This window comes from Pinus tabuliformis, chromosome Q (assembly GCF_031772625.1).
Source record: "Pinus tabuliformis cultivar Carrire ecotype Pingquan chromosome Q, CPIR1, whole genome shotgun sequence".
In the NCBI taxonomy this organism is placed as follows: Eukaryota; Viridiplantae; Streptophyta; class Pinopsida; order Pinales; family Pinaceae; genus Pinus; species Pinus tabuliformis.
The window spans coordinates 31,370,396-31,442,484 of record NC_142296.1 but is presented as its reverse complement, the minus strand read 5'-3'; the positions used below and the strand labels follow the sequence as shown (position 1 = coordinate 31,442,484).

Below are 72,089 nucleotides of genomic sequence, written 5' to 3'. Positions count from 1 at the left end.
CACTTCAACTGCAACCAATCTCCATTCAGATTTTTCAGTCAACTTGGGAGGTTACACAAAGCTCACGGCCCATGGCCTCTCCCCTTTTTTAGCTACAGTTGCAACAAAAGGTTGAATATAGTGTATCCTTTCTACATATGCAACAGATACTTGTGGCTCATTCGTGGAATGCTTGGTTGATTTTCCATTGGTTATGGTTTCAAACCCCACTGATGTTAGCCTGTCAAACTAATCCAAATTTTTACATTTGGTGGTGCCACATGGCATCCTCTGATTAGGCTGTGTGTCATCACTGGATTGACCCACATGTCTGCCTATACATGCCCATTAATTAGCCATGTAATTCCATGTGTTGAGTCTGGTACTGTCGTGTGTCACAATCCAATCACTGTCATGTCATCCTTCATCTACCAAGTGTCATATGTATGGCACACCACATGTCACCCTGAGAGGTTGCCATATGTCAATATGTCCTTTTTCTCCTTATTATCATAAAACTTCAATGTGAAATAACTTTCTCATATGGAGTCGAATCAACGCGATTCAAGTTGCATTGGAATCATCTTGCTGAGCTCTTTAACTTGGCACTATTTTAATTGAATTTTGAGTACTTTGAATTTTAGGCCATCTTGGATCCTCCTAGATTAATCCTCCCCATTGGGAAGATTTTGGACCACCAAAAGGCAAATTACTCAGAAAATAGGTGAGGATATTTCTCCCTCACTTTCATTACCCTGATCCACCACTCCTTGCTTGGATTCATTCCCTTAAGACTCACTTGAATATATTCAACATCTTGTCAATGTGAAGTCCTCATCTTCCTGTCTAGAATGACATCTTCCAATAACTTATCCAGATATTCAGGACCCAAATTGTCAATGGAAGGAACTTGAACACTCTCATCTCGATCTATGATCATCGATAACTCATACAGTTTCAAATTATCCACATTCACAATTGAATAAATCTACATATACGGTGATAGATCTAACTGGAAAAATAAATAAATAAATAAATAAAAATAAAAATAAAAATAATAAAAATAATAATAATAATAAATAAAATAATAAAAATAAAGAATTAAAAAAAAAATAATAATAAAAATAAATAAATATAATATAATATAAATAAAAATAAAAATTAATTAATTAATTACTGCCAATCTTCTCCAAAATAGTAAATGGGGCATACCATAATGATTTGAGATTTTACCTTCCCCTATTAACTAGAAAAGATAAGTTAACCAAATTTGTTCACCAACTTGGAAACGATGATACATCCTCTGTTTATCATGCCTAGCCTTATATTGGACTTGGCTCTTCTCCAACTATTCCTGCACTGCTTGATGCACCATATGGATCTTCTATATGAATTTTTGGGCCTTATCTTCATCTATCCATTCATCATAATCAACATATTTCCCAAATATTGAATCCAATGGAGACTTTGGAAGGTACCCAAAACAAACTTTAAATGGAGATCTTTGTGTATATGGATGCATTGGTCTTGCTTCGATCTCAAACTATTGTTGCAAGTCTGGAAATGCTAACATTGGTGTGGTGCTAATATTTTCTTTCAATGTATCAAAGGATTTTTGTTTCTTGCCTCCCCACAAAAAGACTTGTTTCATGCTAACATGTTAACCTTCTCATCCCAAGTTTTGCTAAACACCATAATATCATCTAGATAAACAATCACAAATTCATCAATGAATGGTCGAAAAATGTTAAATAAGTGACCCTAACAACAAGAGTCATCAATGGGAAGATCAGCAGGAAATAGGATTGGGTTGATATTTTCTCCCCTATGTGATTTCGGGTTGAGAATGAGCTCCCTAATGTGATTCCATGGTTGGGATGTGCTCCCCTGCGTTCGGATATCCTATTTCTCGATATGGAGTCGTAGTAGTAGCTCCCTCGTGAGATTTTAGGTCGAGAAGTGCTCCCTGATGTGGTTCTAGGTTCAGATATGCTCTTTGATGATATCCTCTCTGATGATGATGCAAATTGACTCTCTGATGTGATTCTAGGTAATAGCCCGATGGACAGAGGGCGGTAGATTGAGCTCCCCTCTGATCTCAAAATTATTCTTCTTTTAGATTCAAGAATGTTTAGCATATGATTAGGGACAATCAAGAGACAAGCAGGAATAAGCAATATATGAATTGAGATGATGAGTGAAGATACGCAATGATGAGATAATTGATATTGGATATGATTTGATGACATGATACACATGACATGATGTTGGTGGAATTCTCCCTGGTTGAGAGGGAGTGTTAAAGATATGAAACTACGGTCAAATTACACTTCGGACAACTCACTTGATGGACATAATAATTGCATTGAATTCCTCTTTTCTAGAGAATCAAAATCGACCTAAAGATCACTCAAATCGGATAAGGGAAAGTGTACTTATGAAGAAAAGCCCACATGTGCATATTTGATAAGCTCAACCCTAAAGCAAAGTGGATCACCTTGGAAGGATATAAATACAAGTGACCTCTACCTCATTTATATACTACTATGAGATACTCTTCTATCTTGGTTTTTGGCTCGCACAAGTCTAAGGCTCGTCCACGGAGGAACAGGTTCACTCTGAGGTGAAATTGCAGGGTTCGAAGATCACATCTCTAATTTAGGGTTGTGGGCCTCAGTCGCATGCACAACACATGAAGAAGTTTATGTGGTTGCTCGCATATAATCTCATCCACGTGACTGGAGCCTTCTATTCACATGGACAAATCTCCATCCATGCGACTGGGAGTTAGGGCTTCTGCAGTCCATATATGATCCCAATCTCTCGCATGTCAAGTTTAAGGGAGCGAATGGGCAGCTATAGTCGCTCACATAACTCCTCCTCCATGCGACCAGGGCCTAAAAGATGAAATCTTAGCCTTTCGAATTTTTCACTCATTAACCACAATGTTTGGTGGTTCACCGCAGACAGTGACAATTCATTACAACCTTCATAATCAGGGTTTTTGAGTATATACATTGTTGGGTTCATTTCGTGGATGTTGTAGTTTTTTTGTTGGTTAGTTTCATAGATGAAGATATGGATCATTATCCTCTCTTTTGTTGAATCATTTGATGAAAATATACTAAGAAGAATGATTTGAAAGGGTTTTCCCCCTAGTGGGTTTTTCCCTGGTCTCCGACCAATCATGGTGTCTCTATGTGTGAATGCTTTCTTCTATTATTCCTTTATGTTTCGCTGCATTGATTATGGTGATATTATTCTTCCTACATAGTTGCATAAGCTGATGAATAATGATGTAATTATGAATGATGTTATGATGTTATGGGGTGAACATAATGTGTTAATGAAGAAATGAAATTATCAAAGCAAAGAACAATATAGCCCTTGGAAAAATTAACATGGTATCAGAGGTGGGCTAAAGAAAAGTCATGAAGATCACCCCTATGATGACACCATTGACGGAAGAAAGAAGAGGATGGTGGAGACCTAAAATAATTCTATAGTTTGAAGAAAACCTTAGGAAATATTTGTATTAGGGTTTTATGGATATTATGAGGTTAGAGTTTGAGATAAACCTTGGTTTATGTAAAATATTTGAGATATGAAACCTAGCATGGTCAACTTGAAGATGCTCAAGCACTTGTGACATATTTGATGAAGCCCTAGATAGGATAGTCTCTAGTAGGCCTATGTGTTGATAAAGTTTATTGAAATAGTGAAGACAACAATTGTCATATAGACAATAGATAGTGACGGCTCTTGAAGGTTGGTTCAAGAGGGAGAGGATCACATCTCATTGAATATAAGTAATTTTTTATTTATGATTCTTCTTTATGTCTTTACTTTTGTTTAGACTTATGGATCTATTATTGTTTTGATCATTTCAGATGCTTCTTTCATATATATTTGAGTATTTGGATGATTATAACTTCTTGATGAGATATGATAAGTGGATCCTTCTTGAGGATCATGTCTAGTGCAGGAAGAGAAGATCTAGCATTGGAAAAGAGGCATCTGATGAAAAGGTGACAATGTGCTACAAGTTGCCTATGTAAAATAAGAAGGTACACAGGTATTGTTGGGCCTTGAAATTGTCATTCATTTCCATTACATTTTCACTTATATTTCCATATTGTCACCTTCACTCCACCTCTATTTCATTAAATTTACCTCCATTTCATTACATTTACCTTGCCATTATCATTATTGGGTCACATTTATGTTTTTCCAAACTCTATTAATTCTTAACATTTTTAATTGAATTTATGGTTAAAAATTAGAAAATAATGTGCATATGCTTATACCTAACAAGTGGGATGAGATTGTTGACATGTGTAGATCAAAAGGAAGCTTCTAAAAGACCCTTATGTGGCCTCCCAAAACGAAATCCGAATTTGAGTGGAGAAGATCATGGGATCATAAGAATATGTGTCTTATCATTTCATATTTGTATTGAAACTCTAAGAAGACATGTGTCTTATCATTTCCTATTTTGATTGTAACTCTATAAATATAGGGAGAGATTCATGGACTCTCATTAATGAGATAGCTTATCATCTTTTTGTATAAATAGGGGAAGTTTTCTCCTATCATGGGGATGTGAAAAGTTGGGGAAATGCTCTTGTTTTGAATATAGAATTTGGATTTGACACCATACTCATGAGTGATGTTCACTTTGATCTTATTATGTTTGTATTTGGAGCCTCTCAACTTTCCATCCCTCATGCTTTTGGATTGGCCATCTATAATGTGTGAGATTTAATGTTTTTCATAGATTAAGATTTATTGCTTTCATAGATTAAGATTTATTTCTTTCATATATTTTCCTGTGTGAGAGGTTAAGAGTGATTCTTTTTATTTACTTTCATAGATTAAGATTTATTTCTTTCATATCTTTTCATGTGTGAGAGGTTAAGAGTGATTGTTTTTATTTGCTTTCATATCTAGAGGTTAACAACTATTTTTTTTACTTTCATTTCATATCATGTGGTTTTGATTATTCATTTCATAGGATCCTGATTTGATAATGCACACATGATCCCTTAGAGTAGATTTCATTTCATGCAATTTCATTTTTGAAAGAGTGGTGTGCTTTTCAATTCCCGCAAGTGTGGTAGATTAAGATTTCAATTCCTACAAGTGCGATAGATTAAGATTTCAATTCCAAACATTGTACTATAATTTCCTTTGAATTGATTGTTGAATTAGAATAGGTGAATTTGGTTTGTCATTATTTGGTTTAGTAGTTAGATTGATATAAATTGGAAGTTAATTTCTAGCATATATAATGCACGCATGCTTCACAAGTTTTACGAAACCCCCGGGTTGACAATTAAATGATAGGTAATAAATTTGTCCGTTTTCGCGTCATTGCTGGGGAAGTGTGCATAAGAACTAGCTTTCAGTTTGGAGTGTATTTTATTTGTTTTTGTTTTTACTAACCATTTATAGACAAAGGGTCTAGAATGCAATCCAAAGACTACATTGAGGAATGGTATCAAAAAGTGGTTACGCCACAATATTCATCAATTCTTCAAGAGATCCTTGCAGCGAATCGAAAGGTCAAGTCGATTTCGCATATCCTTACAAACAATCAGGTACATTTTTCAAGTTTGGATATGAGCATTTCAAAAATTCTAATCTATAAATGGCTTCATTAGAAGCATGAATATACTTTAAAAAAAAATAGTTTTTAGATAGATAGGAAAAATAAAATAAAATTTTATAGTTTTTAGGATAAATTTGATGTTTTGTAGTGCAGTAAGAACCACCCATCTACTAACCCTTGGTAGGAAAGATTTGCAATAAAACAAATGATTGAGAACAAGAAGCGCAAGCGAAGATCACGAACGATAATTTAAGGTATGAGATCAAGCCTTTTCATTTTATTTTTGCAAAATTTACATAGGAATCGATTGATAAAATCTTGACTATGCTAAAAAAAAAACTCAAGTATGCTCTCCTCCTACACTTCGTGTGACCTGGAGGATTAGAAAAGAAATTGTTTTGTTAGTATATCATAAAAATTATTTAGCTACAGAATGCAATTCTGCGCTAATTTATGTTTTCATGATTTGATTTAATTTAATTTGATTTTTCAATAAACTTTAAAAAATAAAAAATAAATTCCAAATGCATTTTCTTTATTAATAAATTGTTTTGTTTAAATGAAAAATATATGTATATATTTTTAATTTAAAAAAATGTAACATATATAATTTCAAAAAAAAAAAAAAAACAACCAACGCAATGGCCCATGGCCTTTGAAAAACTTTGATCTCTACAGAGATATCAGTCTTCAGAATGGCTACCTCTATCCTCAGTATAGACAGTGAAGCCGAGAATACTGAGATTTACCAAGAGGGATGAGAAGCTAAGCTTCGTGCTGAGCGTCAAAGCCAAGGCTCTGAATATTCAGCCGGGAGCATCAGTTAGAACTCATGGGTTGTTGTTTTGGAGTGATGGACAACACGTTGTACAAAGCCCAATTTTAGTCACCGTAGAAAACATTCCTATTTAAGTGAAGCGCGTCTAAAACATGTTTTCTATGTAATGGTCCATCGAAGTTTCCTACCTCTATGTACTTGCAGGAATAAAACAATGTAATACTGATCTGGTCAGCCGAAGGGGTGTAATGAATTTGCTCCACAGCATATGATGGGTGCAGTATCTTAACCTCCACGACTCAGAGTGTCTCGACCTGCACATCCCGCACAGCATATTGGATCACCATTGTCAGAAAACGCAGCAGCATAAACACACGATTTTAAAACGCTAATTCTGAGCAAACCGAGGCAAATTAGAAAAATTGAGACACAGGTTTTCTCTAGAATGGGGGAAATTAGGTGACTTGTGAGCGATTTTCTGGATTTTATAACCGTTTAGGAGAAATCCAAACTTGATTTTTGCAGAAAATGTGATTGCCAGAAAGAGTAATTGTCTTGACACCCGATTTTAAAACGAATTTTTTGGGAAAACTGAGGCAAATTATAAAAAACTAAAACATGGGTTTTCTCCAGAACTGGGGCAATTAAGTAATTTACGAGCGATTTACTGGATTTTGCAACTGTTTAAGAGAATTTCTGGGTTCTTTGAAGCCATTATTTGCAAACTGTGTGAGGAAAAACCGAATTTTATTAAATGCTCAGAAAATTGTGTTTTAATACGCCACTCTTCAAGTGGAAGAATTCAAATCAAATTCTATTTGATCCTCATGGCACGAAGAGTCCAATTTAATGTTAACCCACCTACAGCTGAGGAAACAAAGATTTCATTGTTAGTGAAACCAGCAACAAAGGCCAGGGACACCAGCTGCTAGAATGAGAAAGGTCCCTACTTCTGAAGTAATGAAACGAACAACAATAATTTTCAAAAATTGAATGAAAGAAATAATTTTATTTGTGAAAAGAATAAATTAATTAATTAAAATAAATAAATTGTGATGATTAATACATATGCAATCAATTTATTGAAGCAATTTATAAAGTGAAAAATACTTGCAAAATTTGATTGAAAAAAAATTAAAAAATTAAAAATTATACAAGTACTTTTTTCATATTTTCCCACTTCAAATATTTTTGACAGCATGTTATTTTTGCGGCACAAATAACGATTCAATAATGGCTTGCAAAACAATTGGAAAACTATTTAGATGATTTATGAACATTTGGCATTAATATTGTTGTTGTGTATTTTTCTATGAAGTTTTAACTTGCAAAGCAGCAAATCTGTGTGATTCCAATCGTTTTACTGAGCACAGTGCATGAAGTCATGCGACAACAGAAAGTTAATTTATTTTTCATGGTTATTTCTTAAAAATGGATTGTTATCAATATCATGAATTGGACTGAATATAACACTTTTGATTTTCCTTAGTTTGTTTCATTGGACATTTTGTGTAAGAATCAGAAAGGAACTGATCATTTCTTTTTTAACACACTTATGTTCTTTATGTCAAGTTTTTTTTGCAGGTTTGAGATGATCAAATGATCATTGAAGAAAACTAATTATGCGCACAATTGATCTTCAAAGGATCGATTCCATGAGAAACATAAGAACAAGTCTGTCTCCATATCCATCAAAACCGATACCTTTTCTCCCTTTTGAATTATAAATCCAACCAAGGAATTCAAAGCAAGCCATAGTCATTTTTCCCAGCAAGAGTCAGTTGTTCATTTTCCTTTATTCACATACACTTTCTGCCTACTCCACAAATAAAAGCAAGAAGCTTACTTTCATGCTTATTGCCCATTGTCATCTTCCATTTTCATTTTCCTTTCCTATCCTTTTTCATTTCGCAAATAAACCCTCGTTCAATGCAAATTATTGAGTCCATAGTCCTTTGAGTCTAAAATCCTTGCAAAAACACCTCGAGGCTTGCATGCCTTAATGGCAAGTCCTCGTGCCGACGAACAATGGGAATACATCAATGTCCTTTGTTCATCGGATCTTCTAGGTACTCGACAACAACAAAATTATTCGTACTTAGCAAGATGTGTTTGGGAATCTTGACTCTCATTGTCATCAATGGTGAGAGTTCTCGTGTTGACTAGTGGCATCCATTAATGGCCACTAAGTCAACAATTTCCTACTATGTTCGACATCAGAACATCTATTCACATAGCAAGAATTGTGCCAATGAGTTTTAAAGACATGAAGACTATCATTTTCAGCATTTTGGAGCAAATGTAGAAGATATGCAGCTACAGAACCAGATGGCAGCTGCGGAATCAGACAGAAGCTGCAGAATCAGATGATAGTTGCAAAATAAAATAACAGTTGCAAAATCAGATGGCAGCAGCAGAATCAGCACTATTCCGCAGCAAATTCAGCAAGTTTTAATAAAAGCAAATAAAAATTCATCTTGACTCTTTTCTCCATGACTTGTCCAACCACTTGAAGAAGATTATGATCAGAATTTTGCAACCACCACACATGCAGATCATCCATTTCTAAAGGGTAAGTTAAGGTATGTCATTTTCTAACTTTTTACCATAAAATTCCCTGAAAATCTAGAATGATAATTTTTGGAAAAAACATTTCTCTTCCTCATCTCATAAAATTGCTAATATCATCAGTTGGGGCGGGGGGGATACATTCATATTCATATTTTGTTGTATTCATATCACATTCAAAAGCCCACATACTTTCAAAATATATTAACCATTACATTATTGTAATGAGCATACAAAGGCTTTTCAAAATTACTGAAAATATAATTGGATACAAACACAATCATGGTTATCACACAAGAACCAAACATGATGCAATCCAATAAAGATATACTTTGCAACAATAATCAAATTATCATTATGCAAAGTTCAAAGATCAAAAATGAATGCAACAACAAAATATGGTTGTAACACAAGAACCAACCATGTTGCAATTCAACTAAAAGACTTTGTAGAAGTATGAAGTTATCAAATGATATCATGCAAAGTTAAGCCAAAGCTCAAGGATCAAAAAGAATTAATATAATAGATTGCATGAGGACATGCAATAGCTTCAGTTGGGGGGTATGTTGGGCCTTGAAATTGTCATTCACTTCCATTACATTTTCACTTATATTTCCATTTTGTCACCTTCACCTCTATTTCATTACATTTACCTCCATTTCATTACATTTACCTTACCATTATCATTATTGGGTCACATTTATGTTTTTTCAAACTTTATTAATTCTTAGCATTTTTAAGTGAATTTATAGTTAAAAATTAGAAAATAATGTGCATATGCTTATACCTAACAAGTGGGATGAGATTGTTGACATGTGTAGGTCAAAAGGAAGCTTCTAAAAGACCCTTATGTGGCCTCCCAAAACCAAATTCGAATTTGAGTGGAGAAGATCATGGGATCATGAAGATATGTGTCTTATCATTTTATATTTGTATTGAAACTCTAAGAAGATATGTGTCTTATCATTTCCTATTTTGATTATAACTCTATAGATATAACGAGAGATTCATGGACTCTCATTAATGAGATAGCTTCTCATTTTTTGTATAAATAGGGGAAGTTTTCTCCTATCATGGGGATGTGAAAAGTTGGGGAAATGCTCTTGTTTTGAATATAGAATTTGGATTTGTCACCATACTCATGAGTGTTGTTCACTTTGATCTGGTTATGCTTATATTTGGAGCCTCTCAACTTTTCATCCCTCATGCTTTTGGATTGGCCATCTATAATGTGTGAGATTTATTATTTTTCATAGATTAAGATTTATTGCTTTCATAGATTAAGATTTATTTCTTTCATATCTTTTCCAATGTGAGAGGTTAAGTGTGATTTTTTTTATTTGTTTTCATATATTAAGATTTATTTCTTTCATATATTTTCCTGTGTGAGAGGTTAAGAGTGATTGTTTTTATTTGCTTTCATATATAGAGGTTAACAATTATTGTTTTTGCTTTCATTTCATATCATGTGGTTTTGATTATTCATTTCATAGGATCCTGATTTGATAATGCACACATGATCCCTTAGAGTAGATTTCATTTCATGCAATTTCATTTTTGAAAGAGTGGTGTGCTTTTCAATTCCCGCAAGTGTGGTAGATTAAGATTTCAATTCCTGCAAGTGTGATAGATTAAGATTTCAATTCCAAACATTGTACTATAATTTCCTTTGAATTGATTGTTGAATTAGAATAGGTGAATTTGGTTTGTCGTTATTTGGTTTAGTAGTTAGATTGATCTAAATTGGAAGTTAATTTCTAGCATATATAATGCACGCATGCTTCGCAAGTTTTATGAAACCCCCGAGTTGACAATTAAATGATAGGTAATTAATTTGCCTCAACAGGTATCTAATCACTACAAGGTATGTATGGTGGTATATTTCAGCTACAAATTAGATGGCAAGGTAATATGAGAATGTGTCTTTCACAAATGGCTCATACATGTGAAATTGATTTAGATTCATGGTTCCTATGATGAAATGGTGCACTTTTTGTTGAACAAGTATCTTACATAATGAATTTCTTGATTCTATGAAGCTACTTGGAAATATTGATTTCTTATATATTTGTATACTTTATGTTTCACTAACATCCATCGTTTTTTACATCTTGATCCCATGAAGAAGGCTAGAACCTTGATTCTAATATCTGGTAACTTGATACTATTGATATTGAGCATGGTAGTCATGATGATAGAAGTATAACAATGAGATTGATATTCAGGATCTTTTGTTGACCATGGTTATGCTTTGATGTGCTTAGTAATTATAGCATATAGTAAAATTGAATGCCCTGACTTGATGGATTGAGTTACAAAGAAGTAATTTTGTGATCATGTTTCTTGAAGTATGCTCCTATTAGTTATTTGAAACTAACCCTTGATGAAAGATTGATATCATGATTTCATGGTGAATTAGTTAATGTTAACATATATGACCATGATGAATATGTGGATATAGTCTGACTTTATGATCTAATAGATCTGTTGACGCATGACAGTATTATATAGAGGTTTATAACTTGATTGAAGATGACTAAAGTGTATTCCCATTTAGAGGGAGAATCTCTCCATAATATCCTTACTCCTATTACCATTGGCATTATATGTATATTATTTACTGTTGAAGTATGATTTATGGACATGAATAGACAAACTTCTGACATTATTGGTCTGTAGAAAATTCTAATCTGAGGAGAGATATGTTTCTCTTACCCTAAGCCTTAGTCGCATGGAAGCAAGCTTACAGGTGCAACAATAGCCTCTCAGCTGCACGGAAGTAAGGTCAAGGGTGTGACTGTAGTCTTCCAACCGCACGTAGGAAGTCCTATGGGTGCGACTATTCATGTTGGACACAAAAAAGAAGTTTTATGCATGAAAGCAGATGTTCACCTGAAGGATGTCAGTCCTATAAATGTGGAGAAGACAACAGAAAGATATGTGATCATGAAAGTTTGAATGTTTACTATAATATGAATATATACTAAACTTGTGTTTGTTGGTGATCGGGACATGCATATAGATATGTCATTATGTTTGAAGTTTGTGCTACAAGAATTTGACATGATTTGGTTGATTGATGTAGATGAGAAGTGTTTGGAGCTTTGATATGATGCTTGATAATGACTTAGAACTTTGACTTGATGTTGAAAAATGTTTTGAGCTATAGAGCTATCTATGATAACAAATTTGGGATTTGACCTGATGACTAATTATTTTATTTAACAAATGATTATTTGCCTTGATGACAATGATATGTCGGCATAGTAACTTTCAGTGACTAATATTGGTATTCAATAATGGTTTTGTATTGGCCTCCTCGCTCTTATCACATTGGTTGAAGTATTGACAGTTATGATTCTGTGTGAAGTAATATGGCAATGAATGGATGGAACCTGCATAACTTATTCTTGGTGTATGCATTTTCATCTAGTGACTTATATTATGATCATGAGGATGACTTGATGAAGTTTGGATTGATAGTGCATGGTATATGACAAATTTTTGGCATGATAATAGATGAAGTCATGACTTGATGATAACTCTACCTGTCACTTGGTCTAAATAATTTGTACTGTGATATTGTGATGCTTTTGATATTGGTTCTGATCTAGCATCTAAACTATGATAAGCTAACTTATTTATTTGATTGTACAATATTGAGCATATTGGTTTGGAAAAGTGTTATGTTTTCAGAGAGAATTGTATGAATCAAGCTCCTCGAGCTTGCTTTTTCCGCGTTGACAGTTATCTGATGAAGTCAGGATGATGTGTTGATCCAAACCTCTACTCCAGAAGTGTTCCAAGGTATGGTTTTAATTTTGGTTTTGGTTTTATATGTTAACGGTCTACTATTGATGAGTAATGAGCCTCTTATGATCTAAGTAAGAGGGAGATGGCTTCTTACGCTCGAAATAATGAATCATGGCATGATGAATCAATTTATTAAGTTGCGAAAATATAATCTATATTGCGAAGCTATTGAAGAAGTATTGGAAAGTGGAAATGCAAATACTTGGACACTCTGATTGAATTTCAAGATGTTGTAAAGAGATATCGTTGAACTTGACATGGAAACTGACAGTTGATTGAAGCATTAATGTTCCATTTTGAACACCCATTCGTATATATACATGATGTGCGTAGAAACTGAGTGAATTCATGATTGATCCTCTTCATATACATTGAGTTGTCTCCAAGCATACTTCAAAATACCTACAATTAATGATCAATTTTTGATCTGATATTTTCATTCTACAATATGTGATTACTTGGATGTTTGGGATTATTATTGATAAGTGCATCTAGATGATTCCTTAGTATGAGATATTCCATTATATGAGAGGTATGTAGCTTTAAGCACAACCGAGGTTGAGTATGATGTTGCTATCATGACAAGCTATGAGGAAGGATGAAGAATCTCTTTGGAGAGATGTTTAAGAAAGTTCTGAATATGACATGGATATGTTATGATGACAAAGAGTGGGATCCGATTGGAAATGAATCCCATATATAGTTGGGACTGAAATACCTTCATATATTGAGACAATGTTGTTGTACGAGACAAGCATAGACTTGTGATTGACACCTCCTTGAGAGGGAGGATGAATATGGTATCTTTTTTGTGATATATATATATATATGATTGTTTATGTTATAATATGATATTTTATGTAATGACCTGCATGAACAGGAGATTGTTGTTGTTGCTTCATGATGATCAAGCTACTTGAAATAAACATAATGATATGATAGAGAGCATCGTTGATCAAGGACACTCAGCCAGCTCTTCCCCCTTATATGAGCTGCCAGGGTGAGGAATTGAGATAGAAGAGCACCTAGGGTTGAGGGAACTCTGTACAATAGGGTATCACCCCTATCTGTTACCCACGCGGTTGAATATGTTTCTCCCTTATCTTCATAGGGTCGGAGATGTTGTTCCCCTATCTTGGTCTTTGCAGAGTATACCCCAGTTGGCATCATATCCACAAGCTAGGATTGTTGGGAATATCTCTCCCCATCTGGCCAATGAGTTGAGAGTGTACTTGGGGTGTACAACCCAAGTCGATTATGATGCAGGTGTTCTACCACATGACTGCTTAGATTCATTAATGGGAATATCAGTAGGAAATAGGATTAGGTTGATATTTTCTCCCCTATGCATTTTCGAGTTGAGAATGAGCTTCCTTATGTGATTCCATGGTTGATATGTGCTCCTCTATGTGTTTTGATATCCTATTGCTTGATATGGGTTCGTAGTAGTAGATCCCCCATGAGATTCCATGGTTGAGATGTGCTCCCCGATGTGGCTCCAGGTTGAGATATGCTCCCAGATGATATGCTTTCCGATGATGATGTGAATTGACTCTCTGATGTGATTCTGGGTAATATCCTGGTGGACAAAAGATGGTAGATTAAGCTCCCCTCTAATGTCAAAATTCTTCTTCTTTTAGATTTGAGAATGTTCAGCATATGAGCAGGGACAATTAAGAGATAAGCAAGAATAATAAATGATGAATTGAGATGATTAGTGAGGATACGCAATGACAAGATACTTGAGATTGGATATGATTTGATGACAGGATAGACATGACATGATGCAGGTGGAATTCTCCCTAGTTGAAAGGGAGTGTTAAAAATATGAAACCGTAGTAAAATTCCACTTTTTACATCCCACTTGATGGAGATAATAATTGCATTAAATTCCTCTTTTTGAGAGGACCAAAATCGACTTAACGATCACTCAAATTGGATAAGGTAAGTGTACTTATGAAGAAAATCCCACATGTGCATATTTGATAAGGTCGACCCTAAAGAAAAGTGGACCACCTTGGAAGGATATAAATACAAGTGACCTCTACCTCATTTAGACACTACTATGAGACAATATTTTATCTTGTTTTTTGGCTTGCACAGGTCTGAGGCTCGTCTGCATAGGAAAAGGTTCGCTTTGAGGTGAAATTACAAGGCCCATAGCTCACATCTATGATTTAGGTTTTTGGGCCTCAATCACATGTATGGAACAGGAAGAAGTCGATCGCAATCGTTCGCAAAAATCTCATCCGTTCAACTGGAGACTTCCAGTCACATGAACAACTATCCATCCATGCGACTAGGAGTTAAGGTTTCCTCAGTCTAGATCTGACCCTAATCTCTCGCATGCTAGGCTTAAGGGAGTGATTGGGCAGCTATAGTTTCTCGCATAACTCCTCCTCCATACAATCGAGACCCAAAACATGAAATCTCAGTCTTCCAAAGTTTTTACTCATTGACTGTAGTGTTTGGAAGTTGACCGCAGATAGTGACAGTCCATTACAAACTTCAAAACAAGGGTTTTGAGTATATACATTGTTGGTTCATTTCATGGATGTTATAGTGGTTTTGCAGGATAGTTGCATAGATGAAGATATGGATCATTGTACTCTCTTTTTATGAATCGTTTGATGGCAATCTACTAAGAAGAATAATTTGAAATAGTTTTTCCCATAGTGGGTTTCTCGCTGGTGTTTGACCAATCCTGGTGTCTCTATGTGTGAATGTTTTTCTTCTATTGTTCCTTTATGTTTCATTGCATTGATGATGATATTGTTCTTTCTACATAGTTTCATATGTTACTGAATAATGATGTAATTCTAAATAATGTTATGATGTTATGGGGTGAACTTAATTTGTTAATGAATAAATGCAATTATCAAAGAAAAGAACAATATATCCCTAAGAAAAATTAACAAAAAATGTCATTCATTACACACATAAAAGTTGTCAGGGTGTTGCAAACCCCAAAATCCATCACTAGCCATTCAAAAAAACCTTGATTAGTTTTGAAAGAAGTTTTTTAAACATCATTTTCTACAATTTGAATCTGATGATAACCACTTTGTAAGTCTATCTTAGTAAAGTAAATTGCATCTTTCAACTAATCTAACAAATCATCGATACAAGGAAGAGGGTATCATTTCTTTGTTGTGATATTATTTAGTGCACGAAAGACAACGCACATTCTCCATGTACCATCCTTCTTGGGTACCATCACAATAGATGATCCACATGGATAGGTACTAAGCCTTATGGTTTCTTGATTCAGGTGGCTCCAAAAATAGAAGTGGCCTTGAAATAGCTCAAAAATCAAAGTCATTGGATTGAAATGAAACTACGACCAATTTGTAGTGTTCGTCATCCTTATTACAACAGTGTGAACGACACTCAAATCTGAGTCTGTATGCTCAAGATATAGCCAGTCAAAGTTCTAGTCAAACTTGCCCAAGTGGCAGTCACTAACAAGGCAAGATTTCACGAGGGAACAGCTCATGGAATCTGGTGGTCGGACAGGGTGAATTTGTCACCTCTTTAATTTGCCTAATAACCCTTAAAAACTGATAATGAAATTTTAAATATATATATATAATCAATTTTTTGGGTTAGCAAGCCACCAACCCAGCCAACTCAATGGAATATATACATATATATATATATATAGATAAAATCAAGTTTTTGGGTTGGTGAGCCACCAACCCTGCCAACCCAATGGAATATATATATATATATATATAGAGAGAGAGAGAGAGTATCGTGGTGGGCGGCCACCCGTTAGCGGACCCACCCCCACCTGACAGTTGTCAACACATTATGGGGTCGGTGGGGTTCGAACCCGCCCATCCCATGTGGGTTGGCCTGCCAATGGGGTGGCGCCGTATTATATTAAAACTGTAACAAAAAAAATGAACCGCCTATTAATACATTGGCCAAGCCACAATTGGGGTGTGGCGGGTTTGAACCTAGTCCGCCACCAAAACACACTAAACGCGCCATCGTTTACCAATGAGCCAATGACTCGATTGTGTAAAATCTTCCCGTGAAAATCTATTAACCTCACCCATTGTCATTCAACCCACCGATGGAGAGCATAGAAAGATCAGACTAGTGGAACCCTGATCGGACCAAGGGGCAGAACCACAAAGAGGGGAATCTTGGGATGCTAAAAAGATTCATTTTGGGTCCAGAAGTGCTGGTGTTAGAATTTGGTAAATTTATAGTCGTTTTTACACAATTTCGTGCCACGAATCCAATGGTGATGTCCTTTTCTTTATATAAGCTCTGCATTTTTTGTCCATGACATATATTGGAGGTATAAGGGTCATTTATGTAAATTTGATTGTAATTCATTTCTTTGTTGCCATTTAATGAAAGAAGGCCTCCCCACTTTGAGCAGGGCCTGGAGACATATCCCACATTGGGTGAAATTTGTAATCAAATCATTTCTGTGCCTTTGATATCATGGTTGCTTTATGATTTCTGCTTCTTTTTTCATGTGTTTAAGTTACTTGGTTACATGCTCTTTCATATGCAATTTTGTATGCATCCTTGAAGTAAAATATCTAGATCAAGTTTGGTATCATAGTAGGTATTTTTTATGCGAGTTGCATGAGTGAATGCTAACCAAGAACAAGCTCTAAAGTGGTGAATGAAAACTTAAATCCTTTGATCCCGAAGTGGGGCATGCACCACAAAGATGAAAAATGTCAAATGTGGAAGCTTGAATGGAGGAAGAGCGAAATTATCACAAGATAATCTTCGCCATGGCAAAGAAAGTTGACAAGTTGTTTACATAATATGAGAAGACAATCAAGCTTGAGAAAAAAGAATCTGATGATCATGCCTTGGTAAATCATGAAGGTGGAGGAGAAAAGCCCCCGCCCTCTCCGTCCTCCAATGATAGTTCTTGTTCTTCCTCTTCTTGTCATTCTAACAGGCATCATAGGAATGCATCTAAAAATCCCTTTTTAAAGTTGGATGTCAAGTTTGATTTACCTGTATTTAGTGGAGAATCTAATGTAGAAAAGTTAGATAACTGGATAAGATAGGTTGACGTATATTTCCGCATACAACAAATCAAAGAGGATGAAGCCAAGATCCAGCTAACGTCCCTTCGATTGAGTGGCACTGCTCTCGTTTGGTGGGAAGGAAAACTACAGAAAGGTGGTAAGAATAGTCATAAACTTCTTTCATCTTGGTCTGAGTTTGTCTCTACTATAAGAGGACAGTTTTACCCATTGGGCTACAAATAGAAAGCCATGATGGAATGGAAACGTTTGAAACAAAGTAAAGGTCAAATTTTTCATAATTTTGTAGAGTTTAGAAAAACAAGCATTAGCATTGAATGTTCCACTAGACACTTCTGAGATGTTGATGAAATATATTGGCTCTTTGCATAGTTATTTGCATCATTCATTGTTATTATTTGAACCTAAGTCTCTTGATGAATCTAGTGTGAAGTTTGTACATCTTGAAAGCAAGGGAAAGCATGATCAAGATGACCACTCGAAGAAGGCAACAACAACCAAGAGAAGAGAACGAAGGCCCTCTTCTACTCATTGTGAGAAATAAGGGTGTGATGAGGAGAATTGTTGGAAACTACATCCAGAATTGAGACCTAAGAGGAACGACAAAAAAGAGAAGCAGAAGACAGTTGTAGTTGTGCAACAAGACCAAGAATTTAAATGAAAGGGTGATGAGAATATCATAGCTGCGAAGTTTGTAGGTGTTGAACCAATTGACCTAGGATCAGACTTAGGTGACGAAATGAAGATTGCAACTCTTTGGAATGCAAGGGATGGACCCATCGACTTGGGTTCTGATTCAGGCGATGAGAAAAATATTTCAACAGATGTTGTGCCAAAAATTAAAAGGGCACCAAATGCGGCATGGCTCCAAGAACTCAAGGAAATCAACTAAAGCATTTAGGCGGAGAATATTGAACTAAGAAGACTCCTACAAGAAGTAGATTAAAGAGAAACAAGGTTGCAACATTAGTTACAAGCCAAAGAGGAGGCCTTGGAAAATTTGCAGCATAACAAACCTTAGGTAAAAAGTGATTCTTCAATTTCATGTACTTTTTATGATGATGATTTTGTTGCTTTTGAGAAACACACTATAGGAATTGGATCAAAAAAATTTGAAGAAAATGGGGTATCAAGGAAAGGACCTTGGCATTAATGGCCAAGGAATTTTGAATCCCATCAAAGTGGAGGAATTTCCTTGTTATGCAGGACTTGGATATGTCAGAAAATAGGTTGGGGAATGCTCCAAGGAAGCTAGTGACCAACAAATGACAGATGATGAGAGCACTTCATCACATTCCAATGATAGTGAGGGTTCCATGGGCACTTATTATAGGTGCACAAAAAATAAGTGTTCTAAGGCAATCCGAAAAGTTTGGAGGAGAAAGAATAATTGTAGTCACTGCAATGAGATTTGACACCAAAGAGCCATGTGTCAGATGGTCTGAGCCCAGAAAGCACCTCTGAAGAAACCAGCCAGAAAAGTTGTTCATCAAGCGAATCAACTCCAAGATGATGACCCCTTCACTTTTTTTAGTAAGAGATGGTTTTCCTAGATATAGTAGCTTGTCATGGCCACATTTTGTAAATCATGTGTTGCGAATAATTGTAAAAGTGATGATGTGTTTTCCATCGCTTATTAAAGCAACGATGATGTTTTTGTCCTTTTATTGATAACTGAGGTATTGGTTTCTATTATTATGTAAACTTGACCAAAGAGTGTCTGTTATAAACTCTTGTCAAGTATGGGGTTGTTTGAGTCATGTGTGGTTTTGTATGTGATTGCAAAGAATGTACCAAATTTGCATGCAATGCATATGTTGAAAGTGTGGCTTGATGAGGACATAGGCAATTTGCAGGATGTGTTCATGCTTTTGGAGGACAAAAAGCTCCTCAGTGGGGAGGGATGATCTCGGTGGCTCCATAAATAGAAGTGGCCTTGAAATAGCTCAAAAATCAAAGTCATTGGATTGAAATGAAACTGAGACTAGATCGTAGTGCTCATCATCCCAATTCCAATGGTGTGAATGACACTAAAATCCGAGTTTGTATGCTCAAGATATAGCTGGTCAAAGTTATGGTTAAACTTCGCCTCTTTAATTTTCCTAATAACCCTTAAAAACCAACAGTGAAATTATATATATATATATATAATAAAAAATCAAAGGTTTTGGTCAGCGGGCCACCAACCCCGCCAACCCAACAGAATACATATACTACCAACCCAACAGAATACGTATACCGCTAACCCAACAGAATACATATATTGCCAATCCAACAGAATACGTATACCGCTAACCCAACAGAATACATATACTGCCAACCCAACAGAATACGTATACCGCTAACCCAACAGAATATGTATATATATATATATGGTAACATGGTGGGTGGGCCACCCTCTGGCGGACCCACCCCCATCTGATAGCTGTCAACACATTATGGGGTCGGTGGGGTTCGAACCCGCCCGGCCCGTGTGGGTCGGCCTACCAATCGGGCAACCCCGCATTATATTTAAACCATAAAAAAATAAAAAATGAACCACCTATTAATACATGGTCCAAGCCACAATTGGGGTGTGGCGGGTTTGAATCTGGTCCACCCCCAACAAACACACTAAACACGCCAACGTTTACCAATGAGCCAATGACTCGATTGTGTTAACTCCGCCCACAAAAATGTATTTAACCTCATTCATTGCCATTTGACCCACCGGCAGAGAGCGGAGCGGGATCGAACTAGTGGAACCCTGATCGGACCATGGGGGCAGAACCATGAAGAGGGGAATCTTGGGATGTTGAAAAGATTCCTTTGGGGTCCAGAAGTGCGAGTGTCAAAATTTAGTATATTTATAGTCGTTTTTACATGATTTCGCACCATGAATCCAATGGTGATGTCCGTTTCTGCATCTGAGCTCTGCATTTTTTGTCCATGACGGAGATTGGAGGTATAAGGGTAATTTATGTAAAGTTGATTGTAATTCATTCTTTGTTGCCATTTAATGAAAGAAAGCATACCCACTTTGAGTAGGGCCCAAAGACATAGACCGCATTGGGTGAACTCTGTAATCAAATCGTTTGTGTGTCTTTGATCTCATGGTTTATTTATGGTTTCCACTTCTTTTTTCATGTGTTTAAGTTATTTGGTTACATGCTCTTTCATATGCAATTTTGTATGCATCCTTGAAGTAAAAGATCTGAATCACTTCTTTCTCAAGCAACTCTTGAACTTGGTTCTTAATCTCTACATTTTCAATCATGGACATCTTGTACATTCTAATATTAAGAAGAGGGTTACCTTCTTGCAGATGAATTTCATGTTGTATCTCCCTCTTAGGAGGAAATCCTTCAGGCTCCTAAAAAATCTCATCGTAGTTAGAAATAAGTTTAACCAATTCATCTTTATGAGATGGATCACAACCCTTAAAAGCATCATATTGTCCAATATTCTTTGCTTTCACAACGATAAGCACAACTTTATTGCTAGCTTTAATGAGCCTCTTCATTTAATTTGCACTAATGATCTAGGTGGATATTGGTGGCCACCTGCCTATTATACTTGGACCCCCAATGTTATTTCCTTTCAATATCCTATTATCTAACATAATTTACTATTTTTGGCATCTTTTCGGGTCTTGAACTTACGAAGTCGTTTCGAGGCCCTAAACGACATTTTTTTGGAAAATAGGCAAACCTATAGCTTTTATAATGGGCTTGCAGTCAAAAAATTTTGTCCTCAAATAGATTTTTCTAATGAGGTATCGTACGCATCAAACGAAGATCGTATGCCAAAGTTATGACTCTAGGGAGTTTTCATACCAACAAACCCTAACGAGGCCTGCAAAATTTTAGCGCTTCATATCATAGGGTTAGGTTTTTGGATGTTTAGGGTTTTCCATTATTCTTCAATAATAAAAATGCCTTTGAGCCTCATTGTAACACAATTTCAAAAGGCATGTAGCTGCCACATCTCTTCTCAGAGATAAGCTACTGTTGGAAATACTGAGAGGGGGGGTGAATCAGTGTTTCTTTTTCCCACTATTGTTTCACCAATTAAAACATATGTATTCAGAACACACAATGAACAGCAAGAATAAATGCTTTTATTAATATAAACTGTGCAGCAAAATAGATACAATATATAGATGGTTACAATCAATTGCCAAGCTCCAACTTGGACTTTGGTGAGGCTCCAACCTCTAGAGCACCAACTCTATTTTTCCAAGACACCAATCTTGGTCTTAGGAGCACCAACTCCCAAGGACTTCAATCCTTCCTACTTCTGAGGCATCAACCCCAAGGACTCCAATCCTACTTACTTCTGAGACACCAGCCCCAAGGACTCCTATCCTTCTTGCTTTTGAGGCACCAGCCCCAAGGACTCCTATCCTTCTTGCTTGTCAAGATTCATTTGATAGTAATGTTATGCTCTCAGAACTCTTCTCTGTTGAGTTCTATCTATTTACAGCTTCACTGTAGTCTCCAAACTACAGTATCAATGACAACCAGTCTTCTTATGAATGAGTCTTTACAACTCTACACACTGCCCACGCATAGTCTCCAATAGCCTTCATGCTCTCTGATAATGTCTTCACACAGCTCTAGTTAGTCTACTGTTAGCTGCACTAAGCTCTACATAAAGAACAACTTCTTGTTCAAGCTTATGTTCTCTGCTAGCTACTTCTCCCCTTCGACTGTCTGTTGTCCTGTTAGCCCTGCGGCCCTCTTTCTGTTATTCTGGACCCTCTTTCTGTTCTGTTGTTTTCTCCAACTGCTTCAACAGTGTTCAAGAGCTGCAGCGGCCTTCATTAGTGTTCACTAGCAACTTCATACAATTCTTAACTACCTCTACTGCTTCTGCTACCTCATATTTTGGTTCTTCGCAACACCAACAGCCCCCATAGTCCTCTGTTTTTACTATTTTATGCATTCCCGTGCCTCTGTCCATTCGTTTCCTCTTACACCGCCTCTTAGGCTTCCTCAACGTTCGCTATCATTTCCTTTGTGCTCGCTTGCTTCTTCAGCTTCCCATCTTTTGGTTTCCTTTGTCTACTCATGCTCACAGGACACGTTGAATCAATGGCCAGGTCCAAGTCATACGCAGAGGACACATATTCAGAAAACTGTAACAGCGCTTCTGTTTTCTCATGATAGCAGGCATACACAGGGATGGAATTATTTAACGGACCTGCCATGTCCTGATCGCAATCATCATTGACATTATTTCAGCCTCCTGAACTATCGGGAGCATTCCGTAGTGTATTTTTGCCTCTAAACGCCGCGTAAGCCAAAAATTCATTTACACAGGAAACACAGGTAAGTTGGGACCTCTGTTCCATCAAGCCCCTAGGCGCTAAGTATTAAACCCATATAACCACGCGCCTTCGCATAATCCTTAATCCGCCGTTCTCCTGTCACATCAGTCGAAAAACACATGAAGTTAAACCTGTCGTCCAATCATTCATCAGGCGATCCGACAACGTTCGCTCCTCCTGATCCCGCAAACCGCCCGCGCGTTAACTCGCGATAAAGCGGTTTTCAACTGTTCCATGCCGCCATGTGTCACAATTCTAATGGAATCGCGAGCCTGTGCACGAATACCACTTGACTCCCAAGGGCAGTGTGAGCATTACCGCTTACCACTTAAGCCTGCTCTCCCCACCCAATAAACCTTATGCATCTTCCGCACCATCCCTTTAGGACTTGCGATCGCTGCGGATGCGATATGATATTAAGCAGTAGTTGATATACTCGTCAGGTCCGCAACAGTTCATCGCAATCGGGGGTTGCCCTTGGCGGAGGTCCGATGCGATATCGCTATCGGTGATTGCAAAGGGGCCGCTTACCACTGTATGACTTCCGCTCCAAATTCCCGATGCGGTAATCTCTATCGGCGATCTCAATGGTCCATTTGACGTATTGTAGTGCCTGCTCCCGAAGTGTCGGTGTGATATAGTGTGCCGGACCCGATAGGACTCAACGCTCCCGTTCATAAAAAATTCAGGTCCGCTTTCTGCCTCCGATAGTGTATTTTCCTATGTAGATGCCTTGGCCTCCGTTTGCGCCTCCGATAGTGTTAAACACATATATGCATGGTTTTTGCTGCCGATAGTGTTATGGACTCCCGATAGTGTTATCTGTGGCATATTTGCTCCTCTCGTCTCCATCTGCTCCGATGGCTCTGTTCTGTTGTTCCTCTTGGCTCCTTCTGCTCCTCTTGGCTCCTCTTGGCTCCGTCTGCTCCTGTTTGCTCCTCTTCTTTGGCATATATATGGCATATATATATGCTCTGTTCTGCTTGCTCTGTTTTCTCATGTAGCTCCACTTACTCTGTTTTGACACACACACACACACACACACATATATATAGATATATGTGGCTACTCTTGTAGGTTCTTCGTGGGCATGTATTACATGCAGCTCTCTTCTTATATGGCTCCTCTTGCTCTGATATGCCTCCTTGCTATATGGTTCCACCTGTAACTCCTTTTGATTATGGCTTGGCTATCCTGATGGCCTTGTTCCTGTCTCTTCATGAATCTTCTCTGCTTCCCCTTGGCTTCATGTCATCCTTTATTATCCAGAATATTTCCATATTGACATCAATGACAACCTAGGTCAACAGCTACCATCACCAAAGCTAGTTTGTTCCTCTTATGTATGTAAATAGTTTTCAACAGTTGTTATTTTATTAATTGAAATTATGTTTTGTTGTATCTATGTGTTTTGATTTGAATATGTATTTCCTTTCCTTCCTGCATAAATTTGGATCACTAGTATCATAGCAGTATGCTCTTTATTTGTTTTTTTGTGCATGTCCCCGACGAGGTCGGGGTATAAGGAGCTGGGACTTGAACTGGTTGAACCCTTATAAGAATTTCCTCTCCAACACCGACGGCCTCCCATGTCAAAAGAAAAGAAAGATGAGGGAGCAGGAGATCCTTTCAAAATATTGCTCGAAGAAGCCCTCGAGCGACAAAGGAAGGAGATGATGGGCATTTTTTACTAGATCATTTGGCAGGGATCAGCGGGCGAAGCATATTTATCCAGCAGTCATTTTAGAGGTGGCGCCCCTTTGAGGTGCAAGTTAGTTTTGACATCCCTATATTTGAAGGCCAAATAGACACAGATTCCCTTGATAGATGGTTAAATATGTTGAAGGGATATTTTTCAGTCCATATTTTTTTTGATAGGCCGGGAAATATTAATTTTTCCCTCTTGAAAGTCGTCCCCCATGTCAAGGATTGGTGGGAAACTTATTGTGAGCAGAGGGACAAGGAGAAACCCTCACTATTTTCAGCCAAACCCTCTTGGAATTATTTTTGAGATGTCATCAAGGAAAAATATTACCCCATTGGAAGCTATGAAGATAAGTACATTAAGTGGACATCACTATAATAGGGAAGGGACCAAGATGTGTCAGAGTTCAAAAACATTTTCCATACCCTATGCATGAAGTTGGGTATCAAGGATTCTGAGTGGCATCTGGTACTCAAGTATTGTGGTTGTCTACACAAATACATCCCAGAATAAATGGAGTTCTTGGGCATCCCCTTGCTTAGAGCATCATACCGATATGCTTTTAGGATCGAGCAGAAGGTTAAACAGAAGAAGCGAGACTTTGGATCTGTGAATCTGAAGCAGGGGAAAGGCACCTCCAAACCACCTAACAAAGGATAGGGCCAAGGTGGAGCAGCCTAAGACAACCCATTGAAGACACTAGAAAATAATAGAAATGAAAAGGTGAAGAAGGACAACAAAAAGTGATGTGAGTTCCACAAGAGTCCCACCCACAACACAAATGAGTGTCGCGCTAAGCATTCACTGGTGTTCGAGCTAAAATATTCAGAGTTAGATGCATGTTCTGACTCTAAGCCAGAGACGGACAAGGGGACTGACAAGGGGAAGCATATTATTGATTCAGAACATAGTGCCACTATTTCCACCACCAAGGTCAAGAATATTAAGCCCAAAGATCCAGAGGAGGGTGAGCGTCTCTTCCACTCATAGATGTGGGTGAAGGGTTCGTCGCTTCAATTCATTGTCAACAGTGGAAATCAAAATAACCTCATTTCGGCTAATAGCGTGAAGCATCTGGGCCTACCTACAGCCCCACACCTACAGTCATACACTATCCGGTGGCTCCCCCAAGGCACAGATCTCTACGTCAACTAGTAGTGTCACTCTACAGCATCAATCCCTTCACGGGTGAGGTACTGTGTGATGTTGCTCCCCTTGAAGTGTGTGATGTATTATTAGGCCAACCATACTTGTGGAAGTGTCATGTTGTTTATGAGTCTAAGCCTCACACACTTATTATTGCTTTGGGCAATAAGATATACAAGATATTAGAGGTAACCTCTCCTATCGACATTTCTTTGATCTCTGCTAAGCAATGCAGTAAGATCATCTCCCAAACCAAGAAATTTGTTTTATTTTTTATTCTCTCTCAAAGTAAGGGAAATATCGTGGCCACATTCATGGCCCTTGGGAAATGCTCCTCCATGCAGCAAAAGGAGGTGTATAAGGTCGTGAAAGAATACAGTGACATCTTCTCCTTACCCACGGGGGTACCTCTACACTATCAGGTCAAGCATTCGATCGATCTAGATCCCTAAGCACCTCTAAACAATGGTCTGATATACCATTGCTCCCTTCTAGAAAATAAAGAAATCAAGTGGTAGAACTAGGAGTTGCCACAAAAAGGGAACTTCTGACCAAGTTCCTCACCTTGTAGGAGACCAACTGTACTCGTACAAAAGAAGGATGGAACCTAGAGACTCTGCTTTGATTATCGAGCATTGAATAAAATCATTGTGAAGAAAAAATATCCAATCCCATGGATTGATGACCTTCTTAACTATCTCAAGGGGGCCAAGTACTTAAGCGATATTGATTTGAATTATGGCTATCACCACGTTCCAATAGAACCCACAAATGTATGGAAGACCGCCTTCAAATCCAAGGAGGGCCTTTCTGATTGGTTGGTCATGCCCTTTAGGGTTACAAATTCCCCTGCAACTTTTATGAGGTTAATGGATGAGATCTTGCAGTCCTTCACCAACTTGTTCATGGTTGTATATCTGGAAGACATCCTCATTTTCAGCAAGAGCTGGGAAGAGAACTTGCAGCATATTCAGCAAGTCCTTAAAACCCGCAACAACATATCTATGTGCCAACTTGGAGAAATTCACCCTTGGCATGAACCACGTCCAATAATTGGGTTACATCATTGATGAGCAGGGTGTGCATGTGAATCTGGACAAGATCCAAGTCATTTCAGATTGGCCAACCCCAACCACTCTAACAGAGCTTCGCATATTTTTTGGGCTTGCCAATTTCTATTGAAGGTTCGTTTTGGGATTCTCTCTAATCACTTGGCCTTTAATTCAAGTTACTAAGGGCAGAGTGAAAGCAAAGTTTTTCTAGTCTGAGTCCCAGCAGAAGGCGTTCATTGAGTTGAAGCACCGCCTTTGCTCTACACCAATACTTGCATTATTTGACCTACAAAAGCCATTTGAAATTGAGACAAATGCCTCCAACTATGCCATTGGTGTAGTTCTCACACAACAAGGGCATCCAGTGGTATTTCACAATGAAAAACTCTCTTATACAATTTGGAAAGACCCCACCTACAATAAATAGATGTATTCCATCGTGCAGGCTTATCGGTTGTGGAAACATTACATTCTGGGGAAGGAGACGATCATCCACATAGATAACCGACCTCTTCAGTTTTTACAGACACAAGGGAAGTTGCAGAATGACCGCAATTAGAAGTGGTCCACATACTTGCAACAATTTCATTTGAACATTAAGTACAAGAAGAGAAGCACCAATAATGTTGCAGATTGCCTCAGTCGGCCACTAGTTGTGGTGTTGACCACTATTCTCAACTCATGTGGGCATGAGACTTTTGGATAGCCGCAACTTTAAAAAATGATCCAAAATTTTCCACCACATACTGGATGCTGGTGGCTGATGGCAAGCAATTTCCAAACTTCCACCTATAGGACGCACTGTTATGCCACTTGGGACACCTTTTTGTTCCTTCAAGCAAGTGAGCCAAGATGATTTGGGAGGAACACTGCAGTTGGGCTATAGGACACTTTGGCATAGAGAAGACAGTGGTAGTATTGTAGAAGAATTTTTATTGGCCAAAACTCCTATATGATGTTGGAAAATATATCAGATCCTACTCTACCTGTGCCATCTCCAAGAAAACTATTAAGAACTAAGGCCTATATACTCCTCTTCCTACTCCTAGTCCGCCCTAGGAATCCATCTCCATGAACTATATGTCTAGCCTTCCTTCTACCAAGCATGGTAACGATTATGTATTTGTGCTCATTGATAGATTTTTTAAGATGGCTATATTGATGGCTTGCAAGAAGAGTATCACAATAGAAGACACTTCCAAACTCTTCTTTGAAAAAGTGTGGGTACATTTTGGAATCCCATAGATTATTATCTCAAATTGGGGTAGTAGGTCCTTGAGCAGATTCTAGTCGAGCCTCTAGTCATTGTTGGACACTAAGCAAATCAATTCCACTGCATTCCATCCTTAGACTAATGGTCAAACAGATGTTGTCAATGGGATGATAGTACACATACTGCGCATGTAATACTCCAAGCATCCACAAACATCGTATGAGAGTCTTTCCTATGTGTATCACATCTATAACAGAGATATCCATAGCTTGACTGGCTACATCCCCTTTCAAGTGGGCATGGGATTTCAACCATTGTGCCCCATTGATGTCACAATGCCTCTTGTGACTACGCAAATAGAATTTGCACATTTTCAGTCCGAAGTTGATAAAGCCACTAGGTTTATTGAATGCATCTAGTAAATATGCCAAAAGGTCCATGACATCCTGGATAAAGCCACTGCCAAGTACAAACAACATCAAGATCAACATCAGGTACCACATAAGTTTCAAGTGGGTGACAAAGTTTGGTTGCATTTGCAGAAGGAATGAGCCCATCGAAAGCCTTGACCACTCCAATATGATCCTTGCACCATCACCAAGGCCATGGGTGATAATGTTTTCTAGCTCAGCATTCCCTCATTCCTTAGCTTGCACCCAATGTTCAATGTGGACCACCTTCGACCATACTTTCCACCATTGTTGGACACATCATACATTGTTGAGCAACAGACACCAACATAGCTCAACCACGCCTGCATTGAATAGGCCACAATTGATCGAATCATGGACACACAGATTAAGAACACTTGCTAATAAAGTATCTAATTGTATCGGGTTGTCAAAGCTGACCAGCTCCTGCACCAAGGTAAGTGGCTCACCAGGGACCAAGTTTAGCAGAAGTTTCCTCATCTCATGGAGACACTCAACGCAAGGGGGACCATTGCTTCCTGAGGGGGCAGGATTGATCCATATGGATATTAGTGGCCACCCGCATATTCCACTTGGATCCCAAACACTATTTCATTTCGGTTTCCTATTTTCTAGCACAAATTATTATTTTTAGCAGTTTTCGGGTCTTGAACTTGTGGAGCCGTTTTGAGGCCCTAAACTATGTTTTTTTTAAACAAGCAAACAAATAGCTTGTGGTAAGTCAAAAGTTGTTTTCTTCATATAGATATTTCTAACGAGGTATCATATGCATCAAATGGAAATCGTATACCAAAGTTACAACCCTACGAAGTTGATGTACCAACTAACCACAATGGGGTCAACAAACTTTTGGCACTCCATCTCCAAGGGTTAGGTTTTTGGATGTTTATAGTTTTTCATTGTTCCTAAATAATAAAAAGGCCTCCCTACCTCATTATAACATAGTTTTAAAAGGCATGTATTTGTCACATCTCTTCTCAGAGATAAGCTACCATCACCCGAGCTAGTTTGTTCCTCTTATATATGTAAACATTTTTCAGTAGTTGTTATTTTATTAATTGGAATTTTGTTTCATTTTATCTCTGTGTTTTGTTTTGAATCTATAGGTCATTTCATTCTTACATAAATTTGGATAAACTAACAAGTGATAAATTAGTCTTCATGTTGTGCACTCTTACAATATACTCAACCCCGTCTTTGGTGAGGTGATATTTGTTCTCCTATCTAAAGAATATGGCTTTTATGTCATACAAATAAGGGCTTCCCAAACAAATTCTGCAAATATCAATAGGAATCAAATCTAAATCAAACTCATCAATAAATTTTGAAGTGATAGAAAATAATAGAAATGCATCATCAAAAACCCAACCAAGAGGATAAGGTTTCTTGTGAGGTGTTGTTTCTAATCCCAACTTCTTGAAAATTGCCTTAGATATCAAATTAACTTGGGAACCAATATCAAAAATAATATTTACTTCCGTATGCTTGATAATCACCCTTACACGAAAAAAATTGCTTATAAGCAAACTTCAGTTGAAGACTGCAGGTAAAGAAAACAGTGGAAGTTCTCAAGAGAGGAAAATGTGAGCAGAATACTGAAGTTAGAGAAGAGAAAGGGGTGCTTAAAGAAGTTCTAGAGGAAAGAACCATAGGAATATCAATACGTTGAGCTGAGGAAATCTTGGTGAGCTATATATTAACAGGTCAATGGAGAAGGATTGTTATAGAGGTCTAACTGCAGCTCATAATAGGAAAAGGGAAGCTCAAAAAGAGAGAAGAAAAATGACTACTAATGGTCATAACAAAAGTTCAAGGGTAACCAATAGAATAATGAGTGATGAGGAGTTTGATATATACCTCACAAAGATAAGAGTACAATTGAAAATACTAATGAAGTTGCTATAGGAAAGTGAGGAAGACCAAAGATATGGTTGGATATTGAGAAATAGAAAGGTAAATTAGTGTATTTTGTGGGTGAAGGTAAAGGACAGGTTGCATGCTAATCAGAGGAAAGAATTCAGGGTAGCTGAGTATGAGATGATATTCCACATTTATGAACTAGAACAAGGACCAATCCTTGGGAAAGAGGATGATGATGGTGATGAGATGATAATGTGCTTAGATTAGCATGAGGAAAGAATGATAGAGGCATCTCTAGAGACAAAGGAGTCTCATGTTTTTGGAATTAATTATTTGTGTGAATGTGTATTTGTAGGTATCGAATACAATGAAATTGAACAAGTGCAAGAAATTGTGAAAGAAGAAGAAACTCAAGAAGAGCAGAGTTATGCTTATGCAAAATAGCACGAGCTAGATGATTCTAAATATGGAAATTCTCGAAGAATTATCACAAAAGAGGAAGATTTAAGAATGTTTCATGAACACTTAATACAAGAAGGTCATGAAGGAGTTCAAGTTGAAACTCTTCACATTTGTAAAAGGAATAATGAACTCAGAGGTGTGATTGATTGGCTATATATTCTCTTACTAAATGTCTACTGGATTATTGTTTAAGAAATTTTATTAAAGATTGAAATCAAATGGAAATTGGGAAGATAGAGGAAAATTAAGGAATTTTATTAAAGATTGAAAAGAAAATGGAAATTGGGAAGAGAGAGGAAAACACAGGTTTTGTAGACTTGTGACTTAGATCAAAAATAAGATAGTGAAGAGGAAGTTGATAAGAAGAACTCAGCTCAAGATAATTCATCTAGACCAAAGGAGGTTATGGAGAAACAAGGATGAGAAGACAACCGATAACTTGTCATATAGAAGGAGGAGGCATCCATGTTTCATATGATCAAGAAAAAAATAAGACTAAATTATGAATACAACTATGAAGAAGAAAGAACAGACCGAGCCATTGCTTTGGAAAGCAATGAGAATATTTATGCAGAGAGAGAAGTTGTTTTATGGAACGGTGATAAGTGTTTCAAGCATAGTTTGAAGGTTGCAGGAAATGAATTGAAAGTTCAAGAAAGAGCCTATGTGTATGATGAGACAGGGAAGTACAAATTTTTCAAGGACAGTCAGAAGGAAGAACGAGATATGTTGGAAATTAAGAGAATGAAGATTGAAATATGAGAGGCAATACTTGGAGGCAATGTCTGAAAATTTCATTGGAGAGCCAGAGTTGTTGGAAGATTAGTTGTTACAACCTAACGCTAGAACTGAAGATATAGAGGTGATGGATTTGCCTTTCGAAGATTCCATTTTTTTGAATAAATATGAATATATACCAAAATTTCAAGATTGGTTAAGTTTCAGTAAACATCAAATCAACACAAATATATGGTAAATAAAGAATGGAATATTTCTTTGAAGCAAGTCAAATAATAGGTCGATCCTTATGATGGATTCTTTAGACAACCAGATACCTTGAATATTTATGAAGGGAAGAGGGAGAGAACTCGCACACGCCCCATTATTGATATGTTGACAATTGAATGGAAGAGGATGCTTCAAGGTGATAAGAGATATGATGAAGGGATTGTGCAGAACATCCAGTGTGAATTTCGGTTTGATGAGGAGGAGAATGTTTTTCCAAATAACTGGCATCAAAGAGGAAAACTGAAGATAACAAAGGTACAAGATAGAAAGGCCAAAGACATCCAGAAGAAATATGAACAAGAGAAGAAATTCATTTGGCTTGAAGATGATCAAGAGTATAGATGGTTGATGCAAAATTGCATTAATGAAAATATGGAGACCACTAAAGAAAGGACAAAAATAGAAGACCATGATAGAATCAATGCATGGGATCATTGGTACATGATCATAAGACGTATAAAATATGTATTATTTAGTCATTAAAATCAAGGAATAGAGTTTGTTTGGTGAGTCTTATGAACTGAAAAGGAAAAACAACGATATATATTTCTGGTTATATGTATTCAGAAAAAAATGTTCTCAAGGAAATGAGAATTTGGATGAAAAGAGAAGAGTTTTTACAACTCTTATACAAGGTGTTGTTAAAGTTAAGGAGGATTATAGAGAATGTAAATTTGCAGTGCGTAAACAAATTTTGTCATCAAGTCCAAGAGGAACTGAAGACCAAAGAATTGCTTTGGAAAGTGCAATTGGGGACAGTCTAAATGCAATGAGTAATTGGCAAGGTTCTAAAGTTCAAAAGAATCTTTTTACAGCAACGGGACAGCATAAGAATTGGTTTTATATTTTCATACTAAGAGAAGGGGTAATTTTTAAAGATGAAACTGTTCCACTTAAGAAAGTGGACATGTGAGTAATGGAAATAATGGAGGAGTCATGTATTGTAACCTCTACAAATCATCAAGTCAAGGAGTTGTGGATTATTGCACCTCATAAATTGAATGAAACATTTTTGAGACAACAAATGATACTAATGGTGGAAACCCAAGATAGAGCAATTGAAGGAGTAAAGTGTCCAATTCAAAGAGGTAGTAGTCAGCAGCAAGAAAAAGTGGGAGAAGCAGGGTTAAGGATAAATATTCCCAAGTGGATGAGAAACAACAACCACATCAATGGGCATATGGTTAGTGATGAAATTTGGAGCAAGAAGATTGCACAAAATAAAATCAAGTTTGGGATCCTGGAAGGTTGCAGGCAGCAATGGAGAAACAACAAGACAGTGAGGCAAGTGGAAAGCAGCAGCATAAGATCTAGAATCTAGGATGACTTCAATAGGAAAAAAACTCATGATTAGGAGATCATGAATAATTTGTTCCTCGGAAGTATGATGTGAGAGAAATCCCATCAGAAATCAAATTCTTGACTAGACCCAGGGGTCTTCAAAATTTACCAAAGGGAGTGGGTTCCCTTAATTCAATTATTTGTTTTTCAAAGTTGTAATTGGGCTCTAAAAATTATAATTTCAATTGACTAATGTATAAATCTCGAAAGTTGTAGAGATATAGAAGGGAAATGGATGATTTTAGGGATCTCCTTCATGATATTGTGGATCTGAGGGATATTATGAGGTTATTATGGAGACATTCTAGGATTTGAACTAATTCTAGTTCAAAATTCGTTAATTTTAAAAGTGTAACCTACAAGCACTAGAAAGGGGAGAGATACAGGAGTAGGAGAGAAAGAGCGAGGGGAGAATAAGCCTATATTGTAGACGGACAAATGAATGTAGACTAGGGATCTTATGAATTAATACATAGTGAAGTGATTTATGTGTGAAATTATTCTTCTATGTGTTTTGTTACTTACAGTGGCATGACAAGAATCCTCGATTTCTTGTGTGAATTGAATTGAGGTGCTTTGGAATTTTTCTGTGAGCTCTGTCGAGAATTGAACAAACCCTTTGCATGGATTGGAATGAGTGTTGTTATTTTTGTTTCTTCCTTGGCGTAAGCAAGTTGAGGGAATTTTCAAGTCTCTGGAGGAACCTCTGTAGAAAATTAAGAATTCGGCCTTCGATTATCTAAGTGTCGCACCATGCAAGAAACCTTCAAAGGTTGGTCCAAAGCATTTTTAGTAAGTTGCATTATTTGGAGGGAAAATTCCCACTCATTGCTGGAATAGAATCTTGCCTAAGATTCACTGGTTGAGATTCACGAGAGGAATCTCACTAGAGGAAAGTTGTGGAACACATAAAGGTGGAACCAACAGATGGAGGTCAGGACGGACTTTTGTCTTAACTTTACCATGAACCTTTCCCATCCTGGACCAAGATGGAGTGGCGGAAGAATGAAAGGCAAGTGTTAAGTAAGGTCAGTAGATGGAGGGCGGGATGGATATTTTCCCGTCAATTTTTGTGAGCAATTTTCCATTCCCGACACCAAACCACTGTAAGTATTTCATATTTGTTATAATGTGATACAAGAGAAAAGGGTCAACGTGGGGTTTATTATGATTTCTATGCCCACCGTGGTATGGAGGCGTCTGTGGTTGTAAGTTTGGAATAGGCATTATGTTATAAAGGATTCTCCCTGTGGCCCTTTTATATCCGCCTTTCATATATTTATGGTAACAGTGACACTTTGGTTGGGACTTGGCGTGATTCCTCTTAGGGGTTTGACTCTAGTTTCGGCACATTTGAATATATAACTTTTATGGAAAGGGTTTCTGAAGCTTGCACCACTCATCCTTCTTATCGGAGGAGATGAGATGAAAAAACATGGAAAGGTAGAATGCAAATGCCTAATCTATTAGAGAAACCTCTCAAGATAAAAATAAAATAAAATAAAAATAAAAATGAGTCCTTAAGTGGGAGATCTAAATCTAGAGAAAGATATAGATCTATAAGAAAATTCATAAAGGTATGATAAAGTTGTGGAAAATAAGGAAATTAAAACAAACATTGTACGTACAAAAGTGTTGAGAAATGGAAAGAATTTGAAGGTGCTCCTTCTATAGAAGCAAAAAGATTCTCAAACTAAGGGGATGTATACTTGGATTCTTCAAGCACACATGCCAAACATGAGGCATGGCTAGTAAACTCAAGTCCATCTTTTCATATGAATCCTCAAAGGCAGTTGTTTTGAAAATATGAAAGGTATTATAGTGGTGAATGTTTCTTAGGAGATGACTCGACAACCAAAACCATAAGGCAAGGAAAATTCAAGGTGAAGCTCATGGATGGAAAGATTAGAACACTCTCTAATGTTCTACACATCCAATGATTAGGAAAAATTTTGATTTATGTAAGCAAGATAAGAAATGTTGTTGGCATTGTTTTCATTGATGGCAAAGGAATAGCAAGGTATGCTTGTTATGATTGGGTTCAAGGTATGCTTGATATGTTTGAGTTGATGGCTTTGTATGCTTGATATGTTGCAGAGGCTATGTTGAAGGTATTGATGTTGAGTAGTTGATGTTTCTATGGTTATTATGCTTGCTTGATGCTAAGGTGTTGTGATGCAAATGTGATGCATTGTTTCCATATGTGAATACTTGCATATGTTGTTGCAGTCCACTTTCTTGTGAGATCATGTGAATAAAGGTATGGCCTTGGGAATGCTTGTTGAATGGCCTTGGTATGTTGCAAAGGTATACCTAATTTAAGTGCAGATACAATGATGTAATGTTGTGATGATTGTTATGCTTGTAAAGCAAGTTGTTGAAGTAGCTAAGGAGGTGAAAGAATTGAATATGAGTCATATTAGAGCTTGCTTGCATAGGTTGGGATTGCATGTTGAGCTTATTGTTATGTTGTTGTTGAGATGATATTGCAGTTGCTTGTTATGATGCATGAAGAATTTGTGATGCAAGGAAATGGCAAAAGTTATGTTGCAAATTTGAAGGCTTATTTGAAGATTGCTCTATGAATTGTGTAAATTTGATTAATTGTTCATTAGAGGTGTTTAAAATGTTGTGATGTAAGAGGACTTTGGTTGTTGTAATCTTTAAAGGTGGACTATATTAATGCATGTTTCTAAATTCATTTTATGTATATTTAACATTCAAAATTTGAAAGAGTTTGAAAACGAAAAGATAACCTTGGAATGCAAAGAGGCAAGATTGTTCATTTAAAATTCTTGCATGGAATACTAACAGCCAACAAACTATCTTTATAAAAGATCTGTTTTAAGCTAAAATGGTAGATTTTGTGTGAGAGAAACGAAAGAGTTGTAAGTTAAACACCAAAAAAAAAAATTGCCCATATAAATAATTTTTAACAAAAATTATATGTGATAACATCTGGCTCCAACTGGGGATGGCAGCTCCTTTAGGAGGTGTCAAGAACCGCAAATCTCTGAATTTGCAGATTAGTGTCTTGTCTATTGGGCTGATCTCAAGCAATTAAAACCAATTCATTCTCCAAAAATGTAACCTATGACTTGACTTGCAACCAACTAACTCTGCAAATGAAATCACGCTACAACTGCAAACTGTACATTGCTAAAACCAAATGCTGAAAACCAACTGAAATCCACACTAAAAGAATGCTTGACCAACAAGCTTATTTCACACTCATCCTACACTAATCTGTTGAAAAACTGCCGAATCAAATAATACAAAAGTTCCAATGAAGCCAGTCAAGTAGCTGCCGAATAATATGGCTACTTGACTGTTTATCAACGAAACAAAAACTGAGACATACCATGGTAGTGGCAACTCATGATAGATCTAGTCTCCACAGCGAAAGCATGATTGAATACATGAACTGAAAAAATTTCCCATATAGTCTACTACGGGATCAATAAAGACATGATCTATTGGTTGATCTTCAAAGTATTTTGTGATTAACGTGTTAAGGAAGGGTAGTTCATATGTGTTCTCTTTATCACACCATTGCTCCAGTTGTGAATTATCAAACTCATCCTCAAAAGCATTATATTCCTTAACTAGAAAATCATTGGGCAGCTCTATATCCTCCTGTTTTTGCTGACAAAGACTTTCTAAAGGCTGAATCTGATCTTGAAAATGATAAGACTGTATTTGAGCTTCTAAATCTTCAATATCCTTTTTAAGCTTACTAACAAACTCATCTAAAAATCTGATCTTATCTTGAGGATTACCTTTGTATGTATTTAAATAGATAGATAAAAACCTTGAAAAGGCTTCATCAATCTGATAATCCTCAAAATGATCCCAATATTCTTTAAAACCATCAATAGAAAGGGGATCAGCCACATACCCTGTCATATTGATGAATGGAGCAAGTAGATCAGTTATTCAAGCTCTGAATTCTTCGGCCAGCGGATTTGCCATGAAGCTTTGAAACTTTGGATTCTTCAAGATTGGAGTCGCCATAAGTGTTATGCAATCTAGATTCTTTGACAATGGAGTCGCCAGGTGAGATTCAGCCTACTTGTGTCCAATCATTGTCCACCATCAGCAACCAGATCTAGGTCGTTGTCGTTCTTTCCCAGGGAAGATAGAGCTTTCGCTCCCTAGTATGGTCGCCAGAAATGTCAGCTCTCCTCAATGTCCCAAGGCTGAAAAAGGAAATCAAGGAGGTAACCTCAAACCAACCTTTTGATTTGGCAGCTAGCCCTACCAAACCAGAGAGGGCTCTCTTTATGATCACAGCCAAGGATTTGCAGGTGCAAGAATGGATTTTAGGCTAGATAGTTCAGCTCAATAGATAAATTTGTAGGTTGAGTTTTTAATGGTGGTGGGTGCAGAGGAGTGCCTCCATTGGGCATGGAGTCATGTCAAATCAGTTTTTTCCAGTGATATGATGCAAAGAGAAAGGGGTTTCTTCACAGGGGCAAGGTAGGCAGTCTTGGTGATGAAATTAAGTTAAATCGTTGTAGGAGGATGAGTGTGGGAAAAATGGAAGACAACACAGAGAGCATCAAACTATAGATGAATTCTAAGTGTTGCTTTAAGAGGAAAACATTAACCACTTGGTAAAACTAAATCAGAGCACCATTTAAGATGAATTCTGAGTTAAACATCTAGTTTTTATCCAAGCAAAAAGACATACATTCAAGAGATGTAAGCACATAAGACTAACTTACAAGAACCAAGGAGCACACATCATCAAGATCTGACACAGGAATCCCTGCAAATCACCTTCTGTCTTTCATTTCATTCACTGGCAAAACTTTTCAGAAAACATACAATGCCCTCAGGAGTCCTCAGCTCCAAACGCTAACCCCTATTACATTGAAAATACTGGTTTTTATAAAGAAATAAATCTACCAGCTGTTACTATTATTTAGGAACAAAAATCTAACAATAAACCCAAGATAGACAAATCTCTGATTTGTTGTACAAAATCAGGAACTGGAAAGAGTCGATTGCCTTCAAATTTTGAAAAAATCCACAGTTGTTGAGTACTTTGCCACCTATACCCCTAAATACTCAAATGCTGCCACATGCCCTTGAAACACTGGATTTGATCCTTTGAATACTCAACTAACATGGATTGCTAGATAAGCCTGCGCTATTCATTTTGCATATTTGTTTGCATTATTCTTGATCCCGTGCTTCCTGACTTTCTCCAACACCTTCAAGAGCTTTATGGAGAACATGAGCATCAAAGCTTGCAGTGCGTGCAAGTCTGGTTAAAGCTATATGCAGCTCCTTCACAGTGTTCAGAAGAACTGGAACTGTGGTTGTCAAAACAGGACAAACCTCTCCAAGCATTGATCCACTCTCAGTTGTTAAAGCAGAATTGTCCCTTGCAAGTCTAAGGTTTGATGAAGCTGCAATCGATTTCAAAGAAAACACTCCTTCCCATACTAACTTGACTGGCTTAGGTTTTAGTTTTTGAATTGAATGAAATATCTCACATCTCTCATTATAGATTCATAGAATGGATTTCGATGGTTGTGCTGTAGGAAACATCAGATCTTCCCCACAGTCACCAAATGTGCAGGATAATGAAGTTTTGAGCAGCATTTGTGAGATGTTCTTGGTCTTCCGCTTGGTGATGCATCTATGAAAATCCAAGCTACCATTATGTATAATTTGCTTAGTGAATGAAGATGAGAGAATGGTGAAGGAACTAGTACAATTGGTGGATCTACATGAACTCTATTCATAAGAAAAGACTGTTGAGGAATCCATAGAGGAAGACTGGTTTTGCTGGCTGCTTTCTTCTAGCCATGCCCTGTTTCTTGATCCCTTCTGTTCTTATTTCTCTGATATTTTTATTTCTGTCAGTGATGTTTGATGATCAATGTATGATGATCGATGTTTGTCACTGTCCTCTGTTTTTTCATGGGTTCTCAGTCAACAAAATTGGCTTGCTATGAGGGCAACCTTATCAACATGAAAGAATAATTGAGCCTCCTTCGACATGCAAAAAGGAAAGCATATTTCACTGCACCTTTGACTACAAATTCCGGTTTTGTCCATCAGACTCTTCATATGTGAATTTATCATCCTTCTCTACAGAGAAAAGGATCATCTCTGAGCAGGTCAACACAATGCTTACACAATTCTTCCTCTGATACAGCAGATGATATTTTCTGTAGCTTAATGGTGCTCCTTCGTTTGCTGCCAGGGGTTCCTTTAATGAGGGAAATTATGCCACCTATTTAACCAGCTGTCATTTTGACTGATATATTTATGCCCTTCAAATCTAGAGCTGCGGATTTTATGCCTTGAAACTCTGCTCATAAAAAATGCAATCCAAAACTTTGGCAGCTTTAACAGTAAGAATTAGAGCCTCTTTGTCTCCAGGGCGAAGTCCACTCAGAACACCATCCACATTCATCTGTTCCAAATATGGGAGGAATTAGGGGACTTGGATTCTGAACTATTGCCCTGTAGTCACCTTGAATGTGAGTGAACTTGTCCATAACGATCTTCTGCCCAGTCACATCTTGGGCAACAAAGCACACTCCCACAACATTCTCCTTCAGGTCCCTGCTCGAGCAAGCATTAACGAGTAAAACTACTGGACCTTTTTCCTCCTCTGAGCCATGTCTTTTCAGCTCAATTTGAACATTTTTCTTTTCAACTCCTTGCAAAGCCAAATGTAGCATCATTCTCAGCTGAGGTTTCCTCGACGAGATTGATTAGAGGCTCCCCCAGGACCTCTTCCACTGACAACCCTGTAAGTTCGGCAGCTTTTCTATTCCATCCATTTACTACTCCATAAGCATCGACTGCCAAGATTGGAGTCGTTGCTGTTTCAATCAGTCTCACCATCTCATTTGTCACTACATTCAATTCATCCATTTCCTGAAGTTTCAAATCAGTGAGTTTCCTATTTATCGAGATATTTCTGCTACTGCCATCAGTTTCTTTGCAGGAACCTCGTAGTATTAACTGCAATGAATGGATGGCATCCATCTCAACATCCTCCCAAGGCAAACTCCTCATTTTTACCATTTCAAGGAATGCATTAAACGAAGATCGTGGATGCATTTTCTTACCATCATCTCTGTCCTGCAGGTCATGTTTGGCACCTCCCCATTTGATTTCTTTTGCAGTATGGGATCTGAACCAAAACAAAAAGTCTTTTGAATTAATTCTCACCGCAGCAATTCCACAAACTGCATTCCCTAATGATCCCGCTCCAGGATAGCCTGCATAAACAAGACTATCTGTGCTCAAACCTGTGGAATCCATGTGATGCTCAGACAGCCATGCAACAATATCTTGGATCTGAGCCTCAGTAGGAGTTACCCCCAGAAGCCAAAAGTTTTCTTCATAGTAAAGGGCAGCACCATCGCATCTGACAAGATCCATGATGTTGGGCTTCCGAGTGACAATTCCCAAGGGTGTGTCGCGAAGCAGCATGTCGCAGAGCAATGCTTGAGTGCGCAGAATTCGCTTTTCTCTCATCTGAGCAGCCAATTCAACTTCCTTGTTTAGCTGAATTCCAAAAACTTGCATTAAGAACTCACAGGCATACCTCAAAGGAAATGGAACATAGCATGGACTAGTGTGATGACAAACCACCAGTCCCCAAAGCCTTCTTCCTTTCTGCTGCATCTGCCCCTCGCTACCTCCGTCCAATTCCTTCTCATTGATTACTACAGCCATTACTAGAGATGCTATAGAACCCATGTTGGCCATGTATTGAGCATGGCAACCATGAGGTGCTATCAATGTAGATCCACAGAAACTTAGGTCTCTAGGCAATCTCTTGTCCTGAATCACTGTTACAGGTTGTGCATAGCAATCACAAATCATTCTTACTTTGTTCCTCATAAACAAAAATCTTGAAGCCTGAGGGATATCAGTTGCAGGGTAGTGAAGACCCAAATAAGGTTCTAAATCATATCTTCTAATCTCGGATATCACCTCACCATGATCATCATCATGAAATTTATAAGCCATAACATGGTCATAGCCTATAAGGTCACACACCTCTTGTACAATCATGTCACACAATAGCCCAATATTTCCACTAGGGATCGATTGCAACCGTGATATTGCCTTTTGCAGCAAGCTTATAGGATTGTAATGCTCTCATTGCAGAGGTGGAAACATCCGAAGTCCCAATAGGCTCAAAATCTATCACCAACGCCACATCAATTCTATGGAGTATAGCATAGAAGGGCTTACCGGAACTCTTGGAATGGACCAAAACAGGATTCAGAAGATTGAGTTCTTCAAACTTGGCAGCCTTCTGCAATGCCATGGTGCTCGAAGGAGTGAACAAGGTCCTTGCATCACTGCCAATACAAAGAATTTGCTGGTCCACACTGGGAACTGCATGAGTTGACACTTGAAACATATCTGGGGGATTTTCACTGTAAGCAATCACTTCAAAAGTCTTCTCATTCACTGCAACCATGCACCCAAATGGCTGAAGCAGCTTGCTCCTTTGTATTTGCTGCAGATATGCACTAACTGCAACTGATGGAACAATCTCTAAATCCTTGTTATCTGTTCTGGAGTCACAACTTTCAACACCTTGAATTTTAGGCCAGGCATCCCAGCTTTAAGAAATTTAAGAACTTGTCTCAATCCCTCATCTCCCACATCTGCATCATCATTTTTCTTTGTGTCAGTATCTGAGTCTTCAGTAGCTTTAAGTGATACTGAAAAGGAAGCATCTGCAGATTTGTCCATTCCGCTGCAAGTAGACCACCTGCTCCTTGTATTTCTGATTTTTGTTACAAAAATTTCAAATAAAGGAATGCCTCAACACCTTGAATTTTAGGCCAGGCATCCCAGCTTTAAGAAATTTAAGAACTTGTCTTAATCCCTCATCTCCCACATCTGCATCATCATTTTTCTGTGTGTCAGTATCTGAGTCTTCAGTAGCTTTAGGTGACATTGAAAAGGAAGCATCTGCAGATTTGTTCATTCCGCTGCAAGTAGACCACCTGCTCCTTGTATTTCTGATTTTTGTTACAAAAATTTCAAATAAAGGAATGCCTGGAGCTCCTGTAGCCTTAAACACCAAAAAAAAAATTGCCCCTACAGATAATTTTTTACAAAAATTATATGTGATAACACTATATAAAATGGCTTATTCTGCAATTGAAACATACAAAGGTATGAGTAATTGAATAAAATTTCCCCTTTGGAGGTTTCTTGAGGGTAAACTTCCCGTGTCCCTTGCTTGATATATGTTTGAATGTATTTGCTGCTAAATATTTAAACCGAACTTACAATATATCACTGATAAAACTTTGATTAAACTGTAACATGACTACAAAAGATCCAATGGACTCTTATCTTTTACAAAATGCCCATGTACAATGGAATATCTGTTAATTAAAGACTACATACAGAAAAAAATGGCCCTATCAATTCAGCTTGAAGCTATGGCATACAGAAAATGTTAATAGAAAGACTCAAAGATTTTCATATTGCCAATTTTGCATAGAAAGACATTTAATTTTACTGTACTATTAGTTCCACTTCCACTGTCGTTGTGGTATATGAATATCATGTATGATGCATTAAACCGTTACTGAGATCCATCCCAGCTGAAATCGCTTGCATTATGGACTTTGAAGCTGGAGGCACTGCTGGCAAGTAGAACTTCATCTTACAATATCCTACGAGTTTTTATTATTGTGAGCCTCATCACAGTTGCTCTCCTCACAGAATCCCTCAATCATTGAAATGTAAGTATTGTCGTTTGGAGCCAAACCTTTCTTAACCATTTATTTCAAGAGTTCCGCAGCCTGTTCTCCATCTTTTTTCTTGCAGAGCCCATGGACGAGAGCATTGTAAGTGAGAACAGTGGGATTGAGACCTTTGGTTGACATTTCTTCCTGTACCCGGAAAGCCTCCCGCATATTACCCCCTTTGCTGTAACCAGTAATAAGAGTGTTATAGGTAACATGATCAGGTTCTATCCCCCTTTTACGCATCTCTTGTAGAAGCACTCGTGCATCTTCTGCTAGTCCAGTCTGACAAAGCCCACGAATAAGCGTGTTGTAAGTAACACTGTCAGCCAAAATATCTTTCTCGTCCATCTCGTCTAGCAGCTTAAAGGCCCGTTCCAGGTTCCCTTTGTTGCAATGACCATCAATCATGGTATTGTATGTAATCACATCAGGAGTCACAAACTTTTCAGACATTTTCTTGAACAGCCAATCTGCATCCTCCATCTTACCTTTCTTGCAAAGTCCATAGATGAGAGAGGTGTATGTAACAGCAATGGGAAGGATGTCTTTACTGAGCATTTCGGCATGGAGTTTGAATGCCTCTTCTAGCTCCCCTTCTTTGCAGTAACCATTAATCATTATATTGTAAGTGATACCATCAGGAGCCAACCCCATCTCTGACATTTCTTTCAAAAGACCTTTGACTTGGGTAATTTTGCCCTGTATGAAAAGCCCATGAATAAGAGGATTATAGGTGCAAACACTAGGCCGTAATCCCTTTTGGAGAATTGTGTCTTTCAGTTCAAAAGCTTTTTTCATGTCACCCTTGTTGCAGTACCCATCTATCAATGTATTGTAAATGACATTATTCGGTGTCAAACCCTTTTCCAACATGTCGGGCAAAACTCTAGTTGCCTCTTCAATTCTTCCATCTTTACACAGTCCACTGATAATCGCACTATAACTAAAAACATCGGGAGAAATGTTCTTCTCAGGCATTGCTGCCAGCAGCTCAAGACCAACTTCCACCTTACCTCTTTTGCAAAACCCGTCAATGATGGTATTATACGATACGGCATTTGGTCTACATTCCATCGCCTCCATGTCCTCCAACACTTCCTTTGCTTTCTTAAGTTTTCCTTCTTTGCACAGAGCACTGATCATTATGTTGAATGTGTAGATATTGGAAACGACCTTGCACCGAAGCATTTCAGCGTAAATCACCCAAAGAGTATCCATGTCATTGGCCCTCAAGAGGGCACCGAGGAGGCTATTGCAGGTCTCTACTGCAGGCAGGAATCCATAATTTCTTGTCAAACCAAAGACTTTGACTGCAATCTCAGTCATGCTGGACTGTGCCAAGGTCTTGATCAGCAGATCAAATACCACAGGGGTGGAATCGCAGACCTTGTAAGTTGCAACGAGGGTATCAAAAATCAGTTGGTCTGGGCCAAAATCACCCTTTAGGACTCTCTGCAGAAGCTTTTGAGCAGAAGGATGCATCCTAGCCTTAGCGAGAATGTGTATGACAATACAAAAGGACTGAAGATCGGGCTTCAGTTTCAGCTGACTTTCTACCCTATGGAGGAATTTAAGAGCCAATTTAGGGCGTGTTTGGAGCCTTAGCAGAACTTGAACAACATGGTTCAAGCCAACTTCCGAACCCATTTCAAGGAGCTCATTCCAATTGAGTTCTGAGATGACTACGTGGATTTTCTCAATGATTTTTTGATCTTTTGAGCTAAGTCGGAGGGATGTGATGTCATCCCAAATTGATAAGGTTTTGGGTTTAGGGGTAGAAACAGTTGTGCTTTTTCCAGAAGAAAGCATTTGTGATAATTTGGTGGAATTCTCAGACAGGTGTGTATTTTGATCTTTTGAGCTAAGTTGGGGGGTTGTGATGTATTCCCAAATTGGGGGGTTTTTGGGTTTACGGGTGGAAACAATTGTGCTTTTCCCCGAAGAGACAATTTGTGATAATTTGGTGGAATTCTCAGATGAGTGTAACTGACCTGTGCCTTCCTTTGTGGTTTCCATTGCCTGCGTGTGATTGTACTGCTGCAACATATACTGGAGGCGATTGTTTTTGCCACTGTTCAGCATTCTTTGAGATGCAACACATATACCCGAATTTGTTTTGCAAGATATATGGGAAGCGAATACCGATCCCTGAAATCTTCTCAGTCTCTTCATGGCTGACTCTGCTCCTTCGATTATGTAGAAACCAGCTATGTGTGAGACTCTCTTGATGTTTCAATGCTTAACTGTGCAGGAATTACATTTTGAAGAAATGCACTGCCTTTATACCTGTTATTTGATTTGGAGGAATAACGCATAAACCAAAAGCCTCATTAACAATGGAATAGAACGCTAGAAAGCCGTACGCAGCCTCTCCAAACAGGAATAAATCTCTCTGTTATGTTACATGAAGCGTTTGTTTGGTTGAATATACAGAGCGAAGCCCTAAGAAATATCGCGATAAAATTGATTAAATTGAAGGAAATCTTTTATAATTAACGCCGCAATGCAGAGAGAAGGGCCTTCTCGAGATTGTCTTTCTGATATTCGGTTTGTATCAGAAACTGTAGATTCGTGCAGTGAAGGGTGCTGTCACCCTTATAGGCTATATAAATTTTATCGGTGTCACGGCCCCCGATAGCAGGTATAATATGTGACTGTAATTTCGAGTGCAGAATCTGCCCTACACAAGCTCTTCGGGGAACAAATTCTAGTTAAAATTGGTTATATTTATTTTAAGATTAAGATAAAGAGGATGATTAAGTAAAATATAATTTTAAATTTCAGACATTAAAGAAAGATAAAAAGAGTAATTTGAAAATATATGATTTTATTGATATTATTTCTTTTTGACAAATATATTTTGAAATAGGATCTAAATTGAAATATGATTAATTAAGAATTTTTTCATTGGATATAGGAAAAAATAATTAATAACTTATCACCTAGAAATATGTACGGGTGAAAAGTATGTATTTATTTTTGTCATTTTTAATATATATAACCATGGGTAAAAAAGAAATTTTAAAATTTAATCTAACATAATCAAATTAATAATGTTAAAATTATTATTTGTTGGATTGAAATTTAGAAAGATATAATATGTACATTTTCATAAATTTTATCATTTATAATGGTTGTATGGAAGTAGGTTTTTTGTTCACAAACCATGAGACCAAGAAGAATAACTTTCGAAACTATTGTCATTTTTAATATATATAATCATGGTTAAAAAAGAAATTTTAAAATTTAACCTAACATAATCAAATTAATAATGTTAAAATTATTATTTGTTGGATTGAAATTTAGAAAGATATAATATGTACATTTTCATAAATTTTATCATTTATAATGGTTGTATGGAAGTAGGTTTTTTGTTCACAAACCATGAGACCAAGAAGAATAACTTTCGAAACTAATTTATTTGGATAAACGTAAACAACAATATATAATATGAAACTAATTTATTTGGATAAACGTAAACAACAATATATAATATGAAGAGGTGTGTCTTTTGAAATTCATATTTCGGAGTCACTTTCTATTATAACCCTTCATTTTCCTTCAATCTTTTCCTTTCCAAGTGCTTTGGTGAAGATGTTTGCAATTTGTTTGATTGTGGAATAAAGTCATAGATGGATAGCCTTGGCCTCTACATGATATCAAATGAAATTATATAAAATGTCGATATGTTTGGTTCAATCATGAAATTTGGGATTCTTGGCCAATTTAATTGTAGAAGCATTATCAATAAAAAGGGAGTAAAGTTCACTTGTTTCTCTTGTAAGTCTTCAAGAATTTTCCTAAGCGACGCTATTTCCTTGGTTGCTTTTGCAACTACCACATATTCTACATCTGTTGTGGAATATGTTGAAACTGACTATTTGTGTGACCTTCAAGAGATAGCTCATGAACCAAGACTCATAACATAGCCTAACGTAGACACTCCATTTTCTTTATCTCCATCAAAGTTTGAATCAAAATATCCAATCAATTTGAAGTTACCCACCTGTGAATATTTGAGTCCAAAGTCATGAGTTCCTTTCAAGTACTTTAGAACTCTTTTTTGCATTAGATCAATGTCCTTCACAAGGCTTTTGCATAACCTTCGAAAGGATTCCAATAGGAAATGGAATAGTAGTGAGGTAGATAAGGCTCCCCAAGTTGTCTATACTTAGTTGCATCCTCAAAATCATTTCCTTCTTTAGATGTGAGATTTAGATTTTGTTCCATTGGAGTGGGCAAAACTCTACATTCAACCATGCCAAATTTGTTCAACAATCCACCAATGTACTTCTTTTGAGAGAGGAATATATACTTAGGATGTTGTGTCATTTCAATGCCCAAGTAGTAGTGAAGGTGTCCCAAATCTGTCATCTCAAACCCTTTCTTCAACTCTTTCATTACTGATGCAATATAGTTTTCATTGTTTCCTGTTATCAACAAAGCATCTACATATACCACAAGCTAGACAACAATTTTTCCATCTTTCTTGACCAATATAGTTTCATCGTCAAGATTAAAGTGTTTGAAATTTAATTTCAGAAGATGCTCAATCTATTTTTCATACCAAACTCATGGTACTTGTTTCAGGTCGTATAAGGATTTGAGACACTAAGACATTTTCTTTCAAGTCTCCATTCAATAAAACAATCTTCACGTCCATCTGATGGACTTTCCATCCATTCTGAGATGCCAAGGCAAAGAGAGTTTGAATAGTAGCCCATTTTGTTGTGGGGGAAAAGGTCTTTGCATAATCGACACCTTCTTTCCATGCAAACCCTTTTTTCATAAGCCTTGCTTTGTGCATGTCAAGTGAGCCATCTAATTTATACTTTTTCTTATAGATCCACTTGCAGCCAATTAGTTTGGTTCCAAATGGAGGGTCCACCATCTTCCATGTTCCATTCTTTATGAGAGCATCATACTCATTTTGTGTTGCTTCTTTCCATTCATCATGAGAAGCAATTTCTTTAAAGGAAGTTGGTTCAAAATTAGTAGACAAATTCAATTCACAATCATATGAAACATCCATATCATCAACATAATCATAATCATCTATATCACCTCCATTTTGTTTGGTGGAACTTCTAGTTCTTGTCTTTCTAACCTCATCAAGGTGAACATTTTCAAGTGTTTTGTTGAGCCATTTTGTGAGACCTTTTTGAGATGGTCCAAGTTGTTTTGTTGATTGAGATGGGGTTGCATCAAGATTTTTTATACTTGTTATAGACCCACTTGTAGCCAATTAATTTGTTTCCAAATGGAGGATCCACCATCTTCCATGTTCGATTCTTTATGAGAGAATCATACTCCTTTTGTATTGCTTCTTTCCATTAATCATGAGAAGGAAGTTGGTTCAAAATTAGTAGACAAATTCAATTCACAATCATATGAAACATCCATATCATCAACATAATCATAATCATCTACATCACCTCCATTTTGTTTGGTGGAACTTCTAGTTCTTGTCTTTCCAACCTCATCAAGGTGAACACTTTCAAATGTTTTGGTGAGCCATTTTGTGGGACCTTTCTAAGATGGTCCAAGTTGCTCTGTTGATTGAGATGGGGTTGCATCAAGATTTAGCCTTCCAATCCTCTCAATCACATCACTCAAATGATCTTCTTGATTTGAAGGATTAACTAGAACTTCGTGAGGGGGATATAGTTCTTAAGAAGAAGATTCCATAGATTGATCCAAGGTAGGGACCCCCCTTCAAGATGTGGAATCTCATTATCAATTCATGATAAGTTTTTGCATGACTGAATCTATCCAAACGATCAAGCTACTACTCAACAATATTGTCAATCTTGGAAGATTCAAGAAAAATCACATCTCTAGAAAATATAAAATTCTCATTTACCTCATTTTAAATATGATATGCTTTGGTGCTATCTGAATATCCCAAGAAGATGCATTTTTGACTCCTTACATTAAGCTTGCTTTTTTGTTCCTTAGGAATCAAGGCATAGCAGGTGGAGCCAAAGATCCTTGGATTTCTTAGTGAATAAATGTGGCAATACCACATTTCATAAGGAGTCTTGTTTTAGAGCATGAGCTGGACATTTATTTTTGATATATATTGTGTTAGTGCATGTCAATCCTACTAGTCACCAGTTATCAAATATGCTCTTACAAAGTTGTTGATAGGGTTATCGGGTCAAATTGTTATATTTTCAAATAAAATTTGATCATTGGTCAATTCTAGGTCGTTACTACTCCCTCCACTTCATGGTCCAATGCTATTTTGGTCGTGTCATTACTCATTATGATGAGCCATCAGTAAAAGTCTTTATCACCATCTCAGTCTTATCTCATGGTCGGTTTCATACTCCATTAGATGTCATCAATAGGTTGAGTCATCAAAATGATCAAAAGAGTCATGACATCACTATGGCTAAACATTATGGGAATAGTAATTAGGAGAAATAATGTATTCAAGGAGATTTCAGCTTGTTTCGACATCCCATTCATACTTCATATCACTCCCTCAACTTCCTTCATAAATCCCCTCATTCCTTTTAAAATCCCTTTTTCCTTGGGAAATTCTTAAACCCTAAGTTAAAACCCTTTTTTTCCCTTGGAACACTCATATTTTACATTAATTCCCAAACTCTAGCCGCATTTCCATTATTTACTATATACTTAACTCTAGTTGAAGTCCATTCTTTAAATAATAGTTCCAAACTCTAGTCGTTGTTTCATTTTTGCTTTAAATATTTCAAAGCATTCGTTTAATCATATTAAAGTCTGTTGGGTCCCTATAATACTAGTGATTACCCCATTACTATTGTAGTTATACCCCTTATTTATATTGTTGTGCCCCTATTACCCCCATATTGTTATTTCTGTGCCCCATAGAATCCCTCTATTGTTATTTTTGTTAGGTCGGCTGGATTATATTGTGACTCCTTAGACTCCTATATATAGAAAGGAGGTTTTGTCATTTGTATCATCCAAGAATTGTTCATTTATGTAATGTAAAGGAGGTTGCCCCCTCGAAGAGGCTGAATTCTAAGGCGTTGATCTATCTTTTCTATCTTTTCTTGAGCTGGTTTCATAACATTTGGTATCAGAGCTTTGGATTCTAGGGTTTCGCTGCTCCAAACAGGTCATCGTGGCATTTTCGCTATAACTTTTTTCTGTGATGTTTCAGAAGTCGCAAAAAAAACCCATTTGAGAAGAATTGGCGTTGAACCTTGGGTCTGAATTTCAGAGCTTTTCGCGTGATATTTTCGGAGATATGATCTGAGGAAGTTGGTCTTTTTGCAGACTCCTGAATTACATTCAAAACAGGTGACCTGGGGAAAATCGTCATAACTTTCTCTCTGAGGATCGGATTGAAATTTCGTAAAAAGGTACAGAAAGAGGACGGACTGTAGTTTCTTGTGGGTGTTTTTTAGATCCAAAGGTCGAAACAGTGACTCGTGGCACGTCGTACAAGTTAGCTCTACTGAACTAGTCTATAATCAAGTCACTGTGGGAGATTTCGCATAACTCTTCCTTGGAGAATCCAATTTGGGTCAGACTTGTGGCATTGGAAAGAGGACACAGAGAGCTACTACAGGTCACAATTTCAGAACTAGATGACTGGAAAGTACAGAGATACATCAGAGGCAATATCGAGCTCCTACAAAGTGAAAAAAGGTGTGTAGATTTTTTAAATTTTTTCTTAAGCTTGGTTTGAAAATTTATTTTGAAGGAATTCAAAGGGCATAGTAGAGCATTATTATCGGTAACTGATGCCCCGAGGAAAGAAAATGCAAACACCTAGTAAGGAACCTGAAAGCTCTAGCATGACTCATGAAGAAGAGGAAGAAATGCTACATGATATATCAAAATTACAAGAACAAGTGCAACAAATGTCACGCTCACAAAAGTTAACAGATGCTAAGATAAATGGCATGGAAGCTAAGATGGACAATTTGAAGATAGATTTGAACACAAATTTGAAGACAGGCATGGCAGATTTGAAGACGGATTTGACTAATTTTCTACAAGAAATACTTACTAATGGTGAAAAGGTAGTAAAGGAAACTCATGATGAGAACAAAAGAAATGTTAATCATGATTCCATAGATGCTAATGTTGGATCGAAGAATCACCACATTCCAAAAATCGATATGAGGAAGTTTGATGGCAAGGATCCCGCCACATGGATATTACAGATGGAGCAATTCTTCGATCTCAATAATGTGCAAAACACACAAAAGGTACGTATGGCAACTTTATATTTGGAACCAAATCAGTTTGTATGGTATCAATGGCTTTGTTCTCGTAAACAATTTATCACTTGGGCAATTTTTACGGAAGAATTGATAGCACATTATGAGGATACAAAAAGCAACACTTTTTTTAGCCAATTGATAAGTCTCAAACAAAAGGGTTCAATAATGGAGCACATTGAGGAGTTCCAAAAATTGAACATAAGGGTAAAAGATATTCCAGAGGAGCATAGGATTGATGTGTTCATAGGGTCTTTAAAGGATAATATCCAACATGATGTGCGCCTTTGGGAACCTGATTCATTAGAGAAGGCATTCAGGTTAGCAAGAAAAATGGAAAGCAAAATTATGGCAACTAGGAAGCATACCATTCACAACTATAAAGACGGAAGTGTTGTTGCCCATAGTCTTCCACAACCTACAAGGTTGACACCACAACAATTGGAAGAAAAAAGAGCAAAAGGGCTTTGTTACAATTGTGATAGCAAATACACAAAAGGTCATAAGTGTGCTGAGAAGAAATTATTCTACATAGATTGTGAAGAGGAAGAAGAAAAGGAGCAAGAAAGGTCAAAAGAAGAGGATATATTCCAGGAACAAAGCCTAGATGAAGAACAAATAAATCCGACCATATCTTGTAATGCATTGGCGGGAATTACCACTCCTCAAACCATCAAGATAGAAGGACAAATCAAGAAGAAAAAGGTAATAGTGTTGATTGATTCAGGAAGCACCCACAATTTTATTCATTGTAGGGTAGCAAAAGAATTGAATTGCTTCCTATATCCAGCACCAGAGTGTCAAGTGATGATTGCAAATGGAGGAACAATAAATTGTTCTGGAAAGTGCCATAATATCAAGCTATCCATGGGAGAATATGTATTGACTAGCCCAATGCTTTCCATTCCAATGGGAGGTGCTGATGTTGTACTAGGAGTCCAATGGCTACAATAGCTTTTAATTTTCAAGAACTTTTCATGAAATTTTCTGTGGAAGGAAAGGAAGTTGAATTAAGGGGTATTGCAGGGAAACCAGGAAAGATAATCAGCTCTAATGGCATGACAAAGCTTCTAAAAAAGGAGCAAAGAGGTGTAATTGCACAATTATGTTCGCTAGATGTTTCCACATTGGAATCATCTATTTCTCCAGATCTCCAAAAAGTCCTGGACAATCATTCCAAGGTATTTGAGACTCCCAAAGGTCTCCCACCTATGCGTGATCATGATCATGCTATTCATCTGATTCCAGGAAGTGTTCCTCCAAACATCAGGCCGTACAGATATCCATATGTCCAAAAAAGTGAAATTGAACGTATGGTTGCAGAAATGCTAGAGGCTGGTATAATTCAACCGAGTCAAAGTTCTTTCTCAGCTCCAGTAGTATTGGTGCACAAGAAGGATGGATCATGGCGCATGTGTCCAGATTATAGGGAGCTCAACAAGCTCACTATTAAAGATAAGTTCCCCATTCCTGTCATTGATGAATTGCATGGATCAATTTACTTCACCAAGTTGGATCTTCGTTCGGGATATCATCAAATCAGAATGAAGATTGAAGACATTCCGAAAACGGCATTTAGAACTCATGAGGGTCATTATGAATTTTTGGTCATGCCTTTTGGCCTTACCAATGCACCTTCAACATTTCAAGGTTTGATGAATTCAATTTTCAAACCATTCCTTAGAAAATTTGTGTTAGTATTTTTTGATGATATACTAATCTACAGCAAGTCTTGGAAGGATCATGTTGAACATGTTGACAAGGTGCTACAACTATTGGAGGAGAAACAATTATATGCAAAAAGATCCAAATGTTTCTTTGGAGTCCAGGAGGTGGAATATTTGGGTCATATTGTATCTCATGAAGGAGTTAAGGTAGACCCTAGCAAAATTAAAGCCATTAAGGAATGGAAAATCCCCACATCCATAAAGCATCTGCGAGGATTTCTTGGGTTGACAGGGTATTATCGCAAGTTTGTTAAGAATTATGGGAGAATAGCAGCACCTCTAACAACATTATTGAAGAAAGATTCATTTTCATGGACTCCGGAAGCAACAAAGGCCTTTGAACATCTTAAAGAGGCAATGTGCCAAGCACCGGTCTTAGCTACACCGGACTTCACAAAAACCTTTATTGTGGAATGTGATGCTTCAGGAAATGGAATTGGTGCTGTTCTAATGCAAGATGAAAGACCCATTGCTTTTGAAAGTCGTCCAATCAAGGGAAAGTTTTTAAGCAAAGCTATTTATGAGAAGGAAATGTTGGCAATACTCCATGCACTTAAGAAATGGCGACCCTACCTAATGGGAAGACACTTCAAGGTAAAAACGGATCATGATAGCCTTAAATACTTTTTAGAACAAAGATTATCCTCTGAAGAGCAACAAAAGTGGGTCACAAAGATGTTGGGTTATGACTTTGAAATCATCTACAAAAAAGGGAAGCAAAATGTGGTGGCAGATGCACTCTCAAGAAAGGATGAGGATGTGGAAGCATTGTTGTGTGCCATTTCTATTATCCAACCAGATTGGATAAACGAAGCAAAGGAGGAATGGAAGAATGACGAAGAAGTGTGGGCACTTATTCGAAAGCTACAACAAGATTCCAGTACTTCTGATACATTTAGCTGGCAAAATGATTCGTTATGGTACAAAGATCGCTTATACCTCTGTAAGAATTCCCAGCTAAAACAAAAGATTCTTATGGAATTGCACACTTCTCCCTTAGGAGGGCACTCAGGATTTTTAAAAACTTACCACAGGGTTAAGAAGGAATTTTTTTGGGATGGCCTTAAATCAGATATTCAAAAGTTTGTGGCGGAATGTTTGGTTTGCCAACAAAATAAAGTTGAAACAATTAAGACACCGGGTCTATTACAACCTTTATCCATTCCAAGCCAACGTTGGGAGGAGGTTTCAATGGATTTTATCACAGGTTTACCCAAGTCTGAGGGAAAGAGTGTCATCATGGTGGTAGTTGACAGACTTACCAAGTATGCACACTTTTGTGCATTATCACATCCATTTAAAGCCAGTACAGTTTCTACTGCATTTATGGAAACAGTTCAAAAGCTACATGGAAACCCAAAGATTATTGTAAGTGACAGAGATCCCATTTTCACTGGAAATTTTTGGACAGAATTATTTTCTTGTCTTGGTACTCAGTTAGCTCATAGCTCATCTTATCATCCTCAATCTGATGGGCAAACTGAGATAGTAAACAAATGTTTGGAAGGATATCTTCGTTGCTTTGTATCTGATAAACAGACACAATGGGTCAAATGGTTGCCTCTGGCTGAATGGTGGTATAACACTTCCTTCCATACAGCAACAAAAATGACCCCATTTATGGCACTTTATGGGTATCAACCACCATCAATCACATCATATTTAAGAGAAAATTCTAAGGTTCAAGCAGTGGAACATCACATCGAACATCAACAACAAGTCCTCCAACTCTTAAAGGATAACCTCGTGTTGGCACAAAATAGAATGAAACAACAGGCAGATCAACATCGCAGTGAAAGAAGTTTTGATGTAGGTGATTGGGTATTCCTACGGCTACAACCATATAAGCAAATGTCCCTAAAGCAAGCTAAGAAGGATAATAAATTATCACCAAAGTATTATGGTCCGTACAAGGTGTTGCAAAAGATTGGTACTATGGCATACAAATTGGAGCTTCCTGCAGCTTCTCGATTGCACCCAGTTTTCCATGTTTCATGTTTAAAGAAGGTTATAGGCGACAAGCTCCCAGTTCAAACAATATTGCCAGAACTTGACGAGGAAGGAAAAATTATATTGGAACCAGAAGCAGTCACAGAAACAAGAACTCGACAGCTACGAAATCGATCAATTTCAGAGTATCTTATCAAGTGGAAGAACTTATCCGCTGAAGATTCCACATGGGAGGATGAGAATTTTATGCAGAAGTATCCAGAACTACTCAAGCGTTGAGGACAACACTTTTTTGAAGGAGAGGGGCATGTTGGGTCCCTATAATACTAGTGATTACCCCATTACTATTGTAGTTATACCCCTTATTTATATTGTTGTGCCCCTATTACCCCCATATTATTATTTTTGTGCCCCATAGAATCCCTCTATTGTTATTTTTGTTAGGTCGGCTAGATTATATTGTGACTCCTTAGACTCCTATATATAGAAAGGAGGTTTTGTCATTTGTATCATCCAAGAATTGTTCATTTATGTAATGTAAAGGAGGTTGCCCCCTCGAAGAGGCTGAATTCTAAGGCGTTGATCTATCTTTTCTATCTTTTCTTGAGCTAGTTTCATAACAAAGTCCCTCTTATATATATCGCATCGCATTACCGCAATCGGCATATCATACATAAAACAAATAACAATGCTCTGTAACCCCCATCACGATGCGATTGCGGGATCCCGCATCGGACAATCCCGCAACAGTCCCGTAAATAGTCCTGCAGCGATATCCCACATCGGACTATCTTGCATCTCGCATTGCGTCCCGCCTCCCACTTTATATCCCGCATCCCACGATACGTCTCGCGTCAATACCTCGGCGATATATCCCAACAACATTAAGTCCCAACTGCGATACCAGTCCCGACCCCTGGCCCCCGGCGATTACATTAATCTTAAGCGTCTTTTCCCTGCATGATCTTTCCCCCGACTGCAGTATGTGCCGACCCCCGGTTTTCGATTGCGATTGCAATTACAATAAGCTTGAACAAATGTGATATATTATAAATTGGTTCTTAATAAAATATCGCGCCCGGTCCATCAACAAAAGTACTATGGAAGAGTGTAAAGTCTTCCATCTGGATGCGATTGTGATAAAGCCCTATGGATGCGATATTTTATAAATTGCGGTGTTTAAGTTTTCAGGTCCGCCTTTTGTAAAAAAAACATGAAAAACCAGTGTTAACGCTCTTTGTCTTTATTGCGATTGCAATAAGACAGTAGCCCGATCCGGATGTGATTTCGATGAGGGTCAATGGTAGAGGAAGAATTATTCCCTTGTTGACTTTAAAAAAAAAGCAGCAGAAGGAGCCAGCATTGCATATTTATTACAATAGTTCTCATAACCAATTGCAGGAAAAATGGAATAGCAGGCAGTTCATCAAACAACAAGAGTAACAGAAATGTTCATTCAAGGCCTCAGTTACACCAGAACAACACCAAAAATCAGCAAAATAATATTTTAGTAGTTTTGATCTATTTTAGGAATTTTTGTAATAAATCTTGAAGTCTGTTTCAAGATATTTTTCTGTAAAACATTGTATAAATATTTCAGATTTTGAAGTATTAGTTGTTGGACATCAGAGAGTGAAAGTTTTGGAGCTTGTACTCATCATCTTTTACAGGAAATCAAAGGCTAGTTGCAGCTATTATTTAGGAATTCTTGTGTTATGAGTTTGTGATAATGTTTTTCTTCTGTTAATAGTTTATATGAATGATAATTTCATCTCCTTTCCATATCTATGCTCTTTAGTGATTTTCCTAAGAGGTTTTAAACATAATTCTTAAATTTAAGCTCTATTTTGTTAGGAATTTCATGTTTATGTTACCTATCTTCTGATAAATGAATTCATGCTTGCCATGCTCATTTTGAATCTTTGCTTTTCCACCCTACACTACATCGACAAAGTCCCAAAGTATCACAAAAGCATACCTACCCTACTCCTTCATATCTCTTGCAACTGAACCCTTGAGACCTAACCTAGTTCCTTGATTTTGACTCTTGATCCAACAAAACCTTAAAATATTTAAACCCTAGTGTTGTAATACCTAGCCTAATATCTTTTTCCCACTCCAGTCATATTTGGTTGTGAGATTTATAGAGAGAGCCCTCTCTGGTTTGGTAAGGCTAGCTGCTAAACCCTAAGTGGTCTAAGGTTACCTCCATCGATCTCCTTTCTTAGCCTTGGGATATTGTGGAGGATAACATTTCGGCACCCTTGTCGGGGAACATAAGATCATATCTTCCTTGGGAAAGAATGACAAGGATCAGATCTGATTGTTGGTGGTGAACAGTGATCAAACACAAGAAGGGTTGTGCATCTTTCACCTGGTAACTCCAATGTCGAAGAATCCAAAGGTTTATAATTTTCATGGTGACTCCATTGTTCAAAAACCAGTAGTTTGAACAACTTCTTGGTGGCTTAACTATTTTCAAGATGGATTTTGCTCGAAAGTATGCTCCTATGAATCGATCTCATATTCGTGGTTTTTCGAATCGTATTCCTTGCATATTAGCAAACTAATTTGCCCAAATTCATAGATGGAAATGAGGATAAGGCTATTCTACATCTAATAAAATTTCACTGGCATATACATAAGCTTGGGATTAGTTTTCATGAGGATTGTTTGATGAAGATGTTTATGGCTACCCTGGAAGGGAAAGCAAGATCATGGTATGAAGGGTTAAACCCAGGTAGCTTATACTCTCTTAAAGATTTCCACACAACATTCTTTGATTTTTATGGAAAATCTCATCATTCATTTTTGTTGTTCGAAGATTGTTGTGAATCCTGTGAAGATTTCATTCAATACCTTGAAGAGGCTTTTGGTGATGAAGAGTGTATGGATTATGAAATCATAGAGGCCCTTTATGAATTTTCTTCCCAACAGAAAATAACAGAGATTAATTGCTTTGATACAAAGGATCATTCACACCACATATTGTCAGGCTAAGCAGTAACTCCATAAGGCAAAAATGATTCGTATGTTTATTCCATCAGGTAGGTCTTCAATATATACAGTAGGGAGGGACTGTTCAGTTCATCTCCCGATGACTGTTCATATTTCTAATTTATCTATTTACATAAATTCACCCTATCACAAGGATTAGGTGTCAACATTCCCCCCCTTAATCTGAAGGGATGTTGGTGAGTCCAAGCATCATTCTGAATCATTCAAGCTTTTCTCTTCCAAGCGCTTTGGTGAAGATGTCTGCAATTTGCTCATTTGTGGAACAATGATGGAGATGGATTGTTTTGGTCTCAACATGATGTCGAATCAGATGATATTTAGTATTGATGTGCTTCGTTCGATCATGGAATTTTGGGTTCTTGGCCAACTTTATTGCAAAGGTATTGTCAATCATGAGTGGAGTTGATTGTACTTGTTTTAACTGCAAATCTTCAAGAATTTTCTTGAGCCACACAATTTCTTTTGTTGCTTCAGCTGCTGCCACGTATTCTGCTTCTGTTGTGGAATCTGCTGGAACTGATTGTTTGTGTGATCTCCAGGAGACAGCTCCTGATCCAAGACTCATAGCATATCCTGAAGTTGATACCCCAGTTTCTTTGTCTCCATTGAAGTCTGAATCAGAGTAGCCAATCAAGTTGAAGTCGTCCACCTGTGTATGCTTGATTCCAAAGTCTTGAGTTCCCTTCAAGTACTGTAGAACTCTTTTTGCAGTAGACCAATGTCCCTCACAAGGCTTTTGCATAAACCTGGAGAGGATTCCAACAGGAAACGAAATGTTTGGTCTGGTAGTAGTTAGGTAGTTGAGACTTCGTACAAGCTGTCTATACTTTGTTGCATCCTCAAATTCTTTTCCTTCAATAGATGTGAGCTTTAAGTTTTGTTCCATTGGAGTAGTAAGAGGATTGCACTCTGTCATGCCAAACCTGTTCAACAAATCTCCAATGTATTTCTTTTGAGAAAGAAATATGGACTTTGGATGTTGGGTTACTTCAATGCCAAGATAGTAATGAACATAGCCCAAATCAGTGATTTCAAAACTTTTCCCCAATTCCTTCTTTATGGATGCAATGTAGCTTTCATTGTTCCCTGTCATCAAAAGATCATCTACATATACCACAAGATATACAACTGTTTTGCCAACTTTCTTGACAAATAAAGTTGCATCATCAAGATCAAAATGTTTGAAAGTGAGTTTCAGAAGATGCTCAGTTAGTTTTCATACCAGGCTCACGGTGCTTGTTTGAGGCCATACAAGGACTTCACAAGTTTGAATACTTTATGTTCATGTCCTTTCACAACAAATCCTTCAGGCTGGGACATAAAAACATTCTCTTTTAGATCTCCATTCAAGAAAGCAGTCTTTACATCCATTTGATGGACTTTCCAACCGTTCTGAGCTGCTAGTTCAAAGAGTGTCTGGATGGTAGCCCATTTTGCTGTGGGGGCAAAAGTATCCTCATAATCGACCCCTTCCTTCTGTGCAAAACCTTTTGCCACAAGCCTAGCTTTGTGCTTGTCAAGTGAGCCATCAGCTTTATACTTGTTCTTGTATACCCACTTACAGCCAATTGGTTTGATTCCTAATGGAGGATCAACCAGCTTCCAAGTGCCGTTCTTTATGATGGCATCATACTCCTTTTGTATCGCTTCTTTCCATTCATCATGAGAAGCAGATTCTTTGAAGGAAGTTGGTTCAAAATCTATAGACAAGTTCAATTCACAATCATAAGAAACATGCATATCAACAGGTGAATTAGAGTCATCTAAATCACCTCCATTTTGTTCGTTTGAATTTATGGTTCCTGTCTTTCCAACTTCATCAGGATGAACACTTTCAAGTGTCTTTGTCAGCCACTTTGGGGGACCTTTCTCAAATGGTCTAGGCTGCTCCATTAATTGAGTTGGGACTGAATCAAGATTGAGTCTCCCAATTCTATCAATTACATCACTTAAAGCATCATTCGTTGTTGGAGTTTCATGCGGGGGAGAGTGTTCTTCAGAAGAAGATTCCACATGTTGATCTAGTATAGGAATCCCCCCTTCAAGATGTGGAATCTGATTATCAAATTCTTGAAATGATTTTGCTTTTGCGAATCTATCCAAGCGATCAAGTTGCCACTCAACAACAAACTTCTTATTTACTTCATCATAGAGGTGATATGCTTTGGAGGTGTTTGAATACCCCAGGAAGATACACTTATGACTTCTAGCACCAAGTTTGTTTCTTGTACCTTTGGTATCAAGGCATAACAGGTGGAAGCAAAGACCCTGAGATGCTTTACCGAAGGAACATGTCCATACCACATTTCATAAGGAGTCTTGTTTCTAATAGCATTAGACGGACATCTATTCTTTATATATGCAGCACATAGAATAACATCAGCCCAAAACATTATCTTTACATTTTTGAAGAAGAGCATCGATCGTACCATATTTAAGATTGTCCTATTCATTCTTTCAGCTACACCATTCTGTTGGGGATTATAAGGCACGGTTGTTTGATTTTTGATCCCATGTTGGCAAAGATAGTTTTCAAATTCATTTGATGTGTATTCTTTTCCATTATCAGTGTGAATAGACCCAATATGAGATTGTGCATAATTTTCAATCCATTTATGAAAATTCTTGAATGTTTGAAAAGCATCAGATTTGTTCTTCAATAAATAAACCAACACATTCTGGTGTAGTCATCAATAAATTTCATGATATATTTATTTCCATTTGTAGAAGGAACAGGCATTGGACCACATAAATTTGAATGAATGAGTTCAAGTTTTCTATGTGCTCTTGAATGTGAATCATGAAAAGATTGTTTGTTATGCTTTCCTAGAATGCAAGCATCACATTGCTTAAGTTTCCTAGGAATTGTAGACAAACCAGCAACACCATTTTTCTTCAACAAGCGGAGACTGTCATAGTTCAAATGTCCAAATCTAGCATGTCATAATAAACTTGATGGAAGTGTACCTTCTTCATGATGAGAATTGTATGAGAAATGTTGTGCACGAGAAAAGGTTCCTTGCAGCTTGATAATCCTTTCTTCTTCTATTCCCCTCATGACAAGTGAGTGGTCAGATGATTTTCTTACCTCAAGCTTGCCATCAAACATATGAATGGAGTGACCTTGTTGGCGGATGTGGACCAAGGACAACAAGTTTCTCTTGAGCTGTGGGAGATATAGAACATGATGCAGAAGAAAGTCTGGAAGACCAGGCAATTTAAGCCTGATTGTGCCAAGCCATGATGGCTTGATTTTTGATTGGTTTGCAAAGTATACTGCTCCATCAACATTGTCAGTGAAATCTTCAAAAAAATCTTTTCTATAAGTCATGTGGCAGGTTGCTCCTGAATCAAGCAACCAATCATTTTTCCAAGAAGCAAGTGAAGCATTAAATAAATCTTCATTTACTCCAATGTTACATTGTGCCACAACATAGTGAGCGGATTCAGGTGCTTTACCTTTATCTGTATCATCAGTTTTACCTTTCTGTTGGTTTCTTTTCTGCTTAATTTTGTCCCATGGTAGCTTGCATGTAGAGGCATCATGTGATCCATTTCTTTTGTAGCGAATGTAGTGCAAATTTGCCATTTCTCCTTGAGAGTCTTTGCCCCCCCTGCCTCTGAAATCTCTTCCACCTCTTCCTCTGGAAGAATCTTGAGCAAGATTATTTTCTTTGTGTGCAAGAAGAGTTGTGTTCTTTTCCAAACCCATGGCATGTCATCATAAAACAAACAACTTAAGCCCTAATGCTATCACCACATATCTTTCACTATCATTCAGTTGGAACTGCAGCGACTCCTTGCCGTTCTTTACCAATTCCGTGCCACGTCTCTCCAAAACACTACAGAACTCAGACTGGGCAGCGTTCAAGATTGTAATACACCAAGACTGTAATGCAGCTTAAATACAATAGACTTTTTAATATATATATAGCCAGCGTCCAAAACAGTCAACGCATGGAGCAGCGTACAGTTCAACGCATGTATTAAAATGATGTATATACCAGCAGCGTATCACAAAATCAGGCAGCGTATATACCAGCAGCGTACCAAATCAGGCAGAGACCAGCTTGAATATAATGCTAAAAACTTCAGTACATACACAAAGTGGGGCAGCGTTCAATATATATGCAGCTTTCACCAGGACAGCATTCCAACAAAGGTACGTTTGCATCTTCTCACAATCAAAAATGCAGCAACAATGGTCAATTAACGTAGTACCATGAGTGTAAGGCGCAGTTGACATTCTCCAACAAAACCTCTCCTTTCCAGAGGCCGATCCGAAACTGGTCCTTGTGAATATCTTTCACATAGTTTCCGAGGTAGCCTACCAATAATTGATGGACCAAACCCTCGAACATTTTCGAATATATCTTAATTCTGTCTAAATCCGGCCTGCAACAATGAGGTCAAGACACAAGTGCAATCAATGAAGAAGCAGAATCAGAGTGAGAGTAGGGTCGTCTGCGGTTGAAAATCTCGAGCATGATTGTTCTGGAGATTGGATGGCAACGTGACATTATCGGCTTAATAGAAAAAGGCATCATCAAAAAAATTTCTCGCTTCAAAATGTTTCATGGTGCCTCCACGCATGAGCTCGGAACCCCGGCGCTAAGGAAGTGAAACAGTGTGTTATTGGGTAGCGTTTGAAGGAAGTGAAACAGTGCGTTATCAAAGGTGAGGTCGTGGGTTTACCCGCATGGCGCAGTGGTAACACGACTTGGGTATCCTTCTTCCGCCCCTCAGACAAGAACCGACAGACCAGATATGGTTTTGTGAATAACAGAAACGCAAAGACAGGCTCATTCGGATGGCGGAGGTGGAGAATTGCAGCGGCAGCCACTATGGTGGCAGCATGATAGCTGTGTAAACAGTGACTAAGAATAATTAGAACCTGGGTTGCAAACGTACAACGAAAATATATGGACAGCAAAAATGTCAGAACCTGAATTATATGGACAGTGAAATATATAGACAAGCGTACAGGCACTGCGTGGAGCAGGTCACTGCGTGGGGCAGGTCATTCAGGCGGTCACACGTTCAAGCTACACAAATAGCAATTGGGACAGACATTAGACAGGGAAAATGGCAGTATGGACAACGCTTTTGAATGGAGAGCAGAGGAGCAGAATAGGGAGTTACAAAGGACATAAAAGCTAAAAAAAGGAGTTGGCTCTGATACCATGTCAGGCCAGGCAGTAACTCCATAAGGCAAAAATGATTCGTATTTTTATTCCATCAGGTAGGTCTTCAATATATACAGTAGGGAGAGACTGTTCAGTTCATCTCCCGATGACTGTTCATATTTCTAATTTATCTATTTACATAAATTCACCCAATCACAAGGATTAGGTGTCAACACATATTAACTCCTTCTTTGCTTGAAGATGAAACAAATTTTCATCCTAACAGTCAGGAAGAAATTGGTCCAAGTCAGAATTCTGAAATTGCATGTATAGGAAACTTAAGCTGTGAACTACCTTATGGCGATGATCATCTACTTTTGCAAGGAAATAATGAACACAAAGTTGTTTTCCTTGATTCTTGTGACAGTCAAATTGATACTCTTCCTATTGAAGCACATGAGGAATCAAATATACTCGAAGAGGTTGTTGCATTTAAAGTTTCCCATGAGCATCCAAAACCTTGTCTTTTGGATGAAAGGTATGAAGATAGTCATTCACTTGTTTTTTTAGATTGTTCTTTCTCTGGGTTTTTATTTCAAGATCATGTTTGTGAAGACCAAGATGAGGTTTTTGATGAAATGCATGAACAAGAATCTCTAGACATTCACCACTCATATTTTTCTCCGGCTCATCCATTTTCTGAAACATTATTCCAAGGGCAGATTCGTGTAAATCATAATTTTGAATTGGCATGTGTGGAGGTTTCAGACAATGTAATTATGGCAGAAAATAATCACCAAGCCAATGTTAATTTCTATAAAACTCAGTGTTCTCCTCTGTCTGAAGATGAAATAGATCAGCTCTTGAAATTCCATGTTATAGCCCAAGTTAAGGTAGTTTTGTCGTATTCACACAATCAAGAATGTGTGAGTGAAATTTCTTCCATTATTGAAAATGAAAATCTGGGTTTAAATGATGACAGTCATGAGACTGATGAAACTATATAAGAAGTTGTTGTGAGTAAGCCAATTTGTGATGTAAATTTCCTGCAAGGAGATCAACTAACATGGATTGTTTTCTTTCATGAAGAGGATAGGGCTGACATGTTTAATAATCTTGAAGAATGTTTTATGTTCAAGGATGATTTAGACTATGAATTGGAAGAGTATGAGTCTGAGATAGACAGTATGCCAAAGATAGAATTAGATTTGCTCATGCTTGAGGAATTTACAACCAACACTCAGGTAGCAAAAAGTCATACTTCCCTATGCCTTCCTATGGATCAACAACCAAGTATTCTTTCAGATCAAAATGAAAGGAGTACTTGTATTTTTGCTCGATTTCAAGATAAGGTAGTAATTCACAAGTTTCAGGATCCTTTTGTTAATTTGCTTCAGTCCTCAAGGGAGATGAGTTTTCTTGTATTCATGGATCATGAACACATGAACAGTGGACACTTAGAGTTGCATATCTTTTGGTTTTTCTGCCAGCTCAAGGAAAGTGTGAGCAAGATTCAGGTAAGTAGCCATTTGTTGGATTGGTTACACTGGAGGGATCATTTCACATGATTGTATATATATCTTCAGCAGGTGGATAGTTATCATCAAAAGTTTGAAGCCTGAGGAGAGGGCCATAATGCTTCTATGATTAGTTGATGTTTTCTTTTTAAAGTTGTTAAGTCAGTTTTTACAGTGTGTCAAGTTAGTTCAGTTTGTCGGTTAATTTTCAGTTTTGATTTTGGTCTTTTTGTTTTTGACTCTATGCCCAATGGATCAGGGTACTTGGTCTACAGTGTTCTTGACACCTCCTAAGGAGCTGCCATCCCTATATGGAGCCAATGTTAGTGCCTATTAGTCCTGCCAGTCACCAATGATCAAATATGCTCTTACAAAGTTGTTGATAGGGTTATTAGGTCAAATTGTTATATTTTCAAATAAAATTTGATCATTGGTCAGTTCTAGGTCATTACTACTCCCTCCACTTCATGGTCCAATGCTATTTTGGTCATGTCATTACTCATTATGATGAGTCATCAGTAAAAGTCTTGATCACCATCTCAGTCTCATCTCATGGTCGGTTTCATACTCCATTAGATGTCATCAATAGGTCGAGTCATCAAAATGATCAAAAGAGTCATGACATCACTTATGGTTAAACACTATGGGAGTAGTAATTAGGAGAAATAATGTGTTCAAGGAGATTTCAGCTTGTTTCAACATCCCATTCATATTTCATATCACTCCCTCAACTTCCCTCATAAATCCCCTCATTCCCTTTAAAATCCCTTTTTCCTTGGGAAATTCTTAAATCCTAAGTTAAAACCCTTTTTTCCCTTGGAACACTCATATTTTACATTAATTCCCAAACTCTAGCCACATTTCCATTATTTACTATACACTTAACTCTAGCCGAAGTCCATTCTTTAAATAATAGTTCCAAACGCTAGCCATTGTTCCATTTTTGCTTTAAATATTTCAAAGAAATTGTTAATCATATTAAAGTCCCTTTTATATATATCGCATGGCATTACCACAATCAGAATATCATACATAAAATAAATAATTCCATACCTGTTTCCCAATGCGATTGCAGGATCCCGCATTGGACAATCCTGCAAACAGTCCCGCAGCGATATCCTGCATCCCACATTACATCTCGCCTTAAATCCTGCCTCCCACTTTATATCCCACATCCCGCGATATGTCCCGCATCGATACCCTGATAATAACTTCCAACAACATTAAGTCCCGACTACGATAACACTCCTGACCCCAGCGATTGCATTAACCTTAAGCCTCTTTCCCTCGCACAATCTTTCCCCGGACTACGATAAGTCCCGACCCCGGTTTTCGGTTGCGATTACAATAAGCCCGGACGGATGTGATATATTATAAATTGGTTCTTAATAAAATATCGCGTCCGGTCCATCAGCGAAAGTACTATGGAAGAGTGTAAAGTCTTCCGTCTAGATGCGATTGTGATAAAGTCATGTGGATACTATATTTTATAAATTTCGATGTTTAAGTTTTCAGGTCTACCTTTTGTTAAAAAACACAAAAAAATCAATGTTAACACTCTTTGTCTGTATTGCGATTGCGATAAAATAGGAGCCCGATCCGGATGTGATTTCAATGAGGGTCAATGACAAAGGAAGAATCGGTCCCCTGGCTCACTTTTAATAGAAAAAAGCAGCAAAAGGAGCCAACATTGCATATTTGTTACAACAGTTCTCAGAACCGATTGTAGGAAAAATGGAACAGCAGGAAGTTCATCAAACAACAGGAGTAACAGAAATGTTCATTCAAGGCCTTAGTTACACCATAACAACACCAAAAATCAGCAAAATAATATTTTAGTAGTTTTGATCTATTTTAGGAATTTTTGTAATAAATCTTGAAGTCTGTTTCAAGATATTTTTCTATAAAACATTGTATAAATATTTTAGATTTTGAAGTATTAGTTGTTGGACATCAAAGAGTGAAAGTTTTGGAGCTTGTACTCATCATCTTTTACAGGAAATCAAAGGCCAGTTGCAACTATTATTTAGGAATTCTTGTGTTATGAGTTTGTGATAATGTTTTTCTTCTGTTAATAGTCTATATGAATGATAATTTCATCTCCTTTCCATATCTATGCTCTTCAGTGATTTTCTTAAGAGATTTTAAACAGAATTCTTAAATGTAAGCTATGTTTTTTTAGGAATTTCATGTTTATGTTACCTATCTTCTGATAAATGAATTCATGCTTGCCATGCTCATTTTGAATCTTTGCTTTTCCACCGTACACTACATCAACAAAGTCCCATAGTATCACAAAAGCATACCTACCCTACTCCTTCATATTTCTTGCAACTAAACCCTTGAGACCTGATCTAGTTCCTTGATTTTGACTCCTGATGCAACAAAACCTTAAAATATTTAAACCCTAGTGTTGTAATACCTAGCCTAATATTTTTTTCCCACTCCAGTCATATTTGGTTGTGAGCTTTATAGAGAAATCTCTCTCTGGTTTGGAAGGGCTAGCTGTTAAACCCTAAGTGGTCTAAGGTACCTCCGTCGATCTCCTTTCTTAGCATTAGGATATTGTGGAGGATAACATACTTCACATAGAATTGCATCAACCCAAAACATCATCTTTACATTCTTGAAAAACATTATTGAGCAAAACATATTTAAGGCAATCATGTTCCTTCTTTCAGCTACACCATTTTGTTATGGATTATATGGAACAATTGTTTGATGTTGAATCCTATGTTGGCAAAGATAGTTTTTAAATTCATTAGAAGTGTATACTTTTCTGTTACCAGTACAAAGAGAGCCAATATGTGATTGTCCATCATTTTCAATCTATGCATGAAATTTTCCAAAAGTTTCAAAAGCTTTTGATTTACTTTTCAATAAGTATACCCAACACATCGTAGTGTAATCATCAATAAAATTCATCATATATTTATTTCCATTTGCAGATGGAATAGGCATAGGGCCACACGAATCAAAATGAATTAGTGCAAGATCTCTACGTGCTCTAGAAGTAGAATCATGAATTGCTTCAGTTTCCTTAGAATAGTTGACAAACTAGAATCACCATTCCTTTTCAACTAATGATGACTATCATAATTGAGATGTGCAAATTTTGCGTGCCATAGAAGACTGGATGGTAATGTACCTTCATTGTACTAGGAAATACATGCAGAGTTTTGTCATTAGGGGAATTTTGAGATAAAAATGAGCCTCAAAACAAAAAATATACTAGCAAAATTAACTTTAAAACTTAACCAATAGGATTTTATATGAATAAACTATTTTTTTAATTGTATTTTTTGTTTATCTACTTATAGGTTTACTCAAATGTCAAGTGTATAAACCCATTAGATGCATAATTCAATTCCACATCTAACGAGTACCCGCTCTGAATTGAGGCTTATGTGATACATCCATATTGTGTATATTGAAATTATTTCGGTAAAAATCACATGAGAATTTTTGAGTCGACGCGTTTCGAACCATCCAGTGTGGTAACATGGAAAAAGTGTGTTCAACACACTTTTTTAATGTATTTTTTATTTTTTCCAATGTGGGTGTACTCATAAGTATGCCTAGTGGGTCATTGTTGGATGTGGAATTGAATTCGACATCCAACGAATGTCTACACTTGACATTTGAGTAAACATATAAGGATATAAGCTTGAAATACAATAAAAAGAGTAGTTTCCTTTATTTTTCTTAAAACATTCATAAATATTGTTTTATTATTTTAACTATTATTTTATAATTTCCTTAGGAGGCCCATTTTAGACCTCAAAATTCTCCTAATGGTGCAAGTAGATGTTCCTTGCAGCTTTAGCAGTCTTTCCTCCTCTATTGTAGTCATGACAATTGTGTTGTTTGATTCTTTTTTTATCTCTACTTTGCCATCAAACATATGAATGGAATGTCCTTGCTAACGAATGTGAACAAGAAAAAACATGTTTCTTTGTGGTTCTAGAGGGTAAAGTACATCATGCAAAAGAAAGTTAGGAAGTCTATGCAGTTTAAGTCTGATGGTGCCAACTATGGATGACTTGAGACTTGACTTGTCTACAAAGTACACTGCTCCATCTACATTGTCACTGAGGTATTCAAAGAAGCCTTTTCAAGGGGTCATATGGTATGTTGCACCTCTATCAAGCAACCATGCATCTTTCCAAGAAGCAAATGTTCAATTACTCCAATATTGCAATGAGAAACAATGTAATGAGCAGATTCAAGTGCTTTACCTTTCACTAGATCTGGTGTTTTACCTTTATCTTCTTTGTGTTCTTAATTGATTCTTTCCAAGGGATTTTGCACGCGGATGCATCATGTCTATTTCTATCACAGTGAATGTAGTGGAGATCAAACGTCTCTCCTTGATGGTGTTTACCCCCCTTCCTGTGTGATTATTCCTTCCATGTGCTTTTTTATCGCCTCTTCCTTTAGGAGAATCTTGTGACTAATTATTCTCTTTTTTTTGCAAGGCACGTTGCTTCTTCAGGGGATTGAGAAGTTGTCTTCCTCTTCCCAAAGCTCTCCCGTCCCGCAAACTTCTCCACAATATTGTCAAAAGTAATGTCCTTGAGATGAGCACTAGCTTATAACAATTCAAAATAGTGAGAGTATGTAGGATAGAAGGCCTTGACAAAGGCTATGAGAGGAATGTCCATTTTAAATCCAATGGCTTCTACATCGTGCATGGTGGCTCTAATATTTGAGGCTAGGGGCATGTTGTACTATGTAACAACCCCCCATTTATAGGGATGAATAGTTAGTATTTGACATTTAAATGGGGACCCTTTTAAATTTTTAGCTTTTGAAAATAAGTGCTAACTCTAAATATTTGCCTTAAACCTTTAGAAATGAACCCATACTTAAACTTTTATTATCGCAAATCTCATCTTGCAGTTTTCCATGTGATAATTATAAACATCCTAAAGAAAATCTAAAAATAAGATATGCGATAAAGTCTCCACTGCGATTTTCTGATCGCGACACTTTAAGGATATGTGATCGCACTTCGTAAGTCACAATTTAATAAAGCATGCCATTTTGTTATCCCTAAAAAATTGCGAAATGCGATATTGTGATGTTTCACAATCACATTTCGCATTATCTCTGAACAGCACTATATTACAATGTTTGAAAGTCGCGATGCAACAAATTAGGTGTGAAGTGTGGGAAGTTATTAAGTTTTAATGAAATATCAAGTAGGTTGACAGAGCAATTATTGTTTAGCAGATCAAGGAGAGAAGTTAATTTTTTCAAGTCATGGCTAGTTAATATAGAGATTGTGTTCAAATCTTCCCACGATTCAAGTCATTTCAAATAGCTCTTCAGCCTTAATTGCCATCTATTGTTTATGCTGATACATCTCTCTTCCATTTCAGGGAAGCTTCAAAAGAGATGTCCTTATGGAAATTAATGCAAAAACAGAAGCAACAGAGTGTTTCAGAGTCTGAGGTTACAGAGATCTCGCCCATATTTGTTGATATGGTTTGCAGTGCTGATGGAGGAGCAACGGCGTGGGAAGTCATCTATAATAGACTTGAATATGAGCGGCCTAAAGTTACTGTTACCAAGGCAACAACAAATTCAATAAAACCCTCTGAAGTTTAATTCAAAGACGTTGCTTGCTCTTTTCTTCACAAAATAGGAGCAAGAGTCAAGATACTATCATACACTGATATGGTTAGATGGGTGGTGGAGAATGTCAATATTGAAGACAGACAATTCAAGAATTAAAAGATGGAGTTGATGGGATCATTTAAAGCTGAAGATTTGAAACAAATGTACCATCTTCCCGACCCTCATGATATATATGTTAATCATTTGTGGCCAAGTTCACGAAGCAGAATGAAGAACCCTTCAAGATGATTCAGGGGTGGAGAGTCCTAGAAAACAAATTCAAATATGATAAGACGGGTATGTACCCCATAGCTTCTTTAGCAAATCCCCATAACTATGCAGCCTCTATGTTATGTAGATTGTATGGAATGCCTAATAATACCAAGTTCTCTATAGAGTGGGTCCCTTTAATCAATGCATGTGTCAATTCTCATATAATGAATTGGGCTACTATCTTATTCGACAACTTAGCTATGGCTATTTATGAATATCATCAAAAGAGATCCACCTCCACAGAAAACCTTCCTCCATTCTATATGAGTGCTTATATCATGGACTCTATATGTTTCTGTACTAATTTTCCAATTATGGGTTGGAAATGGACCTTGCAAGACCCATACCCCATCCATCTCAGTCATAAACAGATGTGGGAATCCCATTTTTACAAGATATGTCATGGTGCTATTCTACCATTACATCAAATGTTTTTTGATAAAAAGGCCCCGAGATTTTCTAAGGAAGCCGCTACAGACCTTCTTGTAGTAGGCAAGTACTTTGCGGAGCAATGGTTCACATATATCGGAGTTTACGGCAGTACAACAAAACCACATGTACTTCCTTTGTATGTCTTCGACAAGATATTAGCCAAAGAAATAGCTAACCAAAATGTTAAAAAAGGCTTAACTAGGACTTTGAAAGATAGCAAAAAATCACTATGGCCACCCTTTCCCATCCGGCGTGGTTCTTTCTCATTGGAAAACTTCAACCATGCAAAAAAAGAATTACTAAACATAGATAGCCTCAGGCTAGCTACTCTGCCAAAGAGGCAATTTGACCCAGAGAAAGTAGCACAAAATGTTACTACGGCACTAAAGGTCAAACCCTTTATCCATGAAGCTCATGAATTTGAAGATTTTTTACAATCAGCTGAATCATTCGAACAAGCATTCGATTGGGCGAAGGTGAATTTGAATCCTGACGACTTCGAAAGGTTTCAGGAATTTAGAAATCAGAGGCTTGAAACAATCCCATTGCATTTGTTAAGAGCTGATGACAAACCTACGCCCAATGTGACTATTAACAGTGAGGGACCAAATTATCGCACAGAATCTCAAGTGAATGCAGCCCAAAACATAGGGAAGACACAAGAAACAGAGGCTACAATGGAATCCAGCAAAAGGTCAGCTAAGAAACAAGTCAAAAGTGACCTAACTCAGGATACCGGTCCCAAAGGCAAAAGCAACGATATGGAGCAGGAATGGGACCAATTTAATAAAAAAACTCCAAGATACTGCCAAAACAACTGATGTCCAAGAAACTACAGGATATCATACTCCACAGTAAACTCAAAAAGTTCCAGAGTCTGAGCCAATGACTGAGCAAGGGACAAGTTCACAAAATAGAGAAATCATACCTACGTTTTTGACATCTAAGATTATCCTAAAGGTGACATAAATACCTCCTTTAGATGTATTCTACAGCCCACTGCATAAGGTTGTAGTAAGAAGACAGAGGAAGAGTAGGAGAGTGGAAACACCTGAATCCCACCAGGTAATGAACCAATGGATATAGTATGGAAGGATATTCCTTCAAATCCAACTGAAAATTTAACCAGGCTGTCA

At 37.4% G+C, this 72,089-nt stretch overlaps 1 protein-coding gene and 1 pseudogene across 1 annotated transcript; both read right to left on the bottom strand.

Moving 5' to 3' along the window:
• Positions 1-38,073: 38,073 nt before the first annotated feature.
• Positions 38,074-42,288, bottom strand: LOC149218124 (phytochrome pseudogene; annotated as a pseudogene).
• Positions 42,289-42,598: 310 nt separating this feature from the next.
• On the bottom strand, positions 42,599-45,753 carry LOC149218123 (uncharacterized). The gene has a single exon (XM_089383821.1). It carries the CDS (start codon positions 45,233-45,235, stop codon positions 43,097-43,099), a length of 2,139 nt encoding a protein of 712 aa, XP_089239947.1. The 5' UTR covers positions 45,236-45,753; the 3' UTR covers positions 42,599-43,096.
• Between the last annotated feature and the right edge of the window lie 26,336 nt (positions 45,754-72,089).

Excerpts from the sequence above, each read along its gene's own strand:
- LOC149218123 (XM_089383821.1), bottom strand. The coding sequence starts at position 45,235 with ATGAAGAGACTGAGAAGATTTCAGGGATCGGTATTCGCTTCCCATATA.